This window comes from Xenopus tropicalis, chromosome 8 (genome assembly GCF_000004195.4).
Source record: "Xenopus tropicalis strain Nigerian chromosome 8, UCB_Xtro_10.0, whole genome shotgun sequence".
NCBI classification, from domain to species: Eukaryota; Metazoa; Chordata; class Amphibia; order Anura; family Pipidae; genus Xenopus; species Xenopus tropicalis.
Window position 1 is genome coordinate 81,416,864 of NC_030684.2, and position 72,089 is coordinate 81,488,952.

At 40.1% G+C, this 72,089-nt stretch overlaps 2 protein-coding genes across 2 annotated transcripts; one reads left to right on the plus strand and one right to left on the minus strand.

Moving 5' to 3' along the window:
* Positions 1 to 3,451: 3,451 nt before the first annotated feature.
* On the minus strand, positions 3,452 to 20,246 carry paf1 (PAF1 homolog, Paf1/RNA polymerase II complex component). The gene is made up of 14 exons (NM_204017.1): positions 20,199 to 20,246; positions 14,831 to 14,860; positions 12,956 to 13,048; positions 12,759 to 12,880; positions 10,863 to 10,929; positions 9,280 to 9,381; positions 8,113 to 8,218; positions 7,964 to 8,032; positions 6,476 to 6,579; positions 5,225 to 5,341; positions 4,665 to 4,793; positions 4,411 to 4,516; positions 4,152 to 4,233; positions 3,452 to 3,933 (listed from the first exon to the last, which is right to left on the minus strand). The coding sequence occupies exons 1-14, from the start codon at positions 20,243 to 20,245 to the stop codon at positions 3,545 to 3,547; spliced, it is 1,563 nt and encodes a 520-aa protein (NP_989348.1). The 5' UTR covers position 20,246; the 3' UTR covers positions 3,452 to 3,544.
* Positions 20,247 to 26,149: 5,903 nt separating this feature from the next.
* Positions 26,150 to 30,358, plus strand: med29 (mediator complex subunit 29). Its single transcript, NM_001079404.1, has 4 exons — positions 26,150 to 26,379; positions 27,179 to 27,237; positions 27,930 to 28,014; positions 29,903 to 30,358. Exons 1-4 carry the CDS (start codon positions 26,188 to 26,190, stop codon positions 30,131 to 30,133), a joined length of 567 nt encoding a protein of 188 aa, NP_001072872.1. The 5' UTR covers positions 26,150 to 26,187; the 3' UTR covers positions 30,134 to 30,358.
* Positions 30,359 to 72,089: the final 41,731 nt, after the last annotated feature.

The following is a 72,089-nucleotide window of genomic DNA, read 5'->3' on the forward strand; positions in this document are numbered from 1 at the left end:
CCCTCTGTTTGTTTAAATGGGATATATACCATAAATTTTTACATTGCACTAAACCATGTAAAATAGAAGGAAGTGCTTTTATTTTAATACCTTTGGGTTCAAATATGTCCATAACTGCTTGAAAACTGTGCTCTACCCAGACCTTATGCCAGCTTCTGGTTTAGACTCTTCAGTATGTGGCTGAAAGCCGCCGGCCCTGATAGACTTCCCTGACACAGCACAGCTACTTAAAGTGCTGCTGCCCCCTGGCAGCAGCACAAGCAGAGAGACACAGGGGGAAACTGGTAGGGGTTTTCCCTGCTGCTGCTGAGTAAAGCCTGTCAGTCAGTGCTGTGACAACTTCCTGTGGGAGGACTGAAGTGACACTCCCATGTTTCATTTTGCTCTGGCTTCTGATTAGAGAGGTTGTGTATGCAGCTCTCATATAATGGCAGTTTTAGGAGGTAAAATGCTTTCAAACCTCTTTCTTTCTGCATCATTTCACATTTTGAGGGAGGATGAATATTATAACTGAATATGAACTTTATATAAAATGTCTCCTTTAAGATAGCTGCCAATTTAGCTTGATCTCAGTAGCTTCAGTGCTACAGCTTTAGCTGCTGGTAGCTAAGATCACAGATTCTAATGGGAGCAGGAGAGAGCTGTGCAGCAGTGATGTGCGGGCAAGAAAAACAACCCAAAATGGCTTCTGCCCTGTATTTATAGACCCGTACCCACCCCGTAATGGTGTCACAAAAGGGGAGTGGTGTGGTGGGGGACGCCTTTAAATACAGATGCCGCAGCCGGCAGTGTTAGGTCGCGGGCACGGAGGGCAAGCGGAAGAGCTCAACCCGCCTGGCAGCAATCTTGAACAAACGGAGGGAGCTTCTAAGGCTCTTTAATCAGGTATGATAAAGCTTTCTGCAGAATAAATAGAGTTCTAGGTGGCACTAATGTGGCCAAAATGACTTTCCTTCTCCTTTAACCAAGTCAGTGGTTGAGGCAAGACATGGTACATAAAGGGTTACTCAAAATTAATTTGGGCACAAGGACCAGATGGAATACACCCTTGGCTACTGAGAGAGCTTAGTTAAGATTTAGCCAGGCAGCTGTTTCTGATATTCTCAGACTCACTTTCATCTGGTATGGTACCTGTGGATTTGGTGGAAAGTGTCATTTCTATATTTAAAAAGGAATTGCGATCTCAGCCTGGCATTTATAAGCCAGTAAATTTGAAATCCGTGCTAGGAAAGTTGTTTGAAGGCTTTGTTAAGGGATCATATACAAAATCATGTTCTGGAAAATGGCATTACGAAGGTCATGACAGGTCATGTCAGACCAATTTAATTGCTTTTTACGATGAGGTAAGTAATAAGCTGGACAGTGAGGGATGCAGTAGATGTGATCTATTTGGATTTTTCAAAAACATTTGATACCATGCCCCACAAAAGACTGCTTTCTAAACTAAGGTTTGTTGGTCTTAGTGAAATTGATTGCACATGGATAGGAAACTGGCTAGTGGTGTATAGAGGGTGGTTGTAAAAGGAGAACTATACCCCCAGGCACTAAAAGCCCCCTTAACTATCACTCAAACACTGTCCCTAGTGCTATCCCCTAGCTAAAACCACAGAGTAGCGCAGCAGCATACCTGTCCGATATCTTCTCAGCAACTGAAGACACTTCGGGTCTCACCGCCGACACAGACCCTGCTTGCGCATGCCCAGTTTAAGCAGACTTCCTGCTGCCTCCAACTGCGCATGCTCAAGCAGGTTCGTATCGGCGGTGAGACCCAAAGTGTCTTCAGTTGCTGAGAAGATGTCGGCCAGGTGCGCTGCTGCGCTACTCTGTGGTTTTAGCTAGGATGTTTAAACTTAGAAACTACGCAATAAGGGAGAGGAGAGGGGGGTCAAGGCAGTGATAGTTAAGGGGGCTTTTAGCGCCCAGGGGTATAGTTCTCCTTTAATGGTACATTCCCTACTTGGAGTAAGGTTCTTACTTCAGGGTTCTGTATTGGGTCAACTTTCATTTAACTTGTTCATTTATGATTTAGGGGAACGTATAAGTAATGTATCAGTGTTTGCAGATGACACAAAACCCTGCAGCCCAATCAGTTCTACCCAGGATGTGGCATCCTTGCAGCAGGATCTTGACAAACTGGGCGGCTAAGTGGCAGATGAGATTTAATGTGGATAAATGTAAGGTCATGCACCTGGGATGTAAAAATATGCAGCCACTTAAACCCTTAATGGGACTGCACCAGGCAACCTTAGAGTCCTTGTAGATCAGGGGGCTCAAACTCAATTTACCTGGGGGCCGCAGGAGGCAAAGTCAGGATGAGGCTGGGCCGCATAAGGGATTTCACAAAAAATTGGCTTTCAAGGGATAATGCAAGGCACGGCAGGCGGGAGCTGCTGATTGCGGAAATGACGTTATGCCATCATAACAGTTATTATGGGAAGACGTTCTGTGTGCACAATTAGCTCCTTAGCAGCTAATTGTGCACACAGAACGTCTTCCCATAATAACTTGCATTATCCCTTGAATCGCAATAAAAATTGCGATCCATTCATTGCTTTTGAGAAAGCGTTGGTGCGGGCCACAAAATATTGTACCGCGGGCCGCGAGTTTGAGACCCCTGTTGTAGATAATAAACTTGGCTGTGGCAAGCAATGCCAGGCAGCAGCTGCAAGGGCAAACAAGGTTTTGAGCTGTATTAAAAGGGGCATAGATTCACGGAAGGAGGGGGTTATTCTTCCCCTTTACAGAGCGCCGGTTAGGCCCCATCTAGAATATGCTGTGCATTTTGGTCTCCAGTGTTTAAACTGGATATTAATGAGTTAGAGAGGGTCCAGAAAAGGGCAACTAAGCTGGTAAAGGTTGGGTGGAAATCAAGTACTCCAGTTAACAGCAATGCACACCCAACAGTTATAGGAAAACGAAAATGTAACCCACTATATACCACTGAATAGGCCTACTATGGTAATGTGAGATTGAGATCACCAATTCATAAACTGAAGAAGTTATTTTGATCTCAAATTTGCTGCCCACCATCTTAATTATGGTATTATGGCATGCGCAGAGACACAAAATTTCTACTATTGCGATTCAAAGCTGCCGCAGAGAACACTAGGAGATTTCTATGACGTAATTGGAGTCCTGTACTTATTTTATGCTCAGAGTGCCGTTCCTCCTAAAAGACACCAGGGACACTGGAATTGATATGGGCTGTGAGTGCTTACAAACTAAGCCTTTCTTTCTTTTAGCAAGTCAAAAGTGCTAGCAACCCTTACAATTTAATTGTGTTAAGGGGAAAAAGAGCAGTGGCTGCAGTAACATGAGAATATGCCTACTTAACTGATAGGAGACCTTACATCATAAATATGATTTGTAGCAATCTAAAACATTCTTGCATCTAGAGAGTAGGATACATGTAATATATACATCCAACTTATCCATGCACATAGACAGACCATTCAGGAATATCCTTTATTGGACTAAGAAAGCAATATACACAGATGTATTTACAAGAAGTTGGGGGGGGGGGGAAAAGCATGTTTAGCCAGATTCAGTCACTGTCACTTCCCGTACTGGACCCAGAGCCCTGATCACTAGCACTTTGGTCCTCATTTTCCTGTTGTGAATGGTCGCTGCCAAACGGGCTACTGCTTGCACTACGGCTTCTGCGTCCCTGGCCTTTCTCTTCCTCGTCATCACTGCCACTATCCTCTCCATCCTGTCCACTCTCATTAGGTCCATCTTCATCACTATCATCATCGTCACTACCAAAGATCTCCTCCTTGTCTCTAGCGGCACGGTCCTCTTCACTACTCTCTTTCTCCTCTTCATCTTCTTTCTCCTCTTCCTCAGCCTCCTCTCGTTCACTCTCACTACCAGATTGCTCTGCACCGCTCCCTTCCTTCTCACTTCCACTGCCCTTTTCTCCGTCTTCTGCATCTATGGAGCAAAGATAAAAATGAATGAATAAAAAAAGGAAGCAACTGGACTATTCAGTTTATTTTATACACATTTTACAAAGAGGTAAACAATACCCTGAACCTTGAAAAAACATGGATGGTAGAGCCTTTGGACAGAAGCTATAGTACTGCACAATTATAGACATATGAAGACAAAATTATTGAAAGAAAGCGCAGAGAGTTGCCAATCCTCCCTACCTGATCCCTGTGTTTCCTGGTCCACCTCAATTTCTTCCTCCTCTTCTGGCTCATGATTCTCAAGTTGAGCCCTTCGTGCTTCCTGTATATGCCCGAAATAAAGGACAGTAAGTAACAAATCATAAAGGTAACTCTTTTCTCTATTATTACCATTATAGTACCACCTCACTCACGCAGAACCACAAATGATACTGCTGTTAAGTCAAATCCATACATCAAAACCACTTTTCTACATATACAACTTTATAACTTTAATTACCTGAGCTTCCAGTTCCTTCTCATGCATGTCTCTGTGTTTCACTACAAGCACAGCATTTGTACCTGACTGTACACCAGCCTTAACTCTCCTCTTACTGAGTCGTACTCTGCAAGTGGGGGGAGAAAAAAAAAAATCATTATCTCAACCGCTGACTGATCTCTCCTGTATGTTTGTGTACAGTGCAGCTACACCAATAACACTAGGTTTTAAACATTTTTTGTTTATGGTTATCTAGTCAACACCAAATGGCTTACCTGGTTTCCAGTTCATTATAATACACCCCATCCCCTTCCCGAAAGATGAAGAAGTAATTCTCCTCGTATCCTTTGCTGGCCTTGTTCTTTACATTCCAGTTATATTCTCTTGCTATCTTGTAGTCGTATCTACAAACAAAAGCAAAATGTTCAAATATTTCGCAGAAACGTTTAATAGACACACAGGCTGATCTTTGTATCCCTAGGAAATGGAACAGTGAATATGGCCTGGCTATTTTACCCTTTGGATTTGATAGAATTAGTCAGATGAAGTTAAGAGAGAAAACGGGACAGTTGGAATATTTAACTTTAAAAATGGGAGGGAAACAATTTCTCTTTACATATGCCATTGCACACAAACACACTAAATTCTTTATTAACAAACATATGTTGGACATGCAAGGAACAATTAACTGCTGTATGTAGTTTTCAAAAGGTTTGCACAAAGGATAAAGGAATGAGAGAACAGTAGGAAATGACTGGTAGCAGAACAATACTGGTAAAAGATTCATGCAATAGGGAGAAACTAAGCTAGAAGTGGGAGGGCACTCCAGACTTACATATCTTCTGGCATGTAATCCAGACCCTCTTCTTGATCTCTCTTTCGTTTCCTCATGGTCTCCTCGCCTGGTAGGAAGTATGCTACAAACTGGTTGCCTTCCTCATCCATCATGCCCCTAAAAACAAAACCAAAGTAAGATAAATCCCAGGAAATTAAGGCTTTTAAACAGACAAGAAATGCTTTAAAGGGACATTATCAAATACAATCTTGATACTTTAAATTACTTTTACTCATAATTTTTAGCCCACTCCATAAGTTATCAATGCTAATAGTTATAAATAGATTCTGCATTCATGTATAGGGCTTGTACTGAATACATTTTTAAATAAAACAGGCAGACACTATCTATACATGTTAAGTCTTGACCTTATTAGTACACAACAGTGACATTAAAAGCACTTTTTACACTTGATAATAACTCCTTGATTCTTCAGAACAGAATTGATAGAGGAGAAGGATATAAATCAAATTACCAGTCAGTGTTATAATGCCCTTTTTAATAAACTTCCTCCTTGAGACATAGGCAGCCCCAGGGGAATTGAGAAAGTTATTCATAGAGTCATCTCTATTTAAAATAACCTTTCAAATTACATCAGCATAATATATAGGCTTAAATGAAAATAATAATAATGACTAGGGATGCACCGAATCCAGGATTTCGGCAGGGTTTGGATTCGGGCACAAATCCACGCTCCTGGCCAAACCAAATTCTAATTAGCATATGCTGAATGCTAAATATGGGTCCGGCCAAACCCCAAAAAAATGGGTTCGGTGCATCCCTAAAAATGATCCATCGGTGCTTTATAATAGAAATAACAAAAATTTTAAATTTTTTTTTTTTATTTTAATTTTTTAGGCTGCTAAATTTGTTACACAAGCAGATTTAAAGAAAAAAAAAATTGTTTACATTATTTACTTGGATTTAGCCTGATAATCCAGTTATGTTAAACACTGAAATGTTAATATCTCACAAATCATCATTATTTTCTAGGAGTTATTACTTAGCAGAAAAGCTAAATTATAGGAAGCCCATCTTCCACTACAGAATTCTATTGGGTTTATTCAATGTTTTGTTTTTTTGTTTTTTTAATAGTCAACTTTTATTGATTTTGTTATAAACAAGGAGTGTGATAGATAGGAGAGAAGGAAGGTAGAAAAGGGAAGGGGGAGTAGGGAATGGAGAGTGTGCGTTTATTCAATGTTTAAAAGTTTTAAACATGCTGACACTAGCTAACAACATGTCACCCACCTAATCATGGCCTGAGACATCATGTCCAAAGCAGCAGAGCCTGAAGCATCCTTAGGTGCTGGATCTGAGTCAAATATAACCTGAGCACAGGGATTGATCCACATCTGGAGAAAAGAGTGGGGTGAAAATTATCATTTTTTAGATATTCACAGTAAAACTGTGAATTTATGAAAAACATAAGGAAAACATAAGCATCCCTGATATTCCATTCATGGATACTGTAAAAGTATTAAAGGGATAGCAAACTCTCTTTTCAACACAGGTTTCGTGAATAGCACCTGTGCTAAAAAAAAAAAAAATATATATATATATATATATATATATATATATATATATATATATATATATATACAGGTAGGGGAAACCTTTTATGGAAACCCTTTATCCAGAAATCCATAAGCAAGTAATTCTAATTTTTAAAAATGATTTCCTTTTTCTTTGTAATAATAAAACAGTAACTTGTATTTAACCCTAACTAAGATATAATTAATTCTTATTGGAGGCAAAACAAGCCTATTGGTGTTATTCAATATTTAAGACTTAAGGTAAGGAGATCCAAATTACAGAAAGATCCCTTATCCGGAAACCCCAGGCCCCAATCATTCTGGATAACAGGTCCCATACCTGTACTTTTTTTGCATTTAAAGTCTGTATATCATTTTCACCAATTCAAGTTAACAGTGACTTATAATAAAATGCATATAAAATTCTTCAGATTTTTAGTGTTACTTGTCCAGTATATCCAATTTTCAACATGAGTTCAGCAAGTAGGGCTTGTGCCGAACATATGTTTCACCTATTGTTTTAATTACAAAAAAATCTGTAGTTTTAGTTTTCTCTTGAGCTAAACAGGGAGACTGAAGCTACATCATCTTTGTTCCTTTAGGGGTAGAAAATTACATTACTAGTGCAAAGATAAACAGGGAGTAGCTTCATATTTAAAATTTTTTTCACTGCATGGCGTTACTGGGGGTAATTTTTAAAATTTGCTCAGTGCATATTTATTATATGGTTGTTTCGTATATTATTTCCCCTAAACACTTAAATATTGCATAGCTGTGTCAATCTTTCCTTTTCTTGGGAATTGTAATGAAATGTGCATTTTCCATAAATATTCGCAAATGGTTGATAAATGAGATGGGTGTTAGTGTGAGCATGGCCACTGTATGCAAATATAGCATCAATTTTCATTTTGCCAATACCAATTTACAATTTGCAAACTGTTCAGAAAATATTTTTCTGCCACCCAAGTTGTGAGGTAATTTGTACACAGAGTGTGTGCATAAATATTTGCAATTTAAAAAATTGGAGTGCGAATAAAAATTTGTAATAATGTTTGCACATCAAATACACTAATCTTATCCAGCTTTATAAACATGTGCAGGACAAATATGTTAACTATGCAAATCATTCTGCACTGCTCAAAGTTTATAAATGAGCCCCTCCGTGTCTTAAACAGGTTTTAACAACAATGATATAAACACAGACCTTGAAATCTGGGAAGACTGGCATGACCTCCACTGGTGTAACACGAGGTTTGCTATAATGTTGTGAAATCTAAGGAGAATAGAAGATTAAAAAGATAAGTACTTCGAAATACCCCAAATCTTTTAAACAATACTACACACTTAACTTACAGGTTTCTGGGCATCTTCAAAGGTCTTCTCAATGGCAGAAATCTGGCTGTCCCGGTCTTTATATATATCTTCCTCTGTGAACTGCTGCTTGACAGAAACTCCAATCCTGGCCAGAAAGAACAAAATTACCCATGGCTCACAGGTATAAGACAGGGGACAATAATGACTGTGACTTAAGCTGGCCATACACGTGGCGATCTCACGATGTTTCGTACGACCGTCGGTCGCACGAAACATCGTCAGATCCGCCACACACCATTCAGGCCTGAATCGGCAGGTAAGGAGGTAGAAACAATAGGATTTCTACCTCCTTCTGCCGATTCAGCTCTGAAGGGAGAATTTTGGTCAGGCGCCTTCTATGGCGCCCGATCAAAATTTTCTAACTTGGCCGATCGGCGAGCCGACCGATTTCAGCAGCTTCCTGCGATATCGGTCGGCTCGCTGACATGCCATACACGCACCGATTATCGTACGAAACGAGGTTTCGTACGATAATATCGGTGCGTGTATGGCCACCTTTAGGCTTTTCTTAGTATTTTTATGGCTTTGCTCTGGCAGGACAAGAGCTTGTGCTGTTTGTAAAAGGTGCTCCATCTCTGAATAATCAGAGTTATAACTAGCCCCTCCATTTATTACAATGCAAAGACATAATGACACTTATAAGGTGAACATTTCATTAATTCATAAGTGCACGTATCACATAACTAAACCTAAAGCATGATATAGAGCACACAATGCAAGTTAAACTAATGCAGGCACTCCTACTATATCTGATTACTTTGGCTACTATGTCACACAGTGCCTAATATAAATAACATTTCTCATGCCTGTCAAATCATACCCTAGATGCCAGGGCTTTACAGTCAGAAACAAGAATAAGCTCTACAACTACCACACCAAATGAACACCTGTTCGACTATATGGTCCTCAGAGTAGTTTCAACCTTAGTCTTTACACCAGATGTCAGGCAGTTAGGATAGGGAAGGGTCAGGTTACATTTGTAGCAGCTGTAGTTCTTCAGCCTGGCCCTGATGTCTGCTATAAAATGGATCTTGCAACTTGAATTTATGCTTAAAATAGAATACCCTATGCTACCGTGTCTGCATAAACATTATTGTAAGGCTTTAGTATTGTTTAAGCACTATAACTTCAGTAGTATAAACTTACTTTACTTCTGGTTTCTCATTGGAAACACCATAACGGTTAAACTCGGTGGAGATATATTCTGTCTTCCTCATCCATGGTACCACCTTAGCATGCTGTTGAGATCTAACAGGATATTAAAGAAAAAAATAAATAAATAAAAAAATACTTGTACATTGTTTATTTCTAAGTTACTTGTTTCTTAATGATTGATCTACTTCATTGAAACAGTACAATGGAAATGTTAAACCATCCTTTACATAGGGCGAAGAAACGTGGCAATTAGAGCAGATTAGTCGCTTGACTTTTAATTCATTCCCATAGAGTAGATTGGAAGTCACTGTGACTAATCGCTTACGAATTTTCGCTGCACCCATGTGTTTTCGCCCTTACTGCTGAGCTACATGTTGGAGTGATATCCAGAAGCCGATCAGCAGAACACTGAGAAGGTAGCAAGATAGCAGCTGCCAGTAGATATCAGAATAGCACTCAGTAGTAAGAAATCCAAGTCCATTTACACAGAGTAGGGGAAAAATAGCTAATCTAAAAGCAGGTCCACTGTGCAGTGCTGGCTCCTTCTGAAAGCTCAGATTCAGGCACAATGCACTGGGATGGCTGCCTACACACCAATATTACAGCTAAAAAATAAATTTGTTGGTTCAATTGGTAACATTTTAAATGGAATTATTTCCTGTGTAAACAGTGTAATTTAGAAATAAAAAAGTATACCATAAAAATCATGACAGAATCCCTTCAAATAAAAAAGCCACCCCACTCAAAGCAAATCTTAGAGCTGGGCGGTATGACCAAAAATTTATATCACGGTATTTTTCAAAATTATATCGGTGTCACGGTATTTGACGGTATTTTTTTTTTCCATGCATGATTAGGTGTTAACCCCATTTCCTAATAAATTAGAGAATAATTACTGCAGTATTGAAAATCAGAGTCAGGCAAGCGAAGGGTCGGCAACAGAAAGTCGTAAGGTAAATAAGGCAGGCTTAGTTTCCCAGGCAAGGCCGCAGACAACATAGCACAGGAGGAGGCATTTGATAGCTTTAAATACCCCCCACGCATGCGCAGAACCGGCTCCGTCAGCGCGTCGCGGACGCGCACGCGCACCTGGACGCATGTGTGCAATGTCCCGCGGACAACGGGATGCGTGAGACCGGGCCGCACGGGGTGAGTACCCTGATACCCCGGTATTGCGGTATCTGAAAAATGAATATAGTTTTTAAAAAAAAAAACGGTATTCGGTATTAAACGGTATATCGCCCAGCCCTAGCAAATCTGGATAAAATTTTACATTGTTTTTTGATATATCTCTACCCTGAAATAAAATAAGTAAAAATAAAATTTTACCTGAAACAAAGTCGGTTTAAACCGTCAGCCAATGATCATATACATATACATTCAAATACCAGAATGATATAATATTTCCAGTCAGAAACTGCTTAATTGGAAATCTAAACATTTTGGCACAGGCAGATATCAGACATTTATAAATGTATCCAACTTTTTCTCCCTATGTATACCCCAAGTCTCTTTTCAACCACCTTCACATTAAAAAATGTAGGGATGAAAAATTGCTACAGAAAGGATCTCACCTTTTGGAGCTGCTAGGGGCCTGGATTTCCTCTTCTAGAAGCTTCTCATCAGCAATATCAAGAGTTACTACAAAAACACAGGATATAATAAGTTAATTAAAAATTGGGATAATGATTTTTTGTTACATTTTACCTATGATGTCAGGTCCCAGGTAGTAATGAAAATGATTTTTAAATACTGTCAGGATCCTTATAAGAAGTATGCAGTTACAAAGTTATGCCTTATTTTCTACAGCATTCTCCACTCCTCATAATACAGGGATTCTTGTTCTCCATCAAAGTTAATTAGCACCCCATTCATAAAAATTATTAAAAAAAAAAACATTCAATATTACAATTTTTAGGAAACTTAAGTCAATTCCAGTCTCTACAATAACACCATAAGCAGTTCATTAAAATCACAAGTTCATAAAATAATCAGTTCACCTTTCATGTAAGTTGGTTAAAAAGCTTCCACAAAAGCAAAAGGATCTTGTGACTGCTTAGTTCATCATTTTTATCAACACTTGGGGGCACATTTATTAAAGTACGACAGGTCCGAATACCAAAAAAAAACGTTTTTTTCCCAAAGTCCACAACTTTTGCATCTTTTCTATGATATTTTCGTTAATTTGCTAGACTTTTTTGTACTTTGCGACAATTTGCGTGACAATTTGTTCGACAAAATCGTATTTGTTGCAACGAGTACGAAAGTTTTGGATTCATTCAAGCTTCGGTATCGTGACTTTCCATGGCCCAGGTTGGAGCTACAGAGTGCCACTGAATCCTATGGGAGGCTTCCAAAATCATGCACTGAAGGTTCAAAGTCAAAAAGGTTTTCCCGCCATTTACGATCATTCGGATACGATTATTTCATGACTTTCGGATTTGCCAATCGTAAACGATCGTTTTAATATGAAAATTTCGGATCGTAAGTACGAAATCTTCGTATTCAAACAAACGGAATTTGTGACTTTTGCAATCATCTGAAATTATGGGATTTCGTGATTCGGATTCATACTTTAATGAATGTACCCCTTGTTGTTCCAAATGACTGCACTTGTATATGAACCCAAATTCTTTTCTATTGTGTTTGTCAAGCAAAATAAACTTTACTTACACTAAATAAATAATATAAATCTTCTTTCCTTCAGTCTTGGAATTACAAAATCACAGCAAGCAGGAAGGCACCATTTTGTGATTAAGGCAAGCTTTGTTTCACCCCAAAATCTTGTTTATTTCGGAACTGGGGACCTGATGCACATGCCCATGCACTAACTACAAAATTAGATGGTGAGGAGAGAGGGTAAAAGTGAAAATAATTGTCTGTCCCGTCTCTATGCCTAAGGCGAAGCAGGCAATATATGATTGACAGATGGGATTTTTAAAGGCCTTTATAATGGGTATGGATGTGTTAATAATAAAAAAAAAAATTAAAAGAAAAAAAAAAGGAATTTGGGTTTCATGTTTCATTTGAAAAGGACTTTTATTACACAACTTTTTATGTCTGGGTAACAGGTCCCCTTTAACAAACAGGCTAGCAGCATCCAGTTTTACTTGTGCACAGAACATTTTACAAGGCAGCAATTTATGGTCATTTGTATTTCACTGCTCACCAGGCAGCTAGCAGCATTCAGGTTCTCTTGCAGCATTTATCACATATCCAGAGTTCAAACACAGATATTAACCACATTGGAGATACTCTAGCATCTATACAAATCACTGAGTGATGCTGGCATGTAATAAATAAAATATTGTGTAAGCAAAAATTACCTTGTGCCTTGGTAAAAACTCCAAGCAGATGACCTACATAATTTATTAGGGGAAAGATACAATGTTGTGCATCTACAACCCCTAGCCACACCCAACTACTAAGCAATTATACTAGAATGGATTAGATTCTGCCTATTTTCTTACCATTGGGGTCTATACGATATGTATCCGGGTTAATTAGGTCAATGGTGACCCCTAAATCTGGCTCTGTCAGAAGGTCATGCTTGTGCTGTTTCTCCAGCGACGTTGCTTTATACTGTACAAATCTAAAACACAACAAATACTTCAGGAGAATGATGTGCAGGCATCTAAACAAATATAAAAACATTTCTTATCCTTACCTGTTCTGGTCAAAAGGGTAGGTTATAAACTTGGGGTCAAAGGGAATATCAGGAAGAGTGTTGCAGTATTTTACACGACAGACAACCCCTGATCTAAACATAAGACACAAAAGCAGAGACGATAAATATTGTCACAATAATTACAACATATATACATCCCTCTCCAAAATGTAAAAAAAAGTACTTCAGTATGCCACTAATAATTAGGTCCACAACGAGTCCATAATACAGAGTTAATATAAAATTCTCTACTCGCTAAAAATGGTATTTTAATTATAAAATAATTTCATGGCAGAGTCCTGTATAAATCCATAGCCAATGGAACCAATCCTAAAAGTGTCCCCATCATGGTGAGGGAACCAAATTAAAATATCAAAACCACTGAGAAAGCTTTAATATTAAATAAACAGCCAATAGTTTAAAAGAACAGTTCAGTGTAAAAATGAAAATGGGTAAAATGGGACAAACTAAGCAAAATGAAAAATGTAATCTATAAAGGCTGGAGTGTGCAGATGTCTAGCATAATAGGCAGAACACTACTTCCTCATTTACAGCTCTCTAAGCCGTTAGGAGTTAGTAACCAATCGGTGATTTTAGGGGGGGGGGGCATATGGGACTTAACTGTTCAGTTAGTTTGCTTTTCAATCTGACCCGCATGTTCACAATCTAACTGAACAGTTATGTCCCATGTGCCCCCCCCCCCCTAAAGTCACTGACTAACTAAGAAGTTAAGAGCTGAAAGCAGGAATTAGTGTTCTGGCTATTATGTCAGACATCCGCTCCACTCCAGCCTTTTTATATTACATTTTTGCCTAATTAACTATATTACAAATATCATTTTTAGACTGAACTGTTCCTTTAAGGAGAACTAAATAAAGTTTGTTCCCCCCACTCAGTATAATTGCTTACCTGATACCCCTGGCTGGGGCCCCTGTACGCTAAAACCGGTACTGGCCCAGGGTATTTCTGAAGAAGCACCTTGTCACCATCTTTTTCAGCTTCTTCCATCTTTTTTTTTATGTCCGGGCAGGCAAAAAGTGAAAAGCCTAACTATGATGCAAAAAGTTGGCTATTTCACACTTTACTGTGCATGTGCCTGCCTGGGCCCAGCAAAAAAAAAAAAAAAAGATGAAAGTGAAAGAAGGTTGCACCTGGCTGGTGCAGTTTTCTGCTAAACAGGAGCACCGGCCTGGGAAACCAGGTAAGTGAGGAGAATCACTGGAGGATGCCTAACATTTTAGAACCCCACAGTGATTATACCTTTAATTTTCCTAAATAAATATTCCAATTCACATAAAATGATATTTAGCCTCTGTAATCACAATCAGTGTACTGTTAATGTCTTTCACAGTCACATAGCCTTTTTCATATATTGCAGCCCTAGTTCAATATACAGCACATAAATAGCACCTAGGTTGCTACTGCCAATTTTCTATTGTTCATGTCTAGGGGTTCCCTAAGAACATTTTTCTCACCTTAAATATAGGGAGATTCAACTTGGTTTGCTCCTGCCTTTCAGGAAAGTTAAAAGGCTGATACAATGCTTTTTGAGGGAAAAAAACAACTACCGTGAGTTCAACACCTGCCAATGAGGTACTGGTTATTAACTGTGTTACGCTTGTGTTGTTTTGTTCATTACATACCTCTACCACAGTGGTCTACACTATCTATAACTGCTGTATGACATCCATAGGCTAATGTACACTTGCCGCTCTAAACATTTTGGCATCACAATACCCCATTCTTAGTGTGAATTGAAATATTTATTAACTGAATATTGTTTCTAATGAACTGTTGGCTATTAACAGCCATTACTATATGACAATCTCTCTCGAATGTTGACAACTCCCTTTCTGTAAAACATAAAAAACTCACCTCTCTGGTACTGTACGATGAGAACTGGACCTAAAGCGGAAGATTCAAAAGAACATACATGATTACAAGACAGTAAGCAGAAGGTCCATAAGAACATACATGATTACAAGACAATAAGTAAAAATGCACACGCAACACAATAAATAAGCAAGTATGTGTTTGGCTAAAAAACTGAAGCACAATGCAGTAAAACAGCCAACATCAAAGGATCATAGCTTGCAGTGAAATGGTAAAATTTGAAGTTATTCAGAAAAATGGGAAAATTCCTTCTGTACAGAAAATATTTTTTTAAATTACAATATGCAAACGGCTCTCCATGGAGTTTAACAAAGTTTTTGGATTATTTCAGACTGAAGAGCCAAAAAAAACTATAGCTCTGTGAGGCTTCAATTGTATTGCTATTGTTGCACTTATTTTTCTACTCCTACTCATCTTTAGGAACACCATAAAATAAAGATATGAAGTGGATGTACAGTACAGTTTAAAACCAACCTGATCACATATATGATCACATATACCGTAATCATATATCATATATAGAAGCCAATTTACGCTTGTTAAAAAACACTGTTAAAAATAAATACAGAATATGAAAAGTACCACAAATCCACAGATCACTCCCCAGTTGGTAATGTAGGTCCTCCTCCAATATTCAGAACAAATCATATTTGCAGAGATCACAGCACTCAAAGTATACATTTATTTATGTATTTCTCTATACCCTTTAGGGCTGATTATCTCTGCAAATACTACTGTTAAAAATAACATGTAATAGATCACCCCCTAGATCCTCTATGGCTGGTATCTGTGTTACAAAATAATTGTCCTAATGCAGATTTCTCTGAATGTTTGAGTTGTGGGCATTTCAACCAAGCCAATTATAGCTTGCCCTCATACAGTCCCCTGTCAGGTTTGCCAAGACATACACTGCCCACCCACAAGATAGTGACTGACTGGTATACAAGATACTTACCAGTCCATTGCCAGCCCCACCATGGAAAAAGCTTGCTGTTACTGCCACAATAATGCATAAATAGTTTTTACATATGTGGAACCATTCTTCTCTACCATTCCAAAACAGGGCACAACAACATTCTCACAAAATCTATCTATACGGGATCAGACTGACCTGCCAAAGTACTTGAAGATTTCCCATTGAGCCCCAACCAGGGATAATCCCCATTAGCTCTTTCATATTTCCACCACAGGTCTAAGTATTTCATTTAGCACTGTCTACATTCAACTGCAAGAGTGGATCCTCAAAGCCGGGTTTTCTTGTGGACCCCATGAGGTTAGGTTTTTGACACTGGATCTATAGGATCTATATGTTTCATATAGTTAAGGCTAGAACTTTGTCCTTAAATCCATTAAGAGCATGACAGCGGGAAATTCTGTGGTAGACAGGATAGATGAGGTAGTGGGCATAGTAAGGAAAATTGGGGGAGGAGACTTGCTTCGGGATACTGATAATGGCAGGGAGGCCCATAAGTTGTTTACACGTCATTCTCACGCCGGAACCAGTATTAAATGTATGTTTACCAATGCAAGGAGTCTGACTGGTAAAATGGGAGAGCTGGAGGTACTGGCGTTGGAGCGGAAATATGATGTGATTGGTGTTGCTGAAACTTGGTTGAATGAGTCTCATGACTGGGCAGTTAATATTGGGGGGTATACATTGTTTCGGAGGGACAGGGGCAATAGGAAAGGAGGAGGAGTGTGTCTGTTCATTAAGCACGACTTAAAAGCAAATATTAAGGAGGAAGTGATGGGGGTAACGGAGGGAGCTGAATCCTTATGGGTTGAGCTTCTCACAGATAGTAAAGAATCTACCAAGCTAATTGTAGGGGTATGCTATAGACCCCCTAATGTAAGCGAAGAGGAGGAGGCCCAGCTCCTGTTGCAAATAGAAAAGGCTGCTAGTTTGGGACAAGTGATAATAATGGGGGATTTTAATTACCCTGATATTGACTGGGGCAATAGTACTGCCAGGACAGTAAATGGGAACAAGTTTATAAACTTGCTGCACGACAACTTTATGTCACAGGTTGTTGAGGAGCCAACCAGGAACAATGCTATACTAAATCTAGTGATCTCTAATGACCCAGAACGTATAGCAAATGTGCAAGTGGTTGAACCCCTGGGTAATAGTGACCATAATGTTATTTCATTTGATGTTTGGTGCAGGAAACAAATTTACACGGGGGCAACAAAGACACTGAATTTTAGGAAGGCAAATTTTAGCTCCTTAAGGGCAGCGCTTCAGGGCATAGATTGGGGCATTATGTTTTCTGATAAAAATACAGAGCAGAAATGGTTGTCATTTAAAATGATATTAAATCATTACTGTTCTCAATTCATTCCATTAATAAGAAAAAGTAGAAGTGTTAAGAATCACCCTATGTGGCTTAACTCTGAGGTAAAGAAGTTAATAGGGAAAAAAAGGAAAGCTTTTAAGAAATATAAGTCAGAGGGGACAGTAGCTGCGTTTAATGAATATAAACACTATAACAAGTGTTGTAAAACAGCAATCCGGAAGGCAAAGATAGAAAATGAGGAGCGCATCGCGGCCGAGGCCAAGACTAACCCCAAAAAGTTTTTTAAGTATATTAATAGTAAAAAGATGCAGGTTGAGGGTGTGGCCCCATTAAGTTATAATAACAATATGGTTACAGCGGATACAGAAAAGGCAGATGTGCTTAACCAGTTCTTTTCTTCTGTGTATACAGTAGAGGAGCCAGTGGGCCAAGTCTCACCCAATAGCTTCACTGTTGCCTCAGCTCCAACTACACAGTGGTTGGCACAGGATATGGTGCTTAAAGGGTTACACACGATAAATGTAAACAAGGCACCTGGGCCAGATGGAATACACCCTCGGGTACTGAGAGAGCTAGGGGCAGAATTGCAGTGGCCCTTGTTTCTGATATTCTCAGACTCTCTTTCATCAGGTATGGTACCTAGTGATTGGAAGAAGGCGAATGTCACTCCCATATTTAAAAAGGGAGTAAGATCTCAGCCTGGCAATTATAGGCCTGTAAGTTTGACATCCGTGGTGGGCAAGTTATTTGAAGGCTTGTTAAGGGATCACATTCAAAATTATGTAGTGGAGAATGGCATTATGAGCAGTAATCAGCATGGCTTTATGAAGGACAGGTCATGTCAGACCAATTTAATTGCTTTTTATGATGAGGTAAGTAAGAAGCTGGACAGTGGGGATGCAGTAGATATAATCTATTTGGATTTTGCCAAAGCATTTGATACCGTTCCCCACAAACGACTGCTTTCTAAGCTAAGGTCTATTGGTCTTAGTGAAGTCGTTTGCACATGGATAGAAAACTGGCTACAGGATCGGGTACAGAGGGTGGTTGTTAATGGTACATTCTCTACTTGGAGTAAGGTTCTCAGTGGGGTCCCTCAGGGTTCTGTACTGGGTCCACTTTTGTTTAATTTGTTCATAAATGACTTAGGGGAGGGTATTATGAGTAATGTATCAGTGTTTGCAGATGACACAAAACTCTGCAGGCCAGTCAATTCTATCCAGGATGTGACATCCCTGCAGCAGGATCTTGACCAACTGGCAATCTGGGCAGCTAAGTGGCAGATGAGATTTAATGTGGATAAATGTAAGGTCATGCACCTGGGATGTAAAAATATGCAAGCCCCGTATAACCTTAATGGGACTGCACTAGGTAAATCCATAATGGAGAAGGATCTTGGAGTCCTTGTAGATAATAAACTTGGCTGTAGCAAGCAATGCCAGGCAGCAGCTGCAAGGGCAAACAAGGTTCTGAGCTGTATTAAAAGGGGTATAGATTCACGGGAGGAGGGGGTTATTCTTCCCCTTTACAGAGCACTGGTAAGGCCCCATCTAGAATATGCTGTTCAGTTTTGGTCTCCAGTGCTCAAACGGGACATTATTGAGCTAGAGAGGGTCCAGAGAAGGGCAACTAAGCTGGTAAAGGGTATGGAAAGTCTCAGTTATGAAGAAAGACTGGCCAAGTTGGGTCTGTTTACACTGGAGAAGAGGCGCTTAAGAGGTGACATGATAACTATGTATAAATATATAAGGGGATCATATAATAACCTCTCTAATGTTTTATTTACCAGTAGGTCCTTCCAACGGACACGAGGGCACCCACTCCGTTTAGAAGAAGGGAGGTTCCATTTAAATATTCGGAAAGGATTTTTTACAGTGAGAGCTGTGAAGTTGTGGAATTCCCTCCCCGAATCAGTCGTGCTGGCTGATACATTATATAGCTTTAAGAAGGGGCTGGATGGATTCTTAGCAAGTGAGGGAATACACGGTTATGGGAGATAGCTCTTAGTACAAGTTGATACAGGGACTGGTCCGATTGCCATCTTGGAGTCAGGAAGGAATTTTTTCCCCTCTGAGGCAAATTAGAGAGGTTTCAGATGGGGTTTTTTGCCTTCCTCTGGATCAACTTGTAGTTAGGCAGGTTATATATAGGCATTATGGTTGAACTTGATGGACGTATGTCTTTTTTCAACCCAACTTACTATGTTACTATGTTACTATGTTACTATGTTACAACCATTTATGCACATCAGTCATTGCAGAATGGTTAATGTATAGTACCACTAACTAACAAGAACTAAACTTTAACGGTATAGCCTTTAAAAAAAATTGTCAACATTTTAATCTCTTAAAGAATGGCCTATTCTTAGCAACTTCTCAATAGGTCTTTATAATTTTAATAGTTTTTTTTTTAATTATTTGCTTTTTTTCTTCTGACTTCTTACAGCTTTCTCTTTCAAACCACTGCCTGGTTGCTAAGTTAAATTGGACCCTAGCAACCAGACAGCTGTTGAAATTCCAAGCTGTAGAGATGCTGAACAAAAAGCTAAATAATTCAAAAACTGCAAATATTAAAAAAAATAAAGGCCAATTGAAAATTGTCTTAGAATAAGACTTTCCGCTAAAAGTTATGCTTAAAGTTTATGCTAAAAGTTAATAAAGATGAACTGCCCCTTTATCTGGTACAGTGTAAATGCAAGCAAACATGATTGTAAGCTACAGGTTTACCAAAGCAAATTTTGCAGGCAAGGACATAAATTATATGTGTGGGGGTGTATGTTTATAGTAGGAAAATTGACAACAATTAATTTTCACTCTGACGTTTCACTCCACTTCCCAGCATGCCTTAGGTCACAGAGAAAAGCAAATGAGAAGAACACTATGCAGGACAGCATAAAGAAGAGGTTTAAAAGCGTGCTCCTTGTTTTAAGGTTTAAACTACACAAAAGTTGAATGTAACTTTCATACCCATAGGGAAAGCTAACAGGCAGTGTAACTGTTTAGCTCTAAATAGGTTTCAATGAGTCAGTGTAGCGCAGCAAGGCCCCTACTCACCTGTGTCCGTCCTCTCGCTGAGCCTGGGTCTGTATAGTGGGAGCCATGTCGCTTACACTCCCGAATCGACAGCCACCGCTCAGACCAACAACCGGAAGTCGGGTCCTCAAAAACCCCGCCCCTGGGAGCCAGTGGCAAATGCCTGTTGGAGTATAAACTGCAAAACAAAAGGTACTAACGCTGTACTTACGCAAACCCCTTGTTTAGAATGTGACGTTCTAACGTCACCTTCTGAACGAGGGGTTTGCGTAAGTTTAGACGGGGTATTGCTGGAGTGCAGGGTATTTGTGAAAAGTGCAGTGTGCGGAATTGATGGTGAATACAAAACAACGTTTGAAGTCGCGTATGCTCATCTTTCATTTGTGCAAAAAAAAAAAAGAAAACTAGTAGAGTAATTATGCAGCCCTCCCAGTGATTATGGTTGCGCTCCTCATACCCTGGGGCTGCTTATGCACCTGCTGGGCGTACCTAGGGGTGCCACAGCATTATCATGATTCGAATTTATAGGTATCCCAAGCGGAAGCTGCTCTAAGCCTTAACTGGAATTGCTGTAAAAACACAGTAAGTTAATGTAGGGGATCAGAGAACTCTTTCCCCTGTTTGGGGGAAGAAAAATCAGGGGCGGGCCCAGCAGCTAATAAAGGGAGCCCCTGTTGTTTTGCCAGAGTTGAGACAGAGACCATCCAGTAAGCAATGACTGTAAGACTTTAAAAGCAAAGTTGATTCCATCCACAAACAATTTCCCCAACCTTCACATACCAGTAATCTCAGCCTTCCAGAATCTCCTCTTTCCGTATTCAGCTCCTTTGATCTCGTAACAGTGTCTGAAGTTTCTCAGCTTCTCCGTTCCTCCCCACCTACTACCTGCTCACTGGATCCTATGCCCTCATCACTACTAAAACAGTGTGCCCCTGTCCTTACTCCAGCTCTTACCCACATATTCAATTCCTCTCTGGCTTCTGGTACTTTTCCCTCTCTATTCAAACAAGCATGTGTCAAACCCATTCTTAAGGGCTCTGGCTCACGGGGCAAACTCTGGTTTTCGGCCTGCGCACTCCACTGAGACGGCCTTATGTAGATTGGCAAATGATCTCCAGACTGCCAAGGCCAAAGGACACTACTCAGTTCTCATTCTCCTAGACCTTTCCTCTGCAATTGATACTGTCGACCATTCTATTCTTATGCAAATTCTCTATTCTCTGGGTATCAGGCTGCATCCTGGTTCTCTTCCTACCCTTCTAACCGCTCCTTCTTCTGTTGCTCTTGCTAACAAATCCTCTACCCCGGTTCAGCTTAGTGTGGTGGTGCCGCCTCAGGGCTCTGTACTTGGTCCTTTGCTGTTCTCCCTGTACACTCTCTTTAGGAGACCTTATTTCTTCTTTTGGTCTTAAATATCACTTATATGCAGATGACATCCAGATATATTTAGACACCCCTGCACTAACCTCTGATGTTCAAACCCAGATTGCTAACTGCCTCCTGGCTATCTCCTCCTGGATGAACCAACGCCACCTCAAGCTTAACCTTAACAGAGCTCATGGTCTTCCCACTCAAACCTAGCCCTTCTCCTCCTTTCACCATTACTATTGATGGCATGACCATTAACCCTGTTAATTCTGCACGCTGCCTTGGGGTTGTCTTTGACCAGTCCCTCTCCTTCTCTAACCATAATAATAACACTGCCAAAACCTGCTGCTTTTTCCTCTGCAATATTGCCAAGATACGCCCCTTTCTTTCAAAAGTAAAAGCTAAAACACTAATCCATGCCCTTATCCTTTCCCGCTTAGATTACTGCAATCTCCTACTAACCGGCCTTCCAAACTCCCACCTCTCTCCCCTGCAATCAATCTTAAACTCTGCTGCCAGGATCCTCCTGCTCTCTCCTAAGAGGGAACCTGCTTAGCCTCACATAAGCTCTGTTAAGCAAAGGATAGCTTACAAAATCCTTCTGCTAACATTCAAAGCCCTTCACTCCTCTGCTCCTCACTACATTTCTTCACTGGTCTCTATGCATGTTCCTGGTTGTCTCCTCCACTGTTCTCAGAGCCTCCGTCTTTTTACACCATCCACACCCACTGCGCTCTCTCGTCTTAAACCTTTCTATCTCGCTGCTCCTTACCTCTGGAACTCTATCCCTGAATCCCTCCGTAGGAAACACTCACTAACTCTCTTTAAGAAAAAGCTACACTGCTGTTAGATGCTTTTACCCCGTGCAGATCCCAGTGAGTGATACATCTGAGGGAAAGGTATTAAAGTCTCCTGTGTGAGTCCCCTGGGTGAGGACAGGTGTTTTTTTGTGGCCTGCTACGTGGGAGCAACTGTGTATCCAAAGAGGGAGGTACTTTGGGGCAGGTAGCGCTACCTGGGGAAACCAGAAGAGCTCTGGGGAAGGGACTTTGCCAGGACTGAACTGGGGAAGGGTATTTGTATGTATGTATATCTTTATTTATAAAGCGCTACTTATGTACGCAGCGCTGTACAGTAGAATACATGAATGCATTACGGGGTTATTAAGATAATAATAGATAAATACAAAGTATAACAATAAATACAAGATACAGTTGCAATAAGTTAAGAGTCAAAGACACAAGAGGATGGAGGTCCCTGCCCCGTAGCTCTTACAATATATATGGGAGGGAGAATGATCTGAGTGTGATCTAGGTAGGTATCATGATTCAACTAATCTTGCAAAGTCATGTCAGGCAAAGGCCAGGTCAGTCCTGGAAAGCTGGTATTCTAGTTTAGTTTAATTTCCAAAAGGCTGCTTTCCCCCCCCGAGACAAACCGGTGACTGTGTCAGGGAGGTACTCTGACTGTTTGCATTCTAGGCCAAGCTTGGAGGTAATTTAAGGAGATATTTTTCTGTAAAAGCTTATTTGATGTCATCGATTAATGTTTTATCAATGATCGAGGCCCTGACTAACAAAGTGACCTCCAATGAGTGCTTAAACTGGAAAAGTCTGACAACCACTGCCTTTGATTTTAAACACCACTTGATAATGTTGCCACCTTTTCTAAAATAAAATACTAGCCTTTCTATATTTATATCTATATGCCCTGTTATAATAATTATGATTTCTACAAAATATGTTGGTGCTGTAAAGAAAGGACAATAATAATACATCTACGGGTGAATTAACACTATGACGCTGCAAGCAAATCCATATATATATATGTGTTAATTGTATCTATGCAATGTATTGTATGGGTTATGAGGAAAAGAGGATATCTGAGAAGTCATCATGAAGGGTGCAATTATCACCCTACATCATAAAAGAAAAGCGAGTCTTTGCTGGTATTGTAAGGAATACTGTCATGGGAAGACATGTTTTTTTTTCAAAATGCATCAGTTAATAGAGTTTCTCCAGTGGAATACTGCATTGAAATCTGTTTTCAAAAACACAAACAGATTTTTTTATATTTAATTTTGAAATTTCACATGGGGCTAGCCATATTCTTCATTTCCCATGATAATCATCATTTGGAGAGTAGTAGTCAGCACCAAGCCTTGTGATTAGTTAGAAGTAGTGCAGGTTCCCCAATGGCCACTTTCCATCGGCATATCCTGGTACAGAAGAACAGGAACAGCACCTCTTGTCTTTGTAGATTAAAATGCCTTTATTGCAACATTTTTTGGGGGGGGAAACAACAATAGCAGCTATTGTTGTTTGCCCCCAAAAAAATGTTGCAATAAAGGCATTTTAATCTACAAAGACAAGAGGTGCTGTTCCTGTTCTTCTGTACCATGATAAACATCAGTCACATTTTACTGTTGAACTGCAAGTTGGAGTGATATCACCCCCCTCCCCCCCGCAGCCTATCAGCAGAACAATGGGAAGGGAGCAAGATGGCAGCTCCCAGTAGATACCAGAATAGCACTCAATAGTAAGAAATCCAAGTCTGGCTTGGGACTCCTCCAGTTACATAGGAGTAGGAGAAACAATAGGTTACCTGAAAGCAGTTCTAATGTGTAGCGCTGGCTCCTTCAGAAAGCTCAGACACAATGCACTGAGATAGCTGCCTACACACCAATATTACAACTAAAAAATTTTTTTGGTTCAAAAATAAAATTTTAAATAGTAGAGTGAACTATTTACAGTAAACAGTGTAATTTAGAAACAAAAAGTATACCATAAAAATCATGACAGTATAAGGTTACGGCAGGGTTGGAACTAGGGGTAGGCAGCAGAGGCATATGCCTAGGGTGCAAAAATGGTTGCACCTAACTTTTATGTCACCTACCCATAGTCTGTGTCCTTGTCATTTACCTGAGTCCCCTAAGGGGGGCTGGCTGGAATTCCTAGGATGCTTGGCAAAGGGTTACGCACTAGCAAAACAATGTTTGCTGCAAAAGATGCCATTCTCAAAATGGATATATTTAGTCTTTGAAAATAAAATTCAAACTTCTCATGTGGCCTGCTTCTGACATTAATAATAATTTACTAGGTGCCAATTTACAGGGCCAAATACAAGATTTAGTGCAGGTCCATCTTTTTACCATCCTCAAACATGTGTCCAGTGACCACACACCTCAAAACCACAACCAAAAGCAAACTATATCCTACGGTAGTAACAGGTCTGGGGGTTGAATTGTAGGAAAAACTTAAATAAGTGTGTAACTAGACAAGCTGTTTAATTAAGAGTGTGTAAATAGACTTTTTTAGCAGATAATTTAAGCTGGCCATACACGCACCGATGATACCGTATGCAACCTAGTTTCATACAATATTCGGTGCGTTATGGTAGATTGGCGAGACCACCAATATCGCTGCAGATATTGGTCGTCTCGTCGATCAGCCAGTTAAAAGATTTTGATCTGGTGCCTTCAACGAAATCCGGGCCGAATCAGCAGGTGGAGGTAGAATTCCTGTTGTTTCTACCTCCACATCTGACATATCAGCCCTGAACGTCATGTCAGTGGGGGAAACGAACAATCTGTTCTGCTTATCACGGCTTCTGAATGCCTGAAAATACCCTGCCATAGACAAAACTGAGAATTGCTTCTGCTATAACACATGTAGAGACAATTATTAATAAAACTCGACTTATCAGTAATGATTAGCATTGTCTATTTTGGTAGCCGTGACATGCAGCTGCTACTAGTAGCTCTGTGTCTTACTGTTATCTTCCCACCTTAAGGGCAGTGGCACACGGGGGGGGGGGGGGGATAGTCGCTGTGATAAATCTTCATTATTGCAGGCGACTTTTCCAAAGTTGGCCAAAATTTCCTTGCTATACCATCACACTGGTGATTTACATTCTTGTTGGTGGGATGGCATTTCGGGGAGATTAGTCACCCACAATAGTGAAGAGATATATATATATATATATATATATATATATATATATATATATATATATATATATATATATATATATATATATATATATATATATATATATATATATATATATATATATATATATATATATATATATATATATATATATATATATATATATATATATATATATATATATATATATATATATATATATATATATATATATATATATATATATATATATATATATATATATATATATATATATATATATATATATATATATATATATATATATATAATCTCCTGAAACGGAGTGCCTTGGAGTTTTCATATACAACCCTACTAGCACAGTGCAGCTGTATTTATTGTTCCATTAATTAAAGCCATTTACAGTTCTAGGTCACTACTGTTTCTATTTCCAAGAATGTGGGAAATAGAAGGCAGCTTCACCTCACTGACAAGCTTTTTCTCCTGTAGCTCGCCGGCCCGCCTTTAATCCACGCCAAGTGTTCCTTTGTGCTCAGCATCTCAAAGAAAAGACTGGTTCACTTTGGAAAGCCCGCCTTCTGGCCAGAAAGGCTAAACGATTGGCGTATATTTATTCCTCCCATTTCCCTGTCTCAAGTTGATTGACAGCTACTTTAACCTATTAGGGATTAGCTTTAGAAGTCACGTTACCGTGAGTTTTGCTCGGTAGCGTAATGGCGATGTTGCTGAACCAGTCTCAGCCTCCCCAGGGTCGGGAGGGTGGCGGAACTCAAGTAGGTTCTCTTGGCCCTGGAATACCAGTTGGGCAGCAACAACAGCAGCTCGGCCTTCAGCAACAACAGCAGGATTTTGACCCGGTGCAGAGATACAGAATGCTCATCCCTCAGCTAAAGGAAAGTCTGCAGGTTAGTGCTTGGGGTGTTTCTGTTCTTCTGGCATTGCTCAGCATTCTTTTTCCAGGATAAATTCAGCTGTGTTCTTTAGTGCTACTTTTTAAATATGTCAAGGGTCCACGCATACAAGATCATATATGAGGTCTTTATAGACCATTTCGGTATGTAAGAAGGAAGTGGAGAAAATTCTGCGGGGGGCTGTGGAGCCGTGAGACTTTTGTAGGTGCTGTTGCCAACATTTTTAGTTTAGCAGTGTACAACTACTGTGCAGGGCAATGTTGGTGCTTTCAGGAATGATGACAAGTAAAAGCTGAAGCTTAGTAAGTGGAACAATAGTCTGAAAAGGTTATGCAATAAAAGGCACTTTTTGCCCAGGAGCAGTAACCCATAGCAACCAATCAGCAGGTAGGATTTACTGGTCACCTGTTTAAAAGCTGGTCGCTATGGGTTTCTGCTCCTGAGAAAACATAATGCCTTTTATTGCATATGGGGGTAAATCTCCTACTGTTCTCCAGTTGGATAGGCAGCAGGAAAAAAGCCTAAAAATCATGCTTTTCTACTACATCGTTTACTATCCCACCAATAGCTGAAAGCTTCTGGGAGTTGTAGATTGGCTATTGGAGAGTCTCTGTTTATACCTTACTACAAAAGACAAGAACAAAAATAACAAATCAAGGAAAGGAAGAGAAGGTAAAGCAGAGGGAACAGCATATGATCTTTCTCAGGAAAAAAAATTGTAGCGGGCCTAACCAAATGTTACTCATTGCTCATTTAGTTATAAAACCTTTCTATTTCTTTTGTTGTTTCCCAGAACCTCATGAAGATAGCAGCCCAGAACCTTGTACAGAACACAAACATTGATAATGGACAGTGAGTACCTATATCATGTTGTCATTACTATGATACATTTTTTTAGTGTGGTACTAAATGTATTGAATCTTCTCTTATGTTTTTTTTCTGTTATTCTGAAAGGCAGCAAACGTATCTATCTTACTTATTGATTTATGCTGATGTTTTTGAAGCAGAGGGAACATCATAAACCAGATGCTTGTATTTATTCATGTGTTTGAGTTGCCATGTTGTTGAAGTTTATCCATAGATTGAAGCAAGAATCTACAAGTGACTGGAGAAGGGGAAAGAAACGATTTGTAGTGGCTGGTACCAGCAAGCAGAATGGTGACCCATACCAATTTTTGTAGGAACATGTAACTGTAATTTTATAAATGTTCCCTCTTTGTTAATAAAATAATGAAAGCTCTTGTCTTCCCTGAGCTTGTGGTTACATACCAGTGGCCTAGCTCCAATAGCCTTCATTTTCTGCTTGCTGTAATGACAGGCTACGTGGTAGCACAAAGACAATATAAGCTGATGCTCTGATGTATATAGTTTTAAAATTTTGGCCCTCAGTCCAGCCTTTGTCGATACATGCTTAGTATCTGCACCAGTATAGTCAAACAGTTTTATTATCAGACTTCAAAAGTATTTAAAAATTAGATAATTTCTATGGTTACCACTGTTATCTCTTTAAAATGCATCTTTGTGATAAACACTGTATTTTTCAGGAAAAATGCTGACGGGCTAGTGCAAAGGTTTGACAAAAGCCTGGAGGAGTTTTATGCCATATGTGACCAACTGGAGCTTTGTCTAGTGAGTATAAGTTCTTAAATATAGTGTACGTTTTGGGCAATGCTTCTGTTGACTTTAAAGCATTTATAGTATACCTCAAAGTGACGTTAATAGGGATTTAGTGCGCACCTGTTAGAATGCCAGTGTGGGTGGTGCACAGATTCTCTGAAAAGGGGATCTAGGGGTTTATGTTTATGTACTCATGTCTGTGGGCAGTATAGTGTTTATGCACCTTTTTGGGTATTTTTTTTGTTTGGGATTCAAACATAGTATTTGTGGAGGTCTCTCTATGGAATCTGTGCATCCCTGCAGTCTTCATATACACTCACCTAAAGGTTTATTAAGAACACCTGTTCAATTTCTCATTAATGCAATTATCTAATCAACCAGTCACATGGCAGTTGCTTCAATGCATTTAGGGGTGTGGTCCTGGTCAAGACAATCTCCTGAACTCCAAACTGAATGTCAGAATGGGAAAGAAAGGTGATTTAAGCAATTTTGAGCGTGGCATGGTTGTTGGTGCCAGATGGGCCAGTCTGAGTATTTCACAATCTGCTCAGTTACTGGGATTTTCACGCACAACCGTTTCTAGGGTTTACAAAGAATGGTGTGAAAAGGGAAAAACATCCAGTATGCGGCAGTCCTGTGGGCAAAAATGCCTTGTTGATGCTAGAGGTCAGAGAAGGGTATTAGTATGGTGTTCCTAATAATCCTTTAGGTGAGTGTATATATTTTAATTTGATGGTTGAAAATGTTTTCATCTTCCTATAATAGCTCTGGAGAAACTGAACCGAAAAAGGTTTCAGATAGCTGGTTGTGCATAAAGGTGCAGTTTACCAAAAATAAACAGGTGTGGATAGCAAAAATGGTAATTAAAGGGGACCTAAACACAAAGCGCTTTGCCAGCCCTTCTTATCTTTAGTGATATTAGCAGTTAGGCAGCTAATAGCAGGCTTTTGAAGGTCAGTGTGTAAGTGACCTTACTGTCGGTTAACCCTATGGTTGCTGATGCTTAGTTCAGCCAGAATCCTGGTATTAACAGTACCAGTGCTTCAGTGTAATCCTTCTTCTCTCTTTTTGTCAGGTATGGACATGCAAACAAGAGTGAAAAAGCCAGCTTTCTGTTTCTAAGTTTGGCTTTCCCTCTACTGTGCATGCGCCTGCCCAGACCAGAACAAAAAGAAGACTGTAGAATTCAAAGAAGTTGACAATTAGGTAGTGGCACCCCACCCCCCAATTTCAAATGTAGTTCTCCTTTAATAAATGTGATGTGAAACAGGTATAATTATCAGTGACAGTGAAGATCTTCATAATTCTTCTATAAAGTAACAACTGCCTGGTGGGGGTCACTGTACTAGAAGTGTTAATGACACTTACATACTCTCTGGGCAGATGTGTAGAGTGTAGTAGCAAATAGGCAAGCTAACTGTACTTCTTTCAGAGCTGCCATGATTTGGCCGAATACCAAATCTAATCCTGTATTCGGTGCATCCCTAATATATACATACACAGTATATTGTGAGTCAGTCCCTAATCTCAGTAACTGACAGCAGCACAGGGCACGTGCAGTGAATCAGCAGCAAAGCACAGATCTTCCCTGCTAACAGGCTGTGGTTGCCTTGGGCTGGTACAGAAGCCAAAAACAATTTACAACATTTCTAGCCCACTTTATTAGTTAAGCTTTAGTTCTCCTTTAACAGACATGTAAAGCTCGCATGCAAAAATGTAATCGGTGAAACCCTCTTGGGTGGGGAAAGATGTGCCCAACTTATATGCATGGTAGAAATAATTGTAGGGTATGCATGTTCTTTAATAGGGTTCAGGTAGAATGAAAGACTATGGGATGGTCAGCTTCACTGTTTTTATTTTGTTGACCTGTGTTTCATCAGTCTTTTTTTTTTTTTTATAGCGCCTTGCCTATGAGTGCCTCTCTCAAAGCTATGACAGTGCCAAGCATTCACCTACGTTGGTGCCCACAGCCACTAAACCTGATGCAGTACAGACAGAAAGCCTACCTTATACCCAGTATTTGAGTATGATCAAATCTCAGATATCCTGTGCCAAAGACATACACAATGCACTTCTTGAGTGCTCTAAAAAAATAATGGGGAAGACTCCAAACACACAAGGTGGACTATAACAGCTACTTACTGCTTGCTCACCAATATACAGTGGACTACTAAATAACTTTCATATCACAGAAGGAATATTTTCAACTGCTTTTTTTTATCCTCTATTCTCATTTATGTTATGAGAGAGTAGGCGATTTTGAGTTTACTTTTTGTTTTGTTTCCTATGCTGTAGGTATTTATTGAGAGGCTGTGTAGTGGTACAAAAATATAATCTTTAAATTCTAAAGGTTAAATATTGTCCAGCTTTGCTTGACTGCCTGTGCCCTCTGTATGCATTCTTTGGCTATTATCCCAAAAACCTACTCTCCTTCATATATTCAACTCAGAAGATAGAAAAAAAACAAAAAGGAATTGACCATCACTACCTTCTTCCCTACATGACCTTGCATATGTTTTAAAGTTGTTTGCCCCATTTGACTGTTATTACAACTGCATAGTGAGTAAAGCTGAAAATACCTAATTACATAAAATAAAAGCCTTCTAAAATCCCCTGCAAGAGGTAAGTAAATAATATTTTAAACAAAAAAATTGTGTTTGTGTTATTCTGTCAGGAATTAACCCTCTTAAATGGCAGATGCTGCTGAATTAACATTCTAGAATAGATAACTCTAGAGCGCCCTATTCTGTTTTAGACTTTCCAGAACAGGTCTCACAGGGAGTTTACATTAAAAAAAAAAAAAAAAAAAAAAAGCAAAATAGATGAAAAAAACATAATAGCGTAATACTGAAACCAAATTTCACTATTCACCCTCTCATATGGCTTTAACATTAATTAGTATTTCTCTGTGCACTCTCCTTCAGCATCTCTCCTCACGGCTTTAGGAGAGACGCTGAAGGCGAGCTCGCACAGAAACAATTTGGAAACCTGACGATGGGAGGGCTGATATAGTGTTAACTAGTTAATGTTAAAGTTTACTGACTGAAACTTTCAATGTACGATTTTGGAAGCCTTCTATAGGACTCATTGGCACTCTACAGATCCAACCTGGCCAAAAGATAGTCATGATACCAAAGCTTGAATGAATTCCGAAATGGTCGTAGTCTTTGTGAAAAAGACTTTTTCATGGAAGATAACAAAAACCACGAAAAAGTCATGGAATTGTAACAAAATTATCCTGGACTTTATGAAAAGTTCTATAAATTAGAAAAAATATGATTTTTTTATCAAAAAAAATAATTTGTAGTTTAATGAATGAGCCCCATGTGTGTCAAATTGTTTGTCCAAACTCTAAACAGGTGCAAGTGGGTGCTAGGTCAAAGCATGTAGATACCTATAAAAAGGACCAGCACACTGAACCACATCAATATCTTCTTTTTATTCACTGTGCGAACCAATGTTTCGGTCCCTCCTGGGACAATGTGCAAGTGAAAAACTCAAACTTAAAATAGTACAAAGATTTGAAAAACACTACATTGACATAACAATTAGCATAAACTCGTTATCCAATACCATCACAGTACAGGTTATATATTGTTTACCAATCAGTTTACCCAAAGTGTTGATATATAAAATACAGTCAGTGTGATTTTAGTTTCTCACCAGCAGGTGTCAGCATAAATGTGTTTAGCTTTCTGATTTGCAGTCCATATACCCATATATCCATACAACGTGCTCATTGTGCAAATCGCCTATGAAAACATTTTGCATAAGAAACTTTTCTTTATTCTTTTGTTTCTTGTTACAAATTTATACTAACCATCTTGACCATGTGATCACGCAGTATTCTTAACCCAGGAAACAACTAAGCACCAGCTGCTCATTTAGGCCCCTAAGGGCCACATAATCATAAGCTCATAGAGCCAAAAGGCTTCCCTTTGTAATAACAATTTATTCAAATCACCACCTCTTGGCCACAGATCATTCTATGTTTCACCTCATATTTCTTGCCAGTGTGTGGGTGAAGAAAGTAAGTGCCTAGTATTGAACTATTCGACATTGCACACTCTGTATGTTTATACACATCTGGTTTTTCCATTAAAAAATGAGGCAGGGGGATTTTCTTATACTTCTCTATAGGGTGTGTAACTAAATTTGGGCTTTGCTGTTTTTTTTAAAGGGTAAGTTTTCATCAGTCCTAACTATTGGCCAGTTCTTTAATACACTATGTCATACTCCTTCGCTATGGGGGCTATATCTTTTCACATAGTACATGTCCCCATTTCCCAAAATTTTGCCTTTAATTTTTTCTGAATCCCTTAATATTTCATCACGATTTAGTTAGTTTTTTTGTTTAGCCCATTCAAGTGATTCATCCAAGTCAATATCCCTCTTTTGTCTGTTGCGATCTATCCTAACGACCCTTAACATTTGTGATTTGGGCATAGAGTTTAATAAATGTTTATGATGATGGCTGTGATAGTGTAACAGGGTGTTTCTGTCTGTTTCCTTAAAATAAATGGATGTTTGTAACTTGCTCTGTTTTTTTAAACCAATAAATCTAAAAACTCAATCTTAATGGGATCACATTTTAACTGGATGATTCATAGTATGTAATTTGACCACAAATGTATTCAGTTCACTAACTGACCCCATCCATACAAAAAAAGAGATTGTCTATAAAGCCTCTATAGAAAGCGCCATAGCTTCTAAATAAAGGATGTCCTAAAATGTGATTTGTTTCATAATCATACATATAAGCATTCAAATATGCTAGCGCAACACTGGAACCCATCGCAGTCCCTGTACGCTGTATGTAATATTCACTCTCGAATTTTAAATAGTTTCTATATAAAATAAATCTCAACAGAGATCATATAAATTTAATAGGCGGTCCTTCCTAATTAGGGTTGTTCAGCAACAATTTCTTTACAGCCTCTATACCTGCTTCATGTAGAATGCAGATACTATTTAAGTTTGTGTTTTTCCACTTGCACATTGTCCTTGATAAAGGTCCCAGGAGGGACTGAAATGTTGGATCGCACGTTGAATAAAAAGAAGATATTGATGTGATTCGGTATGCTGGTCCTTTTGATAGATCTATATGTTCCCCATGTGACCTATTCTATTCTTGCAAATCTAAAACAGAAGAGGGCGCTCTAAAAGTAAGTATCTATTTGAACCTCAAAAGAAGGAATATTTTTTTGTATTTGCATTGGTGGAGAAACACTTGTTAGCACTAGTGCCCTGTCATTGAGTTTAATGGTAACGCTTGTCGCTGTTGTTATAGGCAGATATGGGCCTGTAAATGCACATTTGAGCATTTTTTGGCCCAGTTTCCACTAAACTCAGGGAGAGGCAGAAGGATAGTTTAAATAACAGGTGTGACATTAGCCTTAACAGAGCTATGTACTCAACCCAGCAGAAATAGCTAGTCATTGTGACCCTGCAGTTGTGCCTTTGGCTTTCCTTTTTATAATTCCCCATAGAACTTGCTGTGTGGACCTCATTAAATCATGCCTTTCTGTAAATCAGGCCCTTTTTTGCTGTAGGCTGGCATTACTTTACTTTATACTCCAAGTACTTCCAAGTCCTTCTCCATCAAGGGTTTGCCTACAGCAGTCCCAATATTAGTAAGTAGCCTGGTCTATTCCTTCCCCCCCATTGGAAACAAAACAATCTTGTTGTTTGGAAGGCTACAATTGTAGTGGGTTTTTTTTTTTGTCTAAGCTTTCTATTCAGGGCCTCTGCTGTTCATATTTAGTCTTCCAAACCACTGACTGGTGGTTAGGGTAAACTGGCCCTGATACTGAACAGCTGCTTAACCAAAAGTTACATTAAGGGGTGATTTTTCACGATTCAATTTTTTTTCACGCTGAAAGTCACATTTCTAATAATGGTATAAAAACTTTAATGTCATCTTTTAACGGGAAACTTAAATGTTAGACTTTGCGATATTATCGATACGATATTATCGGTGCGTGTATGGTCAGCTTAAAGCTTGTAGCTTGATGTTCTTTTACAGAAAAACAATAGCTGGACTCTTAGTTATGAGGTATGGCTAGACTGCTGATATTGAAAAGGCAGTAGTCACAATCTTATAGAACACAGTATGTGCATTCTAGACACGTAAGGGATCATTTAAGACAAATGGGGAGAAATGCAGAGCACTATGGGGCACAAGAGACAAAAGGAGTAAAGGTCCCCATACACGGGCCGATAGTAGCTGCCGATATTGGTCCCTTGGACCGATTCGGCAGCTAATCGGCCCGTGGATGGGCACTCCCGACAGGCCTGCCCGACCGAGATCTGGCCTGAAATCGGCCAGATCTCGATCGGACAGGTTAGAAAATCTGGTCGGATCGGGGACCGCATCGGCTGGTTGATGCGGTCCCCGAACCGACTTTGCCATTGCCCGTTGTTGTAATTCGATCGTTTGGCCCCAGGGCCAAACGATCGTATTACCCTGGATTCTCCCGATATCGCCCACCCGTAGGTGGGGGATTTCGGGAGAAGATCCACTCGCTTGGCGACATCGCCAAGCGAGCGGATCTTATAGTGTATGGGGACCTTAAGGCTGGAAAGACAGGGTCCCATTGCAACCTGTGCCCTCTGCTGGGGTGGAGGGGGGAACCTGCATTCCTCCTCTATCACAAATACAACAATTCCAAACACAGACGAGTTGTAATTGTGAAGGTATCCCCTGGTTTTAGAGACCTACCTCAATTCTGTAACATCGTGCTCATGTTTTGCACTTTGCACAATGCCTTGGTGGTCATAAATCACCCCTTTATTTTGTACTTTCTACACAGGTTAAAACCAAGAACAACATCTAACTATTATTTGCTTCAGACTTTTTTGTACTCTGTAACCCTCCACCCAGATGAAACCCATCTGCTTACGCCTGTTCATAGACTGTGCTAAGTTAACAAACATCTGAACTTAGTCCCATAAGAAGCCCAGATTGTGCAGTGTCTATGGTTACTAGCTTTGCCCAACACACTGCTTGACAAATATTGCTGGTTCTCAATATGAATTTCCCCATTCTTGGTTTGTGAAACTGTTGGCTTCTCTTTTTGGATGTATGAATCATTTAAATTGCATACAGTTCCTACTTCAAATGACCACACTGGTAGAAAGAGGAAATGCCTACAGATGTAGGCACTGGCACTTATTAAATTCCTTTTTTCTCAAAATCATGATTAACTTCATGTCTCCTCTTTTAATATTAGTAGGCAATCACAGAATATTAAGAGCAACGTGTTTCCTGGTATGGTCAATTCTCTTACATATAATTACACAGTAATGAAGAAACAATCCAAAAATTTACCATTTACCAATTCAGGGTAAAAGTTGTCACCCAAAGGATAGAGTATCTCATTAACAGTGTCATTGTAATTTGTGGTCTAGAGATCAAAATCATATATAGGGATAATCACTTGCTGTAATCCAATTTTGCACAGGGGCCCACTGGTGCAGTGACTCCGCTCACAAAATGAGGCAATGGACAAAGGTAGTACAGTATATAAATAATATATTTTTTTCCTTGTCAGTTAGCTTTTTAATCAGAGCCTTAAACACAATTTCTGACACTAGGTGGCAGCATTTTTCATACTATGCAGTGACATTAATTCTTCCATGTTCTTAAATAGCCTGTTAAGAATACATTTGTATGTATGTATGTATATGTATGTATATCTTTATTTATAAAGCGCTACTTATGTAAGCAGCGCTGTACAGTAGAATACATTAATACAACCAGGGGGTTATTAAGATAATAGATAAATACAAAGCATAACAATAAATACAAGATACAGTTGCAACAACTTGTTGCAATTTGTAGCGTTGATTTGCATTTCATATTTTCTTTTGATATGTGATACTTATCCATGCAATTCCATTTTCAGCAGAGTTCAGGAAGCTGGGGGTAATTGGGTATGGGAACTGGTTTGACATAACTGATGACCTAGGAAGGCAAAAGACAGCATAGGATGATTGCAAAGGTGCAGATTATTTTGCATGTAACCTATTACTCCTGGTTGCACTCAAAATAGTTTATATGCAGGAAGTTCACTGCATGTGTTTCATTTTTTCTGTTGTGGGAGAATTGCTTGTCTTACTTAATATTAAGGGTAACCGTCCCATTCACTGCTAGCTACATAGCTTTATACTAGAAAGACTCCATAAGCCACCCTTGTAATCACTGTGGCCCTGCCAGTGAGCATTTTCAAAAAACATGATTACACTGGCAAGGTCAAAGAGATTACATGGTTAGCCTATGGAGGGGTATTTCATGGGGGTTTTTTTACCCTGTGAAGAGAAAAATTGTACAACAAAATGCCCCATGTACTATTGCCCTAAAATGAGTCTAAAGCAATCACCGTGCCATTTGCCTACTTAGCAAATAAAAGCTAATCCCGATACCTCAGTAAGCCGAAAATTAAAGCAAAGTTCACCTTAAAGAGGACCTGTCATCATTCAGCACTCACATTCCTCCTTCCTGTTCACCATCTAATCGTGTATCCTGGGCATAGGCATGGACATCAGGCTCCCCTTTTTAGGACATAAGATTTTGGCATGATACAAAGCATTTCCTAATAACAGTGCCCACAAAATGGCAGCTGTCTGCTTGCTGTGATTGTGTAATTCCAAGACGGAAGGAAACAAGATTTATATTATTTATATAGTGTAAGCAAAGTTTACTTTACTTAACAAACACAATATAAAAGAATTTGGAATTATTACTTAGGGTGACAGGTCCCCTTTAAAATTACATTTTTAAATTGATTTTTATTATTATACACAAGGCCCGCAGCCCGAATATGGTCCTTCTGCTCACCTGACTGCACTGTGACTGTTCCTGACCATACAGTATCTTAATAAAAAATTTGGCTGGCGACCTGTGTTTTAGATTTCTGCCCCCTTATGTGATTGAGTTTGACACCCCTAGTTTAGTCTTATGATTTGGATAACCAGCTTTAGAATGACAGCTGTTTTTTACAGCAATAGAAAGTGTAATATAATATATATAATTATGTGTGTGTGTCACACAGACTACAAGTACCCCTCAATAGGTTGAGTGCTGTATCCTGTGGGACTATTTGAATATACTTTATTAGTACCCAGGCTCTAAGATACTGGGACAATTTAGACATTTGTAGCTACTGTTTAGGGATTACCAGGCATGCAAATTCTAATTGCTCTCTTTTCTTCAAATCGAAGATGTTATGTGGGTTTTTACCATCCCTGTTACATCTTTTTAGAAGTCAAAAAAGTAGCCTCTCCGGAGACACATCCTAATATATCTTGTGGCCCTGTATGCAGTACAGACCTGAACTGGGATTCAAAATAGGCCCATTTAAAGTACACAGAGGCACGTGGCATCTTACAGCAGCCCATCTGGCATTTGCCAGAACTCACAGATTGCCAGTCTGGGCTTGATGCAGTGTATAGAACAGAGACAGGATACATACATACTTCTTACAGGATACATAGTCACAAGTCACAATACTAAGCTTCAGTATAGTTGTACCCTTTATACCTGATAGCTGCTGAGAGTTCATATCAAAGGGATACCAGAAGCAGGACTTATATTTGGATAAGCAATAAACTAGAAAATTAAATCTCTGAGACATGTAGTGTTTGAACCAGTGCTGAAGTGTATGACTGTTGCGTGACTGATTATACAGGGAAGAGCACAGAGAGCGCATCTCTAGAGGTCTGTTGCAGTTTCCTGAATAGTTATGGGAAATGAGTAGGGGGAAATCCAGACTGAATCTAGTACAGGGAAAAGTATTTAGGGGTAGGAGGAGCCTGTATCTTAGAGCTCAGTGACTCAGCTTATTGCTGTACACTTATTATTTGTTAGATAAATGCTTCTGTGCAATTAGCAAATACGTTTCCCTATCCAAAGGGGGATATCCCAGCTAACTAGCTCCTGGTAGCAGTAGAAGCAAATATTCTTTACCCTCAGCACCCAAAGGTCAGTCAGTGTTAAAAAAGACAGTATGTGGGAAGCAGGATCTTTTCCTTTGTGTGGGCAACATGGTGGGGGGGGGGTTGCGCGCGATGTGACGTGCGTGCTTGCGCGACGGATGCCCGGTGCTGGAGAGGTAATATGGAGCTGCCTTTGCTACTTGCCTCGAGTATAAGCCGATGGTTCCTTTTTTTAGCACATTTTGAGTGCTGGAAAACTCGGCTTATACTCGAGTATATACGGTATATATAGTATAAATGTATCCTAGAGCTGGCCATGCACACAATGATCCGCTTGTTTGTTAAGGTCGCCAATTTAGAGGATCTTTCCCCTATATGGCCTCACTGATATGGGCAATGTTAACCTGATCCGATCATTTGGCCTTCTGTTCAAGTAACTGAATCATAACACTGGGAATCTAGGCCACCAGGGCAAGGACCAATGTGGTCCTTGCTCCACTGGGATTTTTAACCTGTCCAATCAATATCTGGACAATTTTCAACAAGATATTGGACAGGATGGCCCCACACATGGGCCAGTAAACTGCAGACTTTTTTCAGCTCATGTATAGCCACCTTTAGGCTGGTTATACATGAGCTGCTTGTGGATTTGGATAGGTGCAATGAACATACTTATGTGTAACCCCTCTCCTATACCACCTACATTCCATCCTTCCTTTCTCTTTATGCCCAATGTCTTGGCTCTTTCCACATACTTTGTCTCTATCTGCAGCTCTACCCATAGTTCTTTCATACATGCAATATGTGCTTTTTGTTAAAAGTTCTCCCATCCATGTTCCATATTGCATGTACAAAGTAAGAAATATAGGTGATTCATGATGCCTTAAAATATGACTTCACCTATATTTGTTTTGCCCAGTTTAGGAGCAAGCAATACACCATCAGTGTGGTATGTTGTACCTACAAACTGCCACTCTTTATGCTGGAAATCAAATGACTATTTCGATTTCTTTTTAATCATCAGTGAAAGAAGTTGGAAGTAACCAGTGGGTAAAACTCTTTTTATTCTTCATACTAGATTCCTCAGTAGTATGAACTGTGATCCTGATGTGCCCTGTTATCGCTGAATGTTTTTCATTAGCTTATTTTCTTCTTCTTACATATATTACATACATATATTCTTTTTACATATTATTTTTCCTTTTTTCTATTGGTTGTTTTGCCTTTAAATATGAAAATATCAGTTAGGCTGTTAGCACTTATCAGTCTATGATTAAGTGGTGGCTTGGCATGAAATGCATATGGTTTTTTTCTGTGGACCACGATTAGAAAAAGAGTTTATTATACTTTTGGCCTACTGGTGGACTTTGGGGTGTGCTTGCTTGTATATATTTGCATGTATATGCATGTATATATATTTTTCAGGTTGTTTTGCTTGTTTTTCCCACAGATTTTATTTTTTTCACAGTTATGAAAGCATTTGAAGACTTTTTGTTAAAAGCAGGGAGTCGGAGTCGGAGTCGGAGTCGGCAGCCATTCCTGCACTGGTACAGCTGGGGTGTTTGCTACAGAAACCCTACTATAGTTTATATAAATACCCCGCTGTGTAGCCCCGGGGGCAGCCATTCCTGCACCGGTACAGCTGGGGTGTTTGCTACAGAAACCCTACTATAGTTTATATAAATACCCCACTGTGTAGCCCCGGGGGCAGCCATTCCTGAACTGGTACAGCTGGGGTGTTTGCTACAGAAACCCTACTATAGTTTATATAAATATCCCACTGTGTAGCACTGGGGGCAGCCATTCCTGCACTGGTACAGCTGGTGTGTTTGCTACAGAAACCCTACTATAGTTTATATAAATACCCCGCTGTGTAGCCCCGGGGGCAGCCATTCCTGCACTGGTACAGCTGGGGTGTTTGCTACAGAAACCATACTATAGTTTATATAAGTAAGCTGCTATGTAGCCATGGGGGCAGCCATTCAAAGGAGAAAAGGCACAGGTACATAGCAGATAACAGATAAAACACTATTGTATTCTACAGAACTTGTCTGTTATCTGCTATGTAACCTGTGCCTTTTCTCCTTTTTTCCAGCTTGAACGGCTGCCCCCATGGCTACACAGCAGCTTATTATCAGGGGCGCTTCTGCCATTAGGCGAGTTGAGAAACTCGCCTCAGGCGGCAGAAGCGCCCCAGTTACCAGGGGCGGCAAAAAGCGCAATTGCGCTCTCTGCACTAGCGATCTCAGCGCCCCAGTTACCAGGGGCGGCATCCAGGAGCCGCCTCAGGCGGCGATATGTCCAGAATCGCCCCTGCTTATTATATAAATTATAGTAGTGTTACAGTAGCAAACACACTAGTTTTACCAGTGCAGGGCAACAGTGCATTATATTTTTATTACTTTAAATCTTTTATTTTTTGGTGTTACTGTTCCTTTAAGACTGAAGCTTTAAAACATTTGAAAAACTGCTGTAATTCAGCTGTAATGTTAGCTTAAACTTTAAACATGACTATGGGAGTCTAGGGAAATCATTAGGAGTATTATTAGGAGTTTATTATCAGTTCAGTTGTGTTTTAAGTGCCCCTTACCCTTCCTGGATGTATAAAATACATAAGCATATTAAAAACAGAGGAGTCAGAGTCGGAAGTATCAGAAACTGAGGAGTCGGAGAATTTATCTACCCACTCCACAGCCCTGGTTAAAAGTGAAAATATGTTACCAATCTGGGTCAGTTGTTAAGGCCGCAATTTCCCTGTGTTCTCCAGCTTTGAAAATATGTATTAAAATGAGTCCTACCTCAGTGCTATCAGAGTAAAGTATAGACTTGATGATAGGGGTGATTTATCAACAGCTGAGTTTGATTTTTTTTCTCGAGTCAAGTTTATTTGCACTTAAAAAACTTGAATTTGAGTTATGGTTCAAAAACTCAAATGTTTGGTATAAAGTGCATAAAACCCCAAAACTCACCAAACTCACCAAAATTTTTCTATAGAAGTGAATGAGAGTTTTCCTAGGCAAAGTCAAGCCATATTTGCAAACTCGAATTAACAAACTCAAAAATTGATAAATAAGCCCATTGAAGTCCTCTGTCAAACACTGAATATCAGAACTTGATTATTTTTCCTGTTTGGGTTTAGAATGTGACTTCTCCCGTGGTCAGTGGTTCAGTTCATCTACTCACGAGTCATAAAATTTTGCAATGGGGGTCAGAAAAGATTTGTCCTGTGAAATGTCACATGATAACCGTAACACTTAGATTGTAAGCTCTACGGGGCAGGGACCTCCTTCCTACTGTGTCTCATACCACATGGCACTTATTCCCTGTGCATTTATATATATTTATTGTATTTATTTATTATAACACTTGTCCTCCCTGTATGTAATTTTGTATTTTTAAGATTGTACAGCGCTGCGTACCCTTGTGGCGCTTTACATTCATTACACTCCTTTGCTAGTACCTATTCCATTTGGGCAGTGCTGCCTCAGGGGTCCCAGCCACCTGAGGGGCACTAGAAGAGCCGAAATTCCAATTTTAAAAAAACAGAATTTCGCTATTTAAGTTACCAGGAATGTCTTTTTGCCGCCCCTGGTAACTTTTCAGGTGCTGCCGCCTGAGGCAAGTCTCTCAACTTACCTCATGGCAGCAGTGCCCCTGCATTGGGGCTCCAGTATGGTCAGGAATATTCACCAAGACCTGGAGGTCTACGATTCCAGACACACTCACTCAGGAGTTACTTTTTTCAAAAGGTTATCGTTTTCTAACTAAATTCCACATTAGGCAGTTTGTCCATCCAGCACATGTGCAGTAGAGTAAAAGTTGAACTTAGAGATGGAAAGCTAACTTTTTTACTCTAGTGCAGATGTGCATGCCTGTGCCCCAGAGAAAAGAAGAGAGTAGAGGTGAAAGGAAGATCACACAAAGAAGTTCTTCACATATACCCCAGGCAGGTGCAGTCTTCTGCTTACAGGAGAACCGGTCCAGGGTATCAGGTAAGCTATTACATTACGCATTTGGCACCCCCAGTGATTTAAACTTTTTCTCCTCCAGTTTGCCAGTTTTCCTTAGCAACCAACCCAGAATTAGACATCTGACTTCTGTTGTTCAGGTCACAGCCCTTGATGGAATAAAGGCTTTTTAAAGGAGAAGGAAAGGCTAAGTCACTTGGGGGTGCTAAAATGTTAGGCACCCCCAAGTGACTTAAATTGCCTACCTTTTACTCCGGACTGGTGCCCCTGTTAGGAGAGAACAGCACCAGTCCTGGGTAGCTGTAGCGCTTCCTCCTTCCGTCTTCGCTCATGCGCACGCATGCGCAGTAGAGTGAAAAAGCCAGAAAACTATAAAGTCGGCTTTTCACTCTACTGCGCATGTGATTGTCCGGGGAATTTGCGGCAGAACGAAGGAGGAAGGCTCGCTACAGGTGCCCCGGGTTGGTGCTGTTTTCTCCTAACAGGGGCACCAGCCTGAGGTACAGGTAGTGGTTATACCTTATTTCACAGGAGAGGAGATAGTAAAAATTAAAAAGTAAAACTGAATGATATTTTGTATGTTTATGATATGTTGTTTGCTTACATTAATTTACGTTCATTTGTGATATAATGGAAATATGAGTATTTTAGGGCAGAAGATGCGCTGTGCACAAAAGTTTGGTTATTTCAGTGTTTGTCAGTAAAAGACCTTGAGTCACTTTTTTTCTCATATACAGCCGCTTGAGATTCTTGTGTTATACAACTTCTCACTTCCTGTACACAGAAAATATCACAAGACACTTCTCGGCAAAAGGGAACAGTCTTGCTGGGCTTCATGCTGAGCATGTACTCATCTACATCCCGCTGTGGGATTACTGTAACTGGTGTCACTGGGTAGACTTATTCATACGCCAGATTCTGTGACTTTGTGACTTTTTACCACGGTAAAAGCACACACAACCTTTTATATCTGCTTCTATTATTGGGAAACAGCATGCAAAGCTTTCAGCCTGATGGTAATTAAATATAGATGATTATGGGCATATTCTGTGATTCTAAAATTCTGTGTTCACTGTTAAACAGACACCAGAAATTAAACCTTTTTTTCTGTTTATCGTAACATTGCCTTTGGAAGATATTTGTCATAAAAGTATTTACTCCATGCTTTTACATTACCTCTATTATCCCCCATGTTTCTCTATGAGGGAGCTGCCATATTTGTGCAGTAGAACCTATAACTGACAGAAAAGAGTTAGGTTGACAAAACTGTGAGGGCTGGTTTTGTCAGACTTGAAGTCCTTAAATCTATTGGTAACAAACTATCAACATGACTTATGGGTAACTTTTAATGTACATTAAAGGGAAACTCCACCCAAACACAACTTAAGCTTTTTTGAAAAATAAACATAAATTCAAGCAACTTTGAAATATATATCAATTAAAGGAACAGTAACGCCAAAAAATTAAAGAGTTTTAAAGTAAATGAAATATAATGTACTGTTGCCCTGTACTGGTAAAAGTTGTATGTTTGCTACAGTAAAGGTCCCCATACGCGGTAAGATCCGCTCGCTTGGCGAGATCATGTAGGCGGCAATGGAGCAGTCGGTTCAACGAGCCGATGCGGCCCCCGATCCGACTGAATCTTTTAACCTGGCCGATCGATATCTGGCCAATTTCAGGCCAGATATCGGTCGGCCAGCCCGCTCGTTTCTGCCCCTACACGGGCAGATAAGCTTCCGAGTCGGTCCAAGGGACCGATATCGGCAGCTTCTATCGGCCCGTGTATGGGGGCCTTTACTCTACTATAGTTTATATAAATAAGCTGCTGTGTAGCCCTGGGGGCAGCCATTCGAGCTGGAAAAAAGGAGAAAAGGCACAGGTTACATAGCAGATAATGGATAAGCTCTGTAGAATACAATAGTGTTTTATCTGTTATCTGCTATGTGCCTGTGCCTTTTCTCCTTTGAATGGCTGCCCCCATGGCTACACAGCTGCATTCTTTATATAAACTATAGTAGTGTTTCTGAGGCAAACACCCAAGTTGTACCAGTGCAGGGCAGCAGTACATTATATTGGAATTTCTTTTATACACTTGAATTTTTTGGTGTTACTGTTCCTTTTTTAAGAAATATGCAGCCTTTTCATGATTTCTAATATAATAATATGGTTCATAACAGTTACCTAATCCTTGCCCCCTGTTCATCCACGGTTTGGTGAGCAGAGCAACGAAAAAAAAGGCATTATCTCAGGGCACAGTTTAGGGTTTTTAGGCAAAACAACAGTTGGCCAAATGTTCTATTTGACACTTGACTATGGAGCAATCATGCTCTCGTTTGCCCTCATATACCCTCCAAATCTATTGGCAGGGGGCTGAACATGCACCAGTTAATATGTAATCTTTTGAGAAACTGACCAAACTGGATGATGTGCAATGTAACCTGCTTTTGCGAGGGGGGAATAAACAATATATGGTGACTTCCTTGTTCAATCAGATATGCTTTAATACTAGCACTACCATGACCAGACCAGCGTTTCCAGTTGGGGCTGTTGCTGTGCACCTGTTCAGCTCCTCTGATTTGATGCAGGAACAGAGCGATTCTTTCTTTGGTGCTTTATTGGGGGGTGCAACTGCTGCACATTTAAAGAGCTGCACGTTCCATCTACTGCAGGAGAGCAAACTGTAAATAGCCATTACTTAGGTACAGCCCTGTGGGCCCTGGGGCAAAACAGCATGGGGCAGCTGACCCAGATGCAGTCCCCATGGTAGTTACCCCACTGATTAATAAGTATCAGATGCAATCATTTATTATTTGAACTCCTGCCCCAATGTTTGGCACCTATTAACAAGGTACTTTCCTGCAGGAAATGCAGCATTTGTCTCTCTCTAAAGAGGGGCACCATGTAAAAACTCAGCCATAGGTGCCCCAACACCTAGGCCAATATCTGACATTTTTGTCAGATATTGCCTTAACCCAGTATTTTTTGATGTCCTATGTGCTCACTCACAGAACAACTGACACCAATGAGCATGAAAAAAGTAGGTTCTTACTTGCCCGTTGATTGGCTGATGTAATCCAGTATGTATGTCTGCTTTTGGTTTGCTTGCAAATGTGGTGGCTCATTCAAGCAAGAGTGGTGTATTATAGTGCCCAAATGCCATTATTTAAAATTAGAATATGATTAGAAATTATTTTAACTATGGCTGTTTTATGTAATATGTTTTTCTAGTGGTAGAGTTTAACTGGTGTCCCTCGGTTCGGGAACCGCATCAAGGAGCCGATGTGGTCCCCGATCCGACTAAATTTTTAAACCTGCCTGATCGAGATCTGCCGGGCCCATCATTAGTGCCCCTACTAAGGTGCCAAATCGGTCTAAGGGACCCATATCGGCAGCTACAATCGGCCCGTGTATGGCCACCTTTACTGCCCAGGTGCAGTGTTTATAAAGGACCCCCATTGTGTTGTACTTTAATAACCATGCAGGGATTTTCCTATAGAATTCTAACATCACTGCAGGATGCTAAATAGTGCAGTAACTTGGCAATATGGAGCACCTGCTTTGGTATATTTAATGCAAGACTATTTCTTTTTAATACGTTGCAGCATTTGTGTGCAAAAGCAATCAGTCAATTGCTTGATTTTAATAATGTCATTGGCCAATTCCATGGATGCAAGTCAGTTTCATGTGTAGGTGCAACCCACTAAGGGGAAACTGGAAGGTCAAAACGGGTATTAATTTCAGGTTTCCTTTCTATCTGTTTGAATAGTTTCATCAGAGCTGGCTGAATTGGCAGCACTGGTACTCACCTTCAGATTCTAGTGATTGTGTACAGAAGAAATTACCTTGCAATTGCTTTCATAAATGAGAGCTAGTTTAATCATTCACAAGAGCCTAACCTCTAATTTCCCTATCTTGGGCAGACAAACACCTGGCAATTGTATCCGTATGTCCACTACTATAAGAGGGCTGTGTGATATTTGTATATGTAGTGGCATTTCTGGAATAATTAATTGGTTGAATTCCAATAGGGTATTGCTCTTATGTCTTGGTAACACTTCTAGCTATGCTGGAAGCTGCTGTTTTGTAAGAGGTCTTATCCTGATACCACACCTAACATGAACAGGTATTTTTCTGCTTGTCATAAATAGGTCAGGCACCCAAAACAAATTAAAACTTCCTTGTATGTATTCCTGGTGTAATTAGCAGCCAGTTATAGGAATTACTAAGCACTTGTCTTTGTTCAGGTACAAAGTCCTGTCCATTTATAAATCTGGAATAAATATTTGTGCTATTACATACATGAGTCAATCAGTTAACTGGGTTTTGACATAACTATCTGTGACGAGACTCACATGAGAACATGACTTTTGAGTTTATGACATACAATAAGCCACTGCTGATTACCGACACAGAGAAGCCTGTGTCACTTCCCAGAAAGTGAGATTTTTTAAGTAGAAGATACTGATTTTTATGCCACATAACCACAGTGACAAGTCATGAAACGTGACAGATTTTGGTTGCAAGCTGAACCTTACTGAAATTTAATCCAAATAAATACCCACTTTTTGATAAATTCTGTTCCCTACACTAGCAATGCACATCTGTGGGTCAGGAGCCTCTGTAGCATTACTATAAAAAGAATACTAGTTAATATGGAGAACTTCTTGACTATGCCAAAATAGAGTGCAGTCACCTCATGTAACATTAAACCACAGTTGATTGTTATCTGTAATAAAAATGGAATTCATGCACACATAACCCAGGCTTGTGCAGTGCTTCTGCTTAAGAATCACTCTTGCCTAATGCTATTATTTAAAAGATTAGTATTCCCCCTTGTTTATGATGAGTTTAATGAATAGGGCTTGTGTGAGATACTTTTGCCTATTATTTTATTTAGGATAATTCCCCTTTATTATGGATTCCTTTTTATCTGTAAGCCAAAAAACTCACAGCAAAGGAGCAAAGAGCATTTTTTTTTACTGATAATTTAATTATCTACCTTGCAAGAACCAAACATGGAGTAGCTTTAGTTTCCCTGTTTGCTAGCATTTGCCAGAATCCACAGATTGCCAGTCTGGGCCTGACACCCATAGAGTTGTATGTACTCCTGCTCACTTGAACCACTGCCCACTGCATGCGCAGCGCGGCTAATTTTTGACCACACCCACATTTGTGACCATGCCCAATTTTCACACCCCATTTTTTATTTTTATTTTTTCAAAAAATACTCCTTTTATATAGTTGAAATAGTGGGATCAGACGCAAAAAGTGTTATACCCTCATACTGTACTACCTAAGGAAAACAATATAGCAACTCCTACATATAAAACACAAATCTAGAGAGAAGGCAGTTATAAGTGAGTTATAACTATGTACCAGTTTTGCCCCCCCATACACAGTGCCCCAAAGACCCAATAGACAGTACCCCCCCATACACAGTGCCCCCATAGACAGTATCCTCATACACAGTGCCCCCAATTGCCCCCATAGACAGTACCCCCTATAGAAAGTGCCTCCGTAGACAGTACCCCATAGAAAGTGCTCCTAATTGACCCCATATACAGTAGTCCCCATACACAGTGCCCCCATAAAAACTACCCCCCATACACAATTGACCCCATAGACAGTGCCCCCATAGAAACTACCCCCCATACACAATTGACCCCATAGAGAGTACCCCCCCATACACAGTGCCCCCATAGAAACTACCCCGTACACAATGCCCCCATAGAAACTACCCCCCGTGCACAATGCCCCCATAGACAGTACCCCCCCCCCCATACACAGTGCCCCCATAGCCGCTCCTCCTTCTTCAGCGGCTCCTGCTCCTTATGCTGCGGCGACAGGCCCGTTTATAAGGTTGCGCCCCGTGCGTATTGACGTCACACGTACACACGTGGCGCAACCTTATGAAAGGGCCTGTCGCCACTGCCGCTCAAGGAGCAGAAGCCACACAAGAAGCAGGAGTGCCCGGCTCCAGCCAGCGCATCCCGCTGTCCCGAAATGTGGAACATTCATGGAACTATCCGGGACAGCGGGATGCGCTATTAAAAGCGGGACAGTTGGGGGTTATGGTTTAAGGGCCTTTGTTCATAGGTGATTGTTCATGCATTTGACAGTCTTTTATGTGCTCCAGGCGCACCTAAGCACATGAGCTAATTGATCACTGACATGATCATAATACAGGTATAGGACCTGTTATCCAGAATGCTCGGGACCAAAGGTATTTCGGATAAGGGGTCTTTCCGTAATTTGGATCTTCATACCTTAAGTCTACTAAAAAATCAATAAAACATTAATTAAACCCAATAGGGTTATTTTGCATCCAGTAAGGATTAATTATATGTTAGTTGGGATCAAATACAAAGCACTGTTTTATTTTTACAGAGAAAATGGAAATCAATTTTAAAAATCTGAATTATTTCATTATAATGGAGTCTATGGAAGACAGGCTTTCCATAATTCGGAGCTTTCTGGATATCGGGTTTTCGGATAACGGATCCCATACCTGTATATTAAAATAGAAAAATCCATCTTGTAGTTAAAAAACAAACTGTGCTTAAATGCTGGCACAACCAGGGAGAATAAAATCAAATGATGTATTTTTCGTAGAGTCGCCTTTAATTTTTTTTTTATACAACATGCCACATTGTATGCTTTTATTAGTTTTATATTAGTTTAGAGAAATTAGAGACACGTGTTGACAGAAGGAAAGTGCACCAAGCATTCACGTAATGCCTCGCAACAAGCATTCTGACAGTTTCCAGGGACACGAGTGTATTATGCACAAGCCTGCTGAGCAAATTTTTTCCTAAGCAATAATAATAGTGCTTTAGGTCTTTTTCACTCATTTTGTTTACTTCCCAATTCAGTTCATTTCTGTTTTTAGTTTATTTCCGTTCCCCCTGCTATATCATTCTACTTGTATACATAATTTTCCCTTAATTTCTTTGTCTAGGTGTGTCTCTTTCTGTTTCACTCTTGCTCACTCATTTTTCTCTTTTACCAGTGTTTCTTTTCTCTCTTACCCGCTCTATTTATCTCTGTGTTGAGTAATATTCCTGGCTGTCTTTCAAGTGAGCTGATCTTGTGATGATACTGTGTCACGCTGCACATATGCTTAATGCGTATCTCTTCTCTCCCCCCCTACTAAAATACCATTCTCATGAAAATCTTGGTACTCAAACTGGTGCAATCTAGATAATATATTGTATCTTATAGAGTACCTACTGTCTGTTACTTTGCTACATATGCAAGCAGGCAGGTGAATATTCTCACTATACTTCATAGTTAGATTGCTTCCATGGGAACAAAATAACACCACATTCCTAAAGACGGGGTAAAAGAAAAGACCCAGCCAAATAGGAATCTAGAGTACTTATGTAATAAATGGATGTACTATTGACTTTAGGCAGCCCTTCTCTCACAAGACACACAGAAGTATTAGCACAGACTAAAAAAATCAAAGAAAGGGAAATAAATAAGATAAAATGGGGAATAACAGTTATGGAGACAACCTGACCAAATCGGAAACATCTACACAGGAAAAGAGCCATGTAATTTGGATATTATCATTATGTTGCAGAATATGTCTGCACCATATAAATGAACAAAACAAATAATAATGTATAATGACTCTCAAAGTCATACACCATTATCATTCCCCTTTTCATCTCTGCGCCCCAGTGTCTAACGGCAGCACACAACCACCATGCATTCATCTTATTTACCAATAACCTTTATAGGGGAATTATAAGTAATAAAAACAAATGGAAAGCCATAGCTAAAGTCTTGCCAGCACCAGTGACTAAAGTGTACTGTGAGTGACCATGAGTGGGCCACAGCAGGGTCACAGTTATACGACTTTAAAGATTATTCTTCAGACTCTGGAGTGGAATAGTTCATTGCTGTTGCTAAACACTAGTATCCCATAAGAATGAATGGTAGATTTGTCTATCTCAGTTGCTGCAGGCTTCCAATGTAAAACATATAGATAGACACCCTTCCTTTGGGGTTTAAACATGATTCACACAAATCTTTTCTAGTGTCCTTCTAAAAGCTGCAGAAACCCCCTGAATAGGACTCGGCCTTTTAGATTAATTAGAGGTACCCATGTGCAGAATTTCCAACATAATAATAATAATGAAGGGTAATCTCATTCAGAGGTCATTTTTTCACATGGGCGATAGCAATATATCTACTCATGTGGGCAAACTGGCTGTGTGCACAAAATATCCCTTTGTCAGTTATTCTGTTTATAAATCTATGAAAAGTTTTTTCCAGTTCTAAATTTAGAGAACTTTAGAGTTTATGAAAATTTTAGTTTTTTCTTTTTGGCATAGTTATAAGGATGCCTAGTTAAATTGTTAAGCTTCAAGGCACCAAAGTCTAGTTTTTAAAGGATTGGATAAATGAAAAAATGCTAATCTTGTAAACAATTATGAGAAATATATAGTGCTGGTTTCACTTTGGTCTAAAAATTAATACTATCTGTAAAAATGGCCCCTTTACTGGACATCCCTATAGATCCTCTCATGTCCCTATCTGTGTTTTAAATGAGGGTTGGGCATGTCCTAACAGTCCCTACCTATTAGGTCAGTCTAGCTGCCCGATTTCAGGCCAGATATCGGTCAGGCAGGCCCGTTCGTCGTGCCCATACACGGGCAGATAAGCTGCCAAATCGGTCTAAAGGACCAATATCGGCAGATGAAATCGGCCTATACATGGCCTCCTTAACAAAGCTGGATATAAATAAAATATAACAAGGTGCATTCTAATGTAACTGCTGGCAAGAAGAATACATTTTTGTTAGAAAAAAAAAAATACGCAAAGAAAATATGTACTGATTTGAAAAAATGACAACCAGGGGTTCCTCTAATGAACTAGGGGTTGCTGGCATCCCTCCTTACTTAAAACAAAGACAGAATATGCCAGCACTCACCTGCACTGGAGCACCAAACAACTGCTAGCTGTACCTCTAAGACAGTGCTCCAGGAACAGTAACACTAAAAAATGAAAGAGCTTTAAAGTAATAAATATATAATGCACTGTTGCCCTGCACTGGTAAAACTGGTGTGTTTGCTACAGTAACACTACTATAATTTATATAATAAGCTGCTGTGTAGCCATGGGGGCAGCCATTCAAGCTGGAAAAAAGGAGAAAAGGCACAGGTTACATAGCAGATAACAGATAAGTTCTGTAGAATACAATAGTGTTTTATCTGTTATCTGCTATGTGCCTGTGCCTTTTCTCCTTTGAATGGCTGCCCCCATGGCTACATAGCAGCTTATTTATATAAATTATAGTAGTCTTTCTGAAGTAAACACACAACTTTTACCAGTGCAGGGCAGCAGCACATTATATTTTAGTTACTTTTATACACTTTCATTTTTTGGTGTTATTGTTCCCTTAACCTCCACTCTGCAACTCACCAGCTCATAGAAACAATTTACAGCCATTATTTGAAAACAAAGGGACAAAATAATTAACATTAAAATAATTAAGTAATTGTTACAAAAACTGAGCTGTTACCACTTCACTTTGGACAAACTGTAAGCTCATGTGCCACACCAAGACATATCCCTGTATATGAGCAGTAAGACCATGTAATACTTACCCCTTTTATTATCATTTATTATTAACGTGTATTTATAAAGCGCTAACATATTCCACAGCGCAGTACTATAAGTGGGTTTATACACTGTACCAGTGACAGATACAAGAGGTGTAGAGGGCCCTGCTTACAATCTATAAGAAGAAGGGTTGAGACACAAGGTGTGATGCAGTCCCTGATCCAACGGAAAAATGAAACCTGCCCAATCGAGATTTGCCCGCTTTCAGGCCAGATGTTGGTCAGGCAGGCCTGACATTCGTGCCCACAGACAGACAGATAAGCTGCTGAATCAGTCTAAAGGACCAATATTGGCAGCTAGAATCGGCCCTTGTGTGGCCAGCTTTAGTCTTACTGTCAGGGTCAATAGGCATCAGGAAAAGTTTAGTAAACAATTAGGAGGAAACAGGTACTGGGGGACAGACAGGACAGGCAAGAAAGTTAATGGGTATAATAAGTACACTTTTATTTTAGTAAAAATACAGGTCCAAATTTGTGGGAAGGCCACAAAAACCCAGGCCTAGGGCAGCAGAATCGTAGGAGTGGCATGCCGCCAGGCCACATCCGATTTCATCCTAAAGCGCTGGAGACGCATGGGAGAATTGATAGCTCTTTACATCTTCCATGTGCCAATCTCCTTTGCTCCAGACCCAACCAAGATAAAAAAACCTGCACGTGGGTGGACTTGCCAAGGAGAGGGCGGGAGTGATGAGCGGTGCAGGCCTAGGGGTGCCCACTGTTTAAATTCAGACTTGAGGCAAGGTTGGTACTGGTAGTAGGCAGGACTAGCAAGACAGGCCCCCTCAGTAAAATAGATTGCTAATTTTTTTCCCTGGGCCAGTGCTTCTTTTTGTTGTAATCTGCTATAGCCTGTCAAAAAACTGTCTGTGTCGTCATCTACTTTCCTTGCAGTCATCTGTGCTTGGGCTTGGGCAATCAAGCATCTGCAATAGTGTAAGAACTTTCCTGTTTTACTCTACTACACATTTGTAAATATGAATATATGTACTAAGGATGCCTGGGACCCTGGGAAAAAAGGTAAGGCAAATGCCTGCACAGCTCTTAGATAGTTTCCCCATGAGCCAATGCAGTTTTTTTCTGTACAGGAGCTTCGGGACCATGGGCCTCAGGCTCTTTCATTGGCATAAAGAGCCTGTCAAGAGACAGTGCCATATGTTGCCACTCTTCACCTGAATCACTTACAAGGACAGGCGTGATGGCGTCAACCCCTGCACATCAGTCCATATGTAGGAACATTAGTGCCCTCACTGGGGCACCAACAGAGATGCCACTTTAAATTAGCCCCTACCCAGGGAGCCTCTGGATCTCACTGACAAACTGGGGGACAGGCATTGGAATAGACTGGAAACCCAACCCTAATACAGGTGACAGTGGGGCTGTTTTTAAGAAAGGAAACAAGAAGCAAGAATGTTTGCTAGGTATTTTATTTGCATTTGTTGTATGTGTAGAGGTAAGAAGTTTGTTGTGCCTTCTGTCTCATTCTTTTTTTTAGAACATTTTTATTTTCTCATGTCTTAACTTCCCTCCTCCCATATGGCTGCTTTCTGTTCTGCTCTTTTTTTCTTCCTTTTGTCAGTCAGTTTCCCTTTACCTCTCATATTGTGTCATGTTCTTTTTCATTGTCCTGTTTTTTCTGCTTGACTCAGTTTGTTTGTTTGGAAAGGTATGTCCTATTTTAAGTTAGGTGGAAGAGTGTGTGGAGAAGGTGAGCTCTCTCTCTCTCTCTCTCTCTCTCTCTCTCTCTCTCTCTCTCTCTCTCTCTCTCTCTCTCTCTCTCTCTCTCTCTCTCTCTCTCTCTCTCTCTCTCTCTCTCTCTCTCTCTCTCTCTCTCTCTCTCTCTCTCTCTCTCTCTCTCTCTCTCTCTCTCTCTCATACATATATATATATATATATATATATATATAATCTCTTAACAATGCCTGTCCCCCCTGTTTGCCAGTGAGATTTGGAAGCTCCCTGGGTAGGGGCTAATTTAAAGTGGCAATTGTGCATGAAATCAGAGGCGCGGGGATGCCATAGAGGCACAAGACGCACAGATGCCGTGCAGGGAGGGAGCGCTGGAAAATCTAATATTTTGGCAAGAGATCCCAAACATGGGGTGGCAACCTGCCTAGTGCCCCTCACTGTTGCGCCCTAGGCAGGAGCCTCTTCTGCCTACCCCTAGTTCTGGACCTGCATGAAATTATAATAAAACATAAAGATTTTAAACCATAAGACAAGTATACATTGTATGTGCTAAAATGCAATGTGCAAAAATCTTTGTATACATACCAGGAGAGAAACTAAAGGCAGTGGAGATGGGGCAGTTAGGGATGGGTGCAAGACCAGGCAGATCAGAATCACTGTCAATCAGTAGGCTCAGTAGGCTCAATAGGCAAGGGGTAACAGTGCTAATGGGGACAAGCAGGAATTTTCTCTAGTAATATAGTTTGCCCTGGTAACAGCTTTGGTTTGTATTTTTGTAGAACCAGGGTAGGACTGGGGAGTTCAGGGCCCTCCGGGGCTACCGCCCACACCCCCCTAACTCCCCTGAGTGCGCATGAGTGAAATGCGTCAGAAGAGGACACCGGTGGCCGGGGGAGTGGCAACAGGCATCGGGTCTGGGCCACCAGATCCACTGGGTTTTTTCCAGGTGGCCCAGTCCGACCCTGTGTTGAACTATAATTTTAACCACAATCAGAATGAGGAAAATTTGGTATAGTATCCTATCTATTTATGCAGATAAGTGTTTTAGTGCTTTCCATCCCCTCCCCCACCCTAGTTCATTTACCTTTATCCAGTTTTGCAATGTGGTGGCTTTCATCTGCAACGTCAATAATACTTATACAATAATACACACACACACAATATATACATACGTAAATAAACAAGATAGCAATCACTTGGTAGAAGACCAGTGGATTGAAAATTACCTATTTTGTTTTATACTCACCTGATACTGATTCATAGCAAATGCTTACTAGCAGGATACTTTAAAGGAATATTGTCTTTTTTCAAAACACATCAGTTAATTGAGCTTCTTCAGCAGAATCCTGCATTGAAATCTGTTTTTCAAAAACACAAACAGATTTTTTTATATTTAGTTTTGACATTTCACATGGGGCTAGTCATATTCTTAATTTCCCAGGATGCCACAGCCATGTGACCTGTGCTCTGATAAACTTCAGTCACACTTTACTGCTGAGCTGCAAGTTGGAGTGATATCACCCCCCTCCCAGCAGCCGATCGGCAGAAAGTAAGTAGCTCCCTGACACCTGAATTGATAAAAGTGCTAGATATGCATGCCTCCCAACTGTCCCGATTTTAAAGGAAAAGTAACACTAAAAATTTTTAAGTAAAAAATCTTTTCTACCCTGCCCCAATAATTTCCCTATCCTGCAAACCATTTAGTATTTTGAATGCTTTATTAGAAAATACCTGTTAAAACTTGGCTTCCGGTCATTTGAAAAAAGGCAATGCAGGGGAAGCAACCACTATGCTGCGATTGATTGATCGATCCTAGCCTGACTCCTTCCTATACAGAAGTAAGGCTAGGATCGATCAATCGATTGCCACATAGTTGATGTTTCCCCCTATACTTCCCCTGCATCTCCATATTGCCGTAGTTCAATTGACCGGAAGCCAAGTTTTAACAGGTATTTTCTAATAAAGCATTCAAAATACTAAATGGTTTGCAGGATAGGGCAATTATTGGGGCAGGGTAGAATAGATTTTTTACTTAAAAATTTTTAGTGTTACTTTTCCTTTAACAGCTCAGCCCGCATTCCCAGATTCTTACTGAAAAATCCCTCATTTTCCTTTGATCTCTTGTACTGAATGCTAAAAAAAAATATACAAAGTTTCTCAAACTTAATTAGATAAGGAGGCTTTTGGCAGAGAGCCCAGAATACTCAACACCTGCACATAGATACAATTGTAACTAATAAGATAAACAGGTCTCTTGGGGGAACTGAGACTTGCATCTTAGGGCCATGACACACGGGGAGCTTAGTCGCGGGCGACTTATTTCCCCGAAATGCCATCCCACCGGCTAGAATGTAAATCACCAGTGGGATGGCATACACAGTGCTGCGATTTGCAAAAGTCGTCGAAGTTTCCTCTCAAGGCAACTTTGCCAACTTCGGCAAATCACGACACTGTGTATGAAGGGGGTTGGCCTCGGGGCGCACGGATCAGAAATCCGGCGCTGAGAATGGTGTGTCTTAAATTTGAAAAGCTTATCTTCTAATCAATTCCAGATTTTACCAGGGAGAGCCAGATGCAATTCAATGAGAAACACTAAGGGGCTGATTTACTAACCCACGAATCCGACCCGAATTGGAAAAGTTCCGACTTGAAAATGAACATTTTGCGACTTTTTCGTATGTTTTGCGATTTTTTCGGATTCTGTACGAATTTTTCGTTACCAATACGATTTTTGCGTAAAAACGCGAGTTTTTCGTATCCATTACGAAAGTTGCGTAAAAAGTTGCGCATTTTTCGTAGCGTTAAAACTTACGCGAAAAGTTGCGCATTTTTCGCGTAAGTTTTAACGCTACGCAAAATGCGCAACTTTTTACGCAACTTTCGTAATGGATAGGAAAACTCGCGTTTTTACGCAAAAATCGTATTGGATCCGAAAAATTCGTAAAGAATCCGAAAAAATCGCAAAACATACGAAAAAATCGCAAAGTACCGATCATTACGAAAAAAACGCAATCGGACTCCATTCGACCCGTTCGTGGGTAAGTAAATCAGCCCCTAACTGTTTATCACATGAAAACTCTGTTGGCGTCTAAAGTTAAAACTGGACCTGAATTAGGAGAAAAGTTTTCTCCCCTCAAATTGAAGCTTGCCCATACGTTTTCATGTGATAAACCATAAAATAATGTTTTCTTATTGATTGGAATCTAGCCAGTCTCACACAATATAGCAGAATTAGTGAAGACAAACACCTACTTTCTATATACTGTATATATATATATATATATCTTTTTCTAAATTACTAACTCTTTAAATAATCAACAGAGTCCTTTTGTTTACAGCAACAAATGTCTCAATGTGCTACAAAGATGCTGCTGAGTCAGTGGAAAGAAACATTTTGGAGAATTTATGATTGTGAAATAATGTGTCATGGAAAACAGAAAAAAAACAGTTATGGTTCATGCCTTGAAGAAATAGAGGTTATAACCATAGAAATAAAAGACTTGATTTACGGAACTAGCCTTTTTAACTACTGTAAGAGGGCCATCACAAGCATTTATATCAACTAGCTGCTATCATGCATAAAACATGTGCAGCCATGTTATATTGTTAACTTTCCTCCGGTCAACAGGAAACATGTGCAGCATTTTAAAAGGACATTAGGGTCTAAATATGAAGGGTAAAGACTCAGCAGATACACAGGGGCAGATTTATCAAGATGTAACTTTAGATACATAAATACATAAATAAATACTCACCCACATTCTATTTGTTCTAATGGGATTTTAGGAAGCCTATTTATCAATGGGTGAGTTAGAATTCACCAAGTGATCAATACACTTCTTAAGATCATATAGGAATACATAGAATGTCAGTGAGTTTTTATGTAATAAGCTATAAACTCACATGTTGATAAATCTGCCCCAAAGTGTTGGGTTTTTTCCAATTAAAAAAATGAGGCATACTACTTTTCCTCTTGTTTCTTTTACTGGTTTCCATGGGCCTTGAGGAGGTATAGGTCCTACAAAAAGGATGGGGGCACTTAAATACCCTACACACTAATAGATAGCAATGTTCCACTCATAGGTCTTAGTAAAACAAAAAGCGCTATTTATTAAGTCAATATTCCACTCCTGTCAGGGAACATTCTCTGGGTCTCTCTGGGTTTGCCATATGCGAAAACTTGCTGGCTGGTTACTAACTAGTTTGGCTGATCCTGTGCACATATATCACTCCCTTTCTCGTATATCAGTTCGAAATTGAGAAGCTATTCTGCCCCACACTCATACTAACTTATAAAATTCACAAAAAAATTAATTCATAAAAAAAATTTATGTCGGTAAGACAATTAGAAGGGCTGGGATCAGATTTTTGGAACATCTGTCAGCCGTAGAGAGACAGGATTATAAGTCGGCAATTGCTAAACACATGAGAGAGAAACATAGTGACGGTGGTCGGGTGACTTTTCAAATAATTGATAAACCAATGGTAAACATAAGGAGAGGAGATTTGGATAACAGGTTACTGGAGAGAGAAGTTTATTGGATTTACCGCCTTAAAACAACAGAACAATATGGGGGTCTTAATAGGGAATGGGAGATATCATGTTATTGTAAATGATAGTTACTATTGTACTTTTTTGGATTTATGCCATATGCCCTTATTTATTGGGGTTTAGGGCGATAGTGGTTCTGGCTCACCTCACCCTTAATACATTGTGACTCTGTGACCATTATATGTAATACACGTATTTCTTACTGATTTGGTAGGATCAATTACTTATTTATATGGGTTATTGTTATAGTAATAGTTTTGGGGCTAGGGGGGTGCGATGTGCTCTTTTGTACATTTCCCCCTGTAACATTTTGGATGTATATGTTTTTAACTATTTGACTTCTTATTTTAAGCACCTATGGGGTTAATGACAGATTGGTGGGTGTGTTTTCTTTTGGGGTTAATTGGTTAAATACTGGTGGTGGTCTGAGTTGTAATTCAGCTTCTGAGGAAGTGGCATGCTAACCACGAAACGCGTCAAGCTGTATGGGTGAGGACGCTCTTCTATGCCTTTTATGTTTTTAATGGAATGGAAATAAATACCTGTTTTTATTAAATTTGCTGCCTGGCGCTCCGCTTCTATTCCTACTTTCATAAAAAAAATTTGGAATTGAATTATGAGATAAGGGTTTGTCGTGGCATTGAATCTGGCTCATTATGTGAAGTTTAATTTCAGTGTCATTTGGCCACCTTTTTTCTTTAGACATAGCTCACAACTATCTGTGTTAAAAATAATAGGTGATGTTCTCCTTGTTATAATATTAATTTATTTTATTTTACTTTTTGTACATTCAAACTCAATAAAATAAAAAATAAAAAATAAAAATAAAACGAATAGTGAAATTCAGATAATCAGTATTGTTAAAGGGGTGGTTCACCTTTAATTTAACTTTTAGTATGTTATAGAATGACCAATTTTAAGTAACTTCTTAATTGGTCTTCATTAATTATTTCTTATAGTTTTTTTTTTCTTCTTCAAACTCTTTGCAGCCTTTCAAATGGGGGTCACTGACCCCAGCAGCCAAAAAACTATTGCTCTGTGAGGCTACAGTTTTATTGTTATTGTTACTTTTTATAATTTATTTTTCTATTCTATCCCTCTCCTATTGTTTATTTTATATATATATATATATATATATATATATATATATCCACTCCATGCATGCTAAGGTAATTTGGACCCTAGCAACCAGATAGCTGTTATAACTCCAAACTGGAGAGCTGCTTAAAAATGATTGAAATAATTAAAAAAACTTCAATAAAAGGAAGACCAATTGCAAATGGTATCAGAATATTACTTTCTGCATCCTACTAAAAGTCAACTCAAAGGTGAACAACTCCTTTAAAGGGGTACGACCCTTGGCTGTCCAAATTTCTGCATAACAATAAAATGACAACAGGGGAGGGGTGCCATTTAGGGGTTGGGCTATGACCCATAGGGACAGGAGTGATGTAGTGGGAGGGGCAGTGATGCCCTGGGTGGGCATTGGGGGTGGACTTTTGTCTGGGTTGCAGATCATTGAAACCCAAATCGCCTATTCTGAACCAGGCAGCTTGAATTAAAACTGGGCTGTCTGCTTCAAAACCGGATAGTTGTCAACCCCTCTATTCTTTTCTATTATCCAGATTGCTTGGGTCCTGGGGTTTTCAGATACCACACCTGTAAAAAATCTAGCAGCCATAAATGTGCCCCAATTGATTTTGTGCATTACGCAGTGCTTTTATATGGATATGTTCTGCTGTAAAAAATTTTCTATGTTGTGTACATCTAAGCATTTATTATACATGAAATACTACTCATTTCTTTTCTGTTTTGTGCCAGTCATTTTATAACTGTGTACGGCCCACAGTACCGGTATATTACCTTTCCTCAGAATTTCATAATAAAAAAACCTTAATTACAGGGTCAGTTTCAACATCCAGCCCTAGTCTAGCATAGTCTTACTGTTTAAACTCCCACACTGTTTCTCTTTAATACCAAACTCACAACATCTGTACATTTTTCAGCAATTGTCTCTATATTTAGGAAAGTCACACAACTTCCCATTTCAGTTTCCTGCTAAGCTAAGCAGTTACGTATGTATTCAGTGATACGTGAGCATCAGGGGAACCGAGCTGCACAAGCCCAGAGGCAAGGCCAACTATGCACATGTGGCTTTCTTGAGATGTTTGCAAGTCAAGTGAATTCTCTGTTGGGAAAGAGACAGCAATATGTTTAAGAGTGTAAAGATCCATTTATTCTTAAGTACAAACATATATATATAAATAATGTTTTATGTATTAAATGGATGTTTCATAACCGGACTATCTTTATAATGGCATATTTTAATTGTCACACTCTTAAAAAGCATCCCATTTTATACTTTAAAAATAGTGTTGTGCAGTTTTTGGTTACTAAAAATACAGCTATTGAATAATATTAGTTCCTACTATAGTCAAAGGCAAGCACAAAGCTTATGAGAATGACAATTGTATACATATGCCTTTCTAAGCTATAGCTATTTTTGTAAGTCTGAGTCAGAGTAAATATTTGTCTAGAATAAAAAGCTGGTCTCCTTTGGTCTAGATTTGTCTGAATGTATTTTGCTAATCTGGCTGTGTATCAGTTATGCTTATTGTAGGCCACTTAAATAAATTAGTAGATTTCCAGGGTCCACCTCAACAGGGGTCTCCAAAACAATGAAACACCAAAGAACAATTTCAGATTTTTCATTATAATCCCTTGGAGGAGCTCTAAAGCATATGACTCCTTTAATGCAGTGTAGGTATGGGATTGATTATCAGCAAAGCTATAATTCCGAAAGTTCTGGAGTTTACATTTCCCTTTTCTCGGCAATAATAAATCTACACTAAATACTTAAAAGTAATTAATTAATGGGAAACCCATGCTTGTTGAAAAACATTTTTTGTTTTTTTTTATTCTTTTATAGTTTAAATGTTTTGGTAGCCTAAACATATGCTGATTCTAACTGAGGAAAGACCCTTTATCTGTAAAACCCATTTTCCCATGCATTTAGGATAATAGATCCACTTATACAGTTTAATCCATGCCTTTATGGGCACAGCACTACAAAACATGTTTTAAGTTGGTTATACATGGGCAGGTTTAAGCTGCTGATTCATGCAGGTTTGATTTTCCCTTTGAATCGGGGACTGCATCAATGAACTGATGTTGCCCTCAGTCCAATAGGCTGATCAATTGAATTAGCCCAACATCACCTACCTAAGATGAGCATACTGGGAGAAAGATCCGCTCATTTGGCAACTTTGCCGAAACAAGTGGATCTTAACACATCCTTTATCAGTTTAGCAATTTCATAAACATTATCAAATAACACAAGACTGGCTTAGAGAAACTCTTTGTGTATTATTAATTATTATTATTAGTAGTAGTAGAAGTAGCAGTAGTATTATTATTAATAATAATAATAGCTCCCAGAGCCTTTACAAAGGAAGAAAATAAAAACAAAACATATGAGGGTTCTGTACTGGGTCCACTTTTGTTTAATTTGTTCATAAACGACTTAGGGGAGGGTATTATGAGTAATGTATCAGTGTTTGCAGATGACACAAAACTCTATCCAGGATGTGGCATCCTTGCAGCAGGATCTTGACCAACTGGCAATCTGGGCAGCTAAGTGGCAGATGAGATTTAATGTGGATAAATGTAAGGTCATGCACCTGGGATGTAAAAATATGCAAGCCCCGTATACCCTTAATGGGACTGCACTAGGCAAATCCATAATGGAGAAGGACCTTGGAGTCCTTGTAGATAATTAACTTGGCTGTAGTAAACAATGCCAGGCAGCAGCTGCAAGGGCAAACAAGGTTTTGAGCTGTATTAAAAGGGGTATAGATTCACGGGAGGAGGGGGTTATTCTTCCCCCTTACAGAGCGCTGGTAAGGCCCCATCTAGAATATGCTGTTCAGTTTTGGTCTCCAGTGCTCAAATGGGACATTATTGAGTTAGAGAGGGTCCAGAGAAGGGCAACTAAGCTGGTAAAGGGTATGGAAAGTCTCAGTTATGAAGAAAGACTGGCCAAGTTGGGTCTGTTTACACTGGAGAAGAGGCGCTTAAGAGGTGACATGATAACTATGTATAAATATATAAGGGGATCATATAATAACCTTTCTAATGCTTTATTTGCCAGTAGGTCCTTCCAACGGACACGAGGGCACCCACTCCGTTTAGAAGAAGGGAGGTTCCATTTAAATATTCGGAAAGGATTTTTTACTGTGAGAGCTGTGAAGTTCTGGAATTCCCTCCCCGAATCAGCCGTGCTGGCTGATACATTATATACAAGGGGCTGGATGGATTCTTAGCAAGTGAGGGAATACAGGGTTATGGGAGATAGCTCTTAGTACTAGTTGATCCAGGGACTGGTCCGATTGCCATCTTGGAGTCAGGAAGGAATTTTTTCCCCTCTGCGGCAAATTAGAGAGGCTTCAGATGGGGTTTTTTGCCTTCCTCTGGATCAACTAGCAGTTAGGCAGGTTATATATAGGCATTATGGTTGAACTTGATGGACGTATGTCTTTTTGCAACCCAACTTACTATGTTACTATGTTACTATGATTTCCAACAAAAACAAACAAAATTTCAGAGTTTTAAGAAAGAATAGTAGTGAGAAACATGCTCAAAAAAGCTTACAATCTAGATGGAAAGTGAGACATACCTATGTCCCTATCTATCTAGATATTGACAGTGAATGTGTTGTGTCAATCAGTAAACGAAAGGTATATAAGAGAAGTGGTAGGTGTTTATGAAAGCTAGCTGAGTTGTTGAGGGGCTAGGTTAGAGGAGGTGAGTGTTGAGGGGCTTGAGTATTTGCTTGGGGAATGGCATTCCAGAGAATAGGTCCCACATGTGAAACATTTTGGAGGTGTGAGTGAGAAAAAGGAACAAAGGCCATGGGGTCTTGGGATGAGAGGCGAAGTATAGGGGTGCAAAATTGTTAGGTTCTTTGAAAGGTAATACAAGCCTTTTGAAGCAAATGTGGTGTATGTAGGAAATGGCAGGAGGGGCAGCATTGTGAAAGAGTAGAAGAGATGTATGAATCAGGTAGCTGTGTTTATGATGGATCAGTGTGGGTGTCAGTTTTGACAGGACAAGTACAAAGGAAAGGGTACTGGTGTGATTTAGACGGGTTGAAGGAAGGGTCAAGTGGGGCAATGGTCCTAAAGTAAAAGCAGGATTTTGCAAGTATTTTCCAAATGACTCTTACGCAGCAGGCTGTCTGTCAACAATAACAGATATAGCAGCCAGGGTAGCACGTAGAAAGAGTAAATAAGTATGAGAGAATACTACTAGGCAGTCAGTGACATGAGCCTGAAGAATGAATAGATCTGGAGAGGAAGATTTGAGTATGACTGGCATATAAGTGAAACCAAAAGAGCTGATCAGCTGACAGACCATTTGTTTAAATAAAGAAGAAAAGGTGTTCATCAGTGATCCCCAACCAGTGGCTCGGGGACAACATGTTGCTCACCAACCCCTTGGATGTTGCTCTCAGTGCCCCCAAACCAGAGAGTTATTTTTGAATTCCTGACTTGGTGTTTTTAGGCTGTTATGGTGTTTTATGCCATTAGCAAGCACTATTTAGAATTAACTATCTCTATACAAAGAAAGAGGATTTCTGGGCAATGTAGAGTGTTCTTTTGGGCCATAGAACTATACAGGTACAATATCTCTGCAGCCGCACACTAGGACATGAATTGAAGTGTTCAGCACAAAATGCTCTTACACAACTGCACCCCTTCCATGAACTATTTTACTGAATCTGTGCCCAACAATGTTCTTTGCTCAGTAACTAGCAAGTTTACCTTTGTTCTTAGCACACCCACAGTGTACCCTAAAGTACTGCTTGTTTAATGGCAAGTAAATTCAAGGGTTCCTTGTGCAGCAAGCCAGGGGCCAAGATCTCGTGTAATACCTTTGAATAAAGCACAGATGAGCCGAGCAAGGGGTTCATGCAAGTTATGTCTAGCACACCCACAAACACCATTTATCACAGAGAACACTGTGGTATATTAGCCTTTTGTCTTTACATTGAAGCTAACGTGCTAAACCTCCCAACATGCTGGTAAAATAGAGCTAAACATTGCTAAACGAGCCCTTCTTGTCAACTGTTGGAGGTACATCTTCTGATGCCCATCACAGCCTTTCTTTAAGAATCTCAAGATGTGTCCCAAGTAAATTATGTTTTCTAGATAATTACATGGTAAATCTGGATTCAAACAAGACAGCTGTCCATAAAACTCAAACCTCCAGTGTCTCTTTTATAAAACACTAGCAAAAGACCCAGGATTTTTGCATAATAATATTACATTTTCCATATATGTTCCATTTATTAGGGTTATGTAAACATGTATGTGGTCCCAAACAACGAAATTAATCTGTAAATAAATAATAGGTGGCAGTGCTAATCCTCTATCAACTGATCCAAGCTAGGACTCGTCCTGCAATGACTGTAACCACAATCAGTTGTTTGCATGCCAGCTGCATTTGTAACAAGGATTAGCCCTTTTCCTGATTGCTTAAGTCATTTCAGTGAGACTGACCTGAGGGAAGATCAGATGATGTAACCTACCTGTAACTTAGTGTGTAATGACAGTCACATGGTTTGTCTCATTAGTCATAGTGACTTGTTTTCCCGTACATATTACTGATTGTTTATGAGAAGACATTTCTGTGTCATACGTGCCTAATTCTTTGTGTTATGCAGGTTTCAGCACTAGTATATTTTTGTTTTCAGACATCTATTTATAGGATTTCATATCTATGCTATTTATGTAGCACAATATATAAGCACAATAGTTAAGAGCAAATGGAACTTTTGTGTAGCACAGCATCCACCTACTTTTTGTGCTCTTTCACCAGCATGAGACCCTATTTGCCACCCAAACTGTCCCCTGTTGATAGGTAGTGGTGGGCCCAGTTAAGGACAGTGTTGTTTTATTGCCTTATGTGGGTTAGTGATATTCAGGGATACGTTGACAATACCAGAGATCTTTGACTTGAGAATAAAATGAAGATGTGTGCCATATTTGCATAATTTAAAGTGATAATTACAAAACAAATTCCCCCTGGATTGTTGACCAACTTTTTTTACTGCAGCTGGCAACGACTCTTTTGTTAGAACGTTTCTCTCTTTTGTATGGTATATTAATATAAACATATATAAAACATAATCCTTTTAATGCCCTGAGATCACAGTTATGGACCTTTATAAAGTGATGTGGGACTTAATTCTTTTTGGGTTTACCTTTCTATGGCTATAAAGTGTCCACCAAACCAGTACATTACTGGTTTTATCAGTGTGTTACACAAGGTTTGAATTTAAAATAGATGTAATGACTTTTTGTAACTATATATGTGAAGTATTGAACAGAGGATCCATTTAATTAATAAATACCTTATACAGATTGTAAGCTCTGCGGGGCAGGGACCTCCATCCTCTTGTGTCTTTGACTCTTAACTTATTGCAACTGTATTTATCTTGTATTTATCTGTATTTATTGTTACACTTTGTATTTATGTATTATTATCTTAATAACCCCGTTTGTATTAATGTATTCTACTGTACAGCGCTGCGTACATAAGTAGCGCTTTATAAATAAAGATATACATACAAATACCTTCCCTTTATATATAACTGATGGCAGGTAATGAGTATATTGTTTGCCTTGAGAACACTTGAAAACCCAAAATTCATATGGACTGATTATTGCACTTGTGGAGTAGTGATCAGGCCCGGATTTGTGGGCAGGTCACAAAAATCCTTGTGTGGTATGCCTCTATTCAGCAGTTGTGGGGGTAGCAAGCAGTGCATGGGGGGGGGGTGGCATGAGCAGGGATGGGCGAGACGGCCCTGGTAAGGATCCCAAACAGCAGGCCTGCTAAACACAAGCCCAAGTGCCCATTGTATGAATGCTTGAGATAGCATTCAGTTTGCCATGTGCTTAGTGATTTCCAGTGCACCTTTTGTGAACTTCTGAGTCACTTCTGGGAATCCACTTAATATGGATTATGGATGTACCTATTCTTTTTCAATCTATTTATTTGCCACTCATTTAGAGATCCTTATCTTATATAGAAGAGCGTGTAAGTGCTTTGGAAGACCATACTCAACTGCACAAATTGCAGTGGTGGGCAAAACCCTGAACTGCTTGCAAAGTAATGGGTTCCTGACCCTGTGGCAGACAGGCTGAGACCACTCAAGAATGACTCAGTAGCGGTGGGAGATTGGCTTAAGACCACCAACCTAACAATTGCCTGGAGGTGGTTTTATCCGCGTGTCAATATTCATGCTATATGGTAACCACCTCCGCCCTTTCCTGTGTAGACTTGTCTTTGGCCTCCCCCCTGGTGCTGTAGATTCCATTTCCTTTACTCCCAGGTGAGTTGAGTTTTATTCTTATCTATATACTGTAGCTCCTAAATGCAGTGCTTCCCTGATTCTCAGTACATCAATATCACAAGGGGCCTGCCTACCAGATAGCTCGAAGGTAGCCATTATTACCCTGATTCATAAAACAGGGAAACCTCCAGAGAAATGTGAGACATATAGGAGCTGATTCACTAAAGGTCGTTAAAATGAGAGCTATTTATAGCATGCGTTAAAAATTTTATCTCTTCTTATTTTTCGCGACTTAACGTACGATTCACTAAAAGGATACTTGCGTTAATTTAGACGCAATGTTGTTTGCGTTATTTAAGTCACGATGAGCGTTTTTCTTGTGTTATTTTCCGCACGTGCGTTAATTTCCACTGCGTGCGATATATTTCGCCGCTTGCTATATTAGCGCACAATTTAACGCATGTAACCTTTATATTCGTAAAACTACTTTTCTGAAAATGACCATTTTCCTGCAAACTGGAGGGCCAACACATTCTTAAAAAAATCCCACTGCAAAGTCCATATTGTGTTGCCAAAAGCTCACTAACCACAATTTTCTTTAAGTACCACCATTTTACCTTTTTTGACATACTGTGGAAACCAGAGTGCCTGCCTGCTTTTCTTTTTGTGAATTCCTAAATGGCTCCCTAAGCTGAAGGTCCGGCATGAGCACCTGGGCCCACCTTTACCAGGGGTAAGATCATATGACTTGGCTATTACTGTGATAACCTTGTGTGGTACCATTGGATATTTACACACAAATCATGACAGAATCCTTTTGAGCCTTTTTTTTGGGGGGGGGGGGGGCTCAACATCCAATTAACACACCCTTAGATTTGGAAAAGAAAGCAGTCTATATAGGCCTGCAATCCCACCAATTAGGACATGTTTTTGAGCTTCTCTGCCACCATATCTATGTGTTCCCAAATCAATTTCAGATTATTAGAGAAAAATGGGTAAAACATAAACTTAAAAGGGATAAAGAAATAAAATAAGAAGTTGGACCTCAGAAGGGTGGCTTCGTTTTCTTTGTGGTTCTGATCTAACCAGGGGGCTAATCTTAAGTGTGTGCAAGCAGGGCCCTCTTATCCTATTTTTATCCTTGTTTGTTAAATCACCATAAGAGCAATGACAGATGGGGAGATTTGTTACCTGTGTTAAAAAATCACTACCACAGGCAACAAATCTCCCTGAAAATGCCTTGCCCTATGCTGACATTGGAATTGGCACAAGTAAATTATATAACTCGCTGCAATTCAGCTTAACTGTGGGAAAATGCGGGAGAAGGCAGTTCCCCGCAATTATCCTAATCACAGCAAGTTATGTTCACTTGTCGTGGTTCCAGTGTCAGTGTAGGGCAAGGCATTTTCAGGGAAATCAGTTTCCTGTGGTAGTGATTTTTTAACAGCCTTCCTTCTGTTCAGGCAAAAAATAGACTTATGGTTTTGGAGTCAGGCTAGGAGGAGATGTCGATCGTCACGTTGTGGATTGTGCAGAGGGTAGATCGCCGTATTTGAAATGACTGGATGCAAAGTTTTACAAGGTGTTTTCTAATAAAGCATTCAGAATAATAAACGCTGGGAAGGATAGGGCAATTATTGGAGCAGGGTAGAATAGAATTTTTACTTAAAAAAAATTGAGTGTTACTTTTCCTTTAAATCCAGGTTAATGAACACACCAACATTTTTTCATAAAATTCCTGAGAATAATAAGATAGTACTACAAATGACTCAAATGACTAGAACTTGTCCATGAGTGCATTGGATTTCTTATCTTCATTCATACCTTATCTCGTTTCCTTGTCTAGAGTTTCTTGATCAGCTGTGACTAAATAAATAAAAATAAATTTGTTTTTCCTTATCTGTTCCTTGATCTTGTCAGGGAGTTGCACACATAAGGGCTCTGGCACACGGGGAGATTAGTCGCCCGCGACAAATCTCCCTGTTCGCGGGCGACTAATCTCCCCGAAATGCCATCCCACCAGCGAAAATGTAAATCGCCGGTGGGATGGCATACAGGTGGCACGATTTCACTGAAATTGCCGAAGTTTCCTCTCTAGTCGCCCACAAACAGGGAGATTTGTCGCGGGCGACTAATCTCCCCGTGTGCCAGAGCCCTAAGGGACTAGGGGTGTGTTTATTAAGAATGGAGATAAATATCACCGGTAATGTTGCCTGTAGCAACCAATTAGGTCTTTGCTTTGAACTTGTAGGAGACTGTTCAAATCTTATTGCTGACTGGTTGCTATGGGCAACATCACCGGAGATATTTATCGCCAATCTTAGTAAACACACCCATGAGTCTGCAAATATAAACCTCTTCATGAGCCTGAGGGGCCAAGTGAGTGGAGCGTCATACATATAATCATACATACATATAATCTTGTACAAAATTTGCATATAGTCACTAAGAGCATTTCCCCATCCAGACAAATCTGAACAAGAATAACAGGTCAGAACTAGGGCTAGCCAGAAGAGGCATGTGCAGGCCTGGATTTGTGGGCGGGCCTGCATTGGGGACTGGACAGGTGATTCTGACAGCTATTTAAGGGCAGTGGTACACCCCCGGCCTGAAGAATACTCACCAACTAATGCTGATTCTATAGGGAAAAAAGGGCAGTGGCCATTTCTGGCCTTTCATGTGCAGAATTGATTTTGGAGAAATTCCCTAAACAGCCTGTGTTACCCCCTTTGAGTTTTAATTCAAGCTGCCTGACTCGGCAAGTAAAGGGTTACACTGTCAGGGAAAGTAAAGTAAATCAAATGTTTAAATCACTAAACCATCTACTTTTGTGTTCAGGCAGAGGCAAGCAACTTCATTCTGACGATCATGACATAAGTTACTACGTGGATTTGTTCTGTTTAATTGTTTTGGGTTGCTAATAACAAGCTGATCTGCCTCTCCCTATCCTCAGCCCTTTCCTTTACTCTTTCACTTTCTGTCTCCTCCTCCCTACACTCCCATTTTCCTTACTCCCAACTCTCGCTCAGTGTGTGCTCAGGGGAAAGTCCCAAGATTATTTTTAAATATTTACACAAGTTCTGCTCTATTACTTATTACGTTTTAGACACTTTTTTATAACTGGTTAACTTGAGTAACAACTAGTGTACTATTTAGTGGAACTTAATTGATTTATGAAGAGATTATATGGTAGAAACTAGACTGTAGTGAACAGTCAAGGCTTAATGATACCTTCAATAGTTTTATCAAGAGAGATATACACAATATACAGTATATGACTTCTGGCTGCATTTAACATTTCTACACCATATCTGGGCTGCTTAACAGCAAAGCATATAGCATTCAACCTGCTGGAGGACAACAGCTGGTACGGAGCAGCAGTGTTTATTCTCACATAATATATTGCCTGTTACATTCTTACAACCTATATAGTTTCCTATCTCAGGGTAAATTCTAAATCACCTTATTACTTTATAAATTGCTATCCGAACAGGCTTGTTTAAATATTCTTTGGGCCAAAGAAAATTCTGTAAAGTTTTTTATGCACAGAAAGATCCATGCATTTTGGCAAATCAGATTAAATGTTTGAGCACTGTGCAGCAATTCGATCACAATTGGGACCTAGGCAGAACTGTTACTGTGATGTTCACCAGCCTCTAGCTCAGTTTTACCCAAGATCTGCATTGCATCATTGTGATCAGATTTTTGGGCAGAGGGCTCTGATCCTTTATATTCTCTAACAGTATGATAGGCTGCTGGCAGCAGAACCCATTGGTGTTTCTCTGAGTGTCTCCTCTGGCCAATTGAGCACTGTCTTCACCAAAACATCTAATAATTTGCAAACTTGTCCGTGACACCCTTTTGCTTTACTATTTATTCCATAATTATTCTATATATTCATGTCACTTTTATAGTATTTTGTAGCAACCAGTTATCTGGGGTTTTTGTTTCAACCTAACCATTTTTTATTAAGCATTTGCCATAAATATAATTTTCCTAGGGACAAACAAATGTTGAGAGAATAGTAGTAGTATTTTAAAGCAATGATATTAAGAGAATCTCATCTAGGTCTGCCTGGTTGTGGTGGAATTTAGGCCATATTAGTATCCTTTATTTTTTAGGGATGCACCGAACCTGCTATTTTGAAATCTTGCGGAACCCTGAATCTTTTGCGAGAGGACTTGGATTCGACTGAATCTGAATCCTGCTGAAAAAGGCCGAATCTTGGGCGAATGCCAAACCGAATCCTGGATTTGGTGCATCCCTATTATTCTTATAGTATTAACATGTTTCACAACTCTTCATCGAGAATATACATCGATCACACCCAGGGCCGCCATCAGGGGGGCACAGGGGGGACAATCGTCCCGGGCCCGGACGTTTTTAGCTTTAAAGGGGGCCCGGCCGCGCTAAAGTTTTCTAAGCTCGGGCCCCCTTTAATCAAGTCCGGGCCCTCGCTTCCTCCGGCTCCGGCGGCGTCCTCTGCTTTGTGCCGCTACTTCTCCGCTTTTATAAGGTTGCGCCCGTGCGTGCTGACGTCACACGCACGGGGCGCAACCATATAAAAGCGCAGAAGTAGCTGGGAGCCGCGGCACACAGCGGAGGACACAGAGGCAGCAGGCAGGCAACTCTTGTGATGTTAGACTTGTGGGTGACTGTCCATAAAACACCATACCTCTTGTGCTGACACAAGTCCCGATACGTATCTGTCAGGATAGTTTTGGCCTTCTATAAAAGAGCCAGTGATGATACAGTCTATAGACTTTTGCCTGATCTCTCCTGGTCAGTGGAACATGAATGCTTTGTGGGGGAGCCCTGGGGGAAGCTGGAGAATGCTTTGGGGGGGGTCCTGTTGGAAGCTGGAAAATGCTTTGGGGGGGGCCTGGGGGAAGCTGGAGAATGCTTTGGGATGGGGGCCTGTGGGAAGCTGGAGAATGCTTTGGGGGGGGGGCCCTGTTGGAAGCTGGAAAATGCTTTGGGGGGGGCCCTGGGGGAAGCTGGAGGATGCTTTGGTGGGGGGCCTGGGGGAAGCTGGAGAATGCTTTGGGGTGGGGGCCTGGGGGAAGCTGGAGAATGCTTTGGGGGGGCCCTGTTGGAAGCTGGAAAATGCTTTGGGGGGGCCCTGGGGGAAGCTGGAGGATGCTTTGGTGGGGGCCCTGGGGGAAGCTGGAGGATGTTTGGTGGAGGGGCCCTGGGGGAAGCTGGAGGATGCTTTGGGGGGGGCCCTGGGGGAAGCTGGAGGATGCTTTGGGGGGGGCCCTGGGGGAAGCTGGAGGATGCTTTGGGGGGGCCTGGGAAAAGCTGGAGGATGCTTTGGGGGGGCCTGCTTAGGGGGGCCCTGGCTACCTAAGTTTTAGGGGGTCCTGGGCTGGCTAGCAATGATTTAGGGGGTACCTGCCCTGGCACCAATGCAAAATGTAACTCCTGGACACTAATGTTTTAGGGGGCCCTGGCTACCAAAGTTTTATGTCCTTTGTATTAATAGGAGGGGTCGCTGGGGGAGGGGCCATTGGGGGTGTGGGAGGAGGGGGGGCCCAGAAAACTTTATTGTGAGGGGCCCCGTGATTTCTGATGGCGGCCCTGATCACACCAGTCCCTGCCCCAGTGGAGCTTACACTATCACATTCACACACTTCAGTTTCATGGAAAGCCATTTAACCTGCTTGTATGTTTTAGAAGTGGGGGGGGCGGGGGGGGGACAGAAGTAGCCAGCGGAAACCCATGCAGAGAAGGGGAGAACATAGCACTGTTAGTCAGCAATTCTACCTGCTGCACCACTGTGCGGAGCCTAAGAGGCCATTTTAAGACGCAGAGATGCATGCAGGCATGTGTGAGTGTACATGTTCTCAAGGCACAGCATTAAGTGCTTTATTATTAAAAGAAATACCAATTTTTATCCAAATATGTGTTCTTACACCCAGTTCTATCAAGCTAACAGCAGAGCTTTCTATTCT

Excerpts from the sequence above, each read along its gene's own strand:
- med29 (NM_001079404.1), top strand. The coding sequence starts at position 26,188 with ATGGCGATGTTGCTGAACCAGTCTCAGCCTCCCCAGGGTCGGGAGGGT. Across the intron at positions 26,380-27,178 it reads AGCTAAAGGAAAGTCTGCAG|AACCTCATGAAGATAGCAGC; the intron begins GTTAGTGCTTGG and ends GTTGTTTCCCAG. Across the intron at positions 28,015-29,902 it reads ACCAACTGGAGCTTTGTCTA|CGCCTTGCCTATGAGTGCCT; the intron begins GTGAGTATAAGT and ends TTTTTTTTATAG.
- paf1 (NM_204017.1), bottom strand. The coding sequence starts at position 20,245 with ATGGCTCCCACTATACAGACCCAGGCTCAGCGAGAGGACGGACACAG. Across the intron at positions 14,861-20,198 it reads CAGCGAGAGGACGGACACAG|GTCCAGTTCTCATCGTACAG; the intron begins GTGAGTAGGGGC and ends CTTCCGCTTTAG. Across the intron at positions 10,930-12,758 it reads ATATCGTATAGACCCCAATG|TAACTCTTGATATTGCTGAT; the intron begins GTAAGAAAATAG and ends GTGTTTTTGTAG.